The 72,089-nt window shown below is 38.1% G+C and overlaps 1 protein-coding gene and 1 long non-coding RNA gene across 3 annotated transcripts; both read right to left on the minus strand.

Moving 5' to 3' along the window:
* Positions 1–2,682: 2,682 nt before the first annotated feature.
* On the minus strand, positions 2,683–50,444 carry SYDE2 (synapse defective Rho GTPase homolog 2). Of its 2 annotated transcripts, XM_033225458.1 has the most exons (8): positions 49,077–50,444; positions 32,367–33,062; positions 27,116–28,218; positions 23,673–23,799; positions 14,915–15,096; positions 10,372–10,603; positions 5,635–5,678; positions 5,046–5,063 (listed from the first exon to the last, which is right to left on the minus strand). In XM_033225458.1, exons 1-7 carry the CDS (start codon positions 50,410–50,412, stop codon positions 5,668–5,670), a joined length of 3,687 nt encoding a protein of 1,228 aa, XP_033081349.1. In that variant the 5' UTR covers positions 50,413–50,444; the 3' UTR covers positions 5,046–5,063; positions 5,635–5,667. The 2 variants fall into 2 exon arrangements, with proteins under 2 accessions (XP_033081348.1, XP_033081349.1); XM_033225457.1 differs by lacking the exon at positions 5,635–5,678 and having other exon boundaries at positions 2,683–5,063.
* On the minus strand, positions 19,527–23,363 carry LOC117092183. Its single transcript, XR_004440662.1, has 2 exons — positions 21,297–23,363; positions 19,527–20,991 (listed from the first exon to the last, which is right to left on the minus strand). It is a non-coding gene; the product is annotated as an uncharacterized LOC117092183 (long non-coding RNA).
* Positions 50,445–72,089: the final 21,645 nt, after the last annotated feature.

Here is a 72,089-nt window from a genome sequence, read left to right on the forward strand (position 1 = left end):
GAAAAACAGCAAAAGAGCATTTTTGTACCAAAGTCCTCAGGTGAGTAAGCCTCAAATGAAGACTTGCTATTATTCATCATAATACAACTTTATCATGACAAAGTACCTAAAAATTGATGTATTTATAAAATCCTAACCATCAAAGTCAATCTGTGGTCTGGAAACTAAATTCTTTTCAGGGACCCCCTAACATATAAAGCTACATAATCTGGAATTTTCTAGACAGTTATTATGTGGGACTTTACTTAGATAAATATGAAGTCTTCTGGCCTTCTTATTCTAGTAGTAACTCTATGAGCACCATCACCAAGTACAGAAGCATTAGTACTAATCGTTAACAGGACATCATAAGACATTTTAATAACTACTATATTAACAATACCAACATCCAATAGAAGGAACTCACTGAAAAAACATGGAGTCATTTCAATCTCATTTGATGGAGCTCCATCATTCAGCTGCTCAGGCCCTACTTCTTTCATAGTCCACTGGCAGATTCTTTTAGCTCTTGCTTCAAAATATATTCAGAATCCAACCATATCTCACCATCTCTATTATTTCTATCCTGGTCTGAATCTTTCTAGCCTGGATTACGGCAAAACTGGATGCTTGAAGGTAATAGTGAAATGCCCTCAAAATTCTGAAGAAAAATGAGTTTGAACCTAGAGCTGCAGGCCCAATAAAAATAAAGTGTGAGGAAAAAAATAAAGGCCTTGTCAGACACACAAGGACTCCTAGTTTATCTCCTATGCATCCTTTCTAGGTGAAAAAAGGCACCTGTAAATATACTTTAGCAAACAGAAAAGACAAATTCAAGAAAGAGTGTGGCAAAAAAAAAAAAAAAAAAAAAAGGAGGAGTACAAAGGAAATACATCCCGAGATGACAGCTAAAAATCACTTTGTCCAAATTCGATGAAGCTGATTAAGAAGCATAAAATGATCTTGGGGTTAGAGTGAAGAACATGTTTTTTTTTCTTCCTGTCAATTCTGTCAAAGAAAAATAAATAAAGACAAGAATATAGTTCTGGAATCCCATGATGAGAGCTAAAAGCACTCTGAACAAATTTGGTAATTCAATAGTTGATTCAAAGAAGAGCTACAGTAAAGCAAGCATTTTTCTTCTGTCAAGAAATAAAACCAGGCTGGATGCAATGGCTCACACTGTAATCCCAGCACTTTGGGAAGCCGAGGCGGAAAGGATCACTTGAGCCTACAAGTTTGAGACCAGTCCTGGCAACATAACAATACCCCGTCTCTATTTGAAGATTTAAAACAAAAAAGAAAGAAAGAAAGAAAAGCAATTACGTACTCCAGGAACCATTAAAATCTGCAGAAGCCATGACCCAATTATGTAGCAAATGACACATGGCATGATTTGGGGAAGTTGATGGCTTGCTATGAAAGAATCCATTTGGCCTTTATGTGTGAAACATTCTGCTTAAATCAGCACAGACTTAAGGATATAAGATAGATACATATAAGGAGATAAATCACCTGGTTTACCTGTGCATACTCTTGCATAGTGTGACTGCTAGTTACTGATTTGCAGTTTTTAGAATAAATATACAGTATACAGTATATACAATATACAAATAAATATACAATATACAGGGAAAACATTATACATCTATTAAAACTTATGATATAAACTAATAGTATAACTTAAGAGAAGTTAGGCGGTAAAGGACAGTAATGAGTTGGAAGGGAAGTACAAGGTTGGTCATTTCCTCAATGTTAGGGAAACATTTAAAATCAATGGATCAAAAAAATTATTAACTGAAGTTATAAAGGAGAACTAATGAAGAACTAAAAACAACAAAAATGGTGAGAAGGAATGAAGTGAGATATATTGCTTATCATTCCTAAAACAACAAATTCGGCTTAAATGATAGGAAATAGCAGCAAGAAACGTGCTGTTACCTCTAAGAGGTGAAATTGGTGTGGATGGCAGGCAGAAACACTTGTACTTTTATTTTTTATCCATCTGAATTGTTTAGAATTTTTATTCAGGTACATGCTCTAAAATTAAAATTGTTTTTAATCCTAAAAAACATTAGAGGCTGGACATAGTGGCTCACACCTGTAATCCTTGCACTTTGGGAGGCTGAGGCGGGTGGATCACTTGAGCCCAGGAATTTGAGATCAGCCTGGGCAATATACTGAGACCTTGTCTCTATTTTAAAAAAAAAAAAAGAAGAAAGAAAGAAAAAGAAAAGAAAAATTAAAGCTGGCAGGCTCAGAAAGGAACAACATTTGACACTACAGAAAGATCCTAGGAAATTATAAAAAGCAGGTATAAAAACTCTCAAAAAATATTTGAAGTAAAATGCCATTTAAAGTAAAGACATCTAAACTTATAAAACACTTCTGGGACAGCAGAGTCATAAAAGCAGTTTATAGCTATAACTCAGTGATTAGACAACAAAAAACTGATTAGAATTCTCTAAGATGGCAGAGATCAACTTTAAAACTATTCTCACCCAAAATAATATAGTAATATAGTAATACGAGCATGGCCCTTAAAGTATTTCAGATTCTGGAAAATTTTGGACAAATAAATGTTATTACATATATTGATAGATAATACATGATGGTCCAAAACTTTAACATCTTTGTTTAAAAAGAATATTAACATAAGTGATCCTTAAAACCATTATAATTAATAGCATAACATGAAGATTATAATATGTTAATAAAATTTTTACATTTCTGGAACAATTTATTCAATTCATACATGATATAGCAACAAAAGGAAGGAAACTGAGACAGCTTTCCTATTAAACATTCAAGAGTACTTTCCTTTGTTTACTCAGTATATATATTCTCTTGGTATTCTTCTGAATTGTTAACACAAAGTTTTAAAAAATGAAAATTTCATATAAAAATATTTATTTTTTAACAATGGGTTTTCAAATTAAATAAGATTGTTTATCAATATTTATTGCATAGAAATAGTTTAAGTACTTTAATATTCAGAAAAACATCAGGAAGTCAGTTTTTCAATGACTGGTATATCTTAAAAGTTGGTAACTTAAAGTCTATTTATAATTTTAAAATTACATATTTTGTAGATATAAAAGTGTAAAAAAATACATTTTGATTTAATACAAAAGCCTTCTAAATTTACATTTTCAAACATTACTGTGATTGCTATAATACTGTATATATACTTAGCCAAAATAAGTTAATTTTTAAAAATCAATAACATGTAATATGCTAGCAAGACAATTTATTTAGAAACAAATGGGGTAATTATAAAGTCAATGTTATAAATGTACTACTGCAAATAAATAATTAAAACAAAGCAGAATATAAAAATGCATAGAACAGGAGCAGATTTATTAAATGTAAGTCACCAGTGCAGAAATCTGGGCACATAATCCCTTAAGGAGTTAGAGGATTTCAAATTTAAAAGATGACTTTTCACAGGGGACATCGTGACTTTCTGTGAATAAAGAAAAGAAAGTCTATTATTTCTATTCAGATGCTTCTAGAATATTTTTGTTCAGGTGGTTTTATGTAATTCCTCCTTTAATTCAAATGTTCTCTCCCTGAAAAAAATATTTTAAGATAATAATTTTGGCCTCATGACATATATACTTTAAAAATACATGTGATTCTACAGTAACCCCTCCCCTATCCTGATATCTATACATATATGCATTTATAAATATATACATAGTTTCAGGATTATAAAAATATTTAATTTTTATAAGCTTAAATAATTACTGTTAATACAGAATACATTAATACTTGTATAATTTCACTTTTATTTATAAAAAGATTTTCTTATAGCAGCATTTGCATTACAAATATGACCAAAGGATGTTGTAGTGTACCAGGACCCGTACTGCAAATCAGACTGAGCAGCTGTGATGTTCCTTTAAAAGAACATCTAAAGGCCAGGCGTGGTGGTTCACGCCTATAATCCCAGCACTTTGGGAGGCCAAGGTGGGCGGATCACCTGAGGTCAGGAGTTTGAGACCAGCCTGGCCAACATGGTGAAACCCCGTCTTTACTAAAAATACAATAATTAGCTGGGCATGGTGGTGGGCGCCTGTCATCACAGCTACTCGGGAGGCTGTGGCAGGAGAATCACTTGAACTGGGGAGGTGGAGGTTACAGTGAGCTGAGATCACACGAGTGTACTCCATCCTGGGCGACAGAGTGAGACTCTGTCTCAAAAAACAACAAAAAAAGAACATCTGTCTCAGCTACAGAAGGGTGGTTCCCATAAAGCAGAAAAACCTTGAGGGGATAATAACTTATGTGAACCTTCTTAAGTGCATTTGAAAGTTATCTCCATAGACTTGGCAAGATTTAGTAAAATAGCCCAAGATGTCCAAGTTTTATTGATCCCCAGAAAAGTTTTCTAGGGAGATAAGTAAAAATTATATTAATGAATAGTGTTTTTAATTGAATCAGATAAACTTATTAGAAATTAAAGATTTCAAGAGTAATAAAATGAAAACATCACTGTGGGTGGTATAAGAAAAGAAAGCAAAGAAAAACAGATTTGAAACTTTAAGACATTACAAAATAAAACCAGAAAAACCCTCAATCTCAAAAACTCATATTAAGCTTGTTTTTGTTGAGTTCACGTTCCAGATTTCCAATCAAAGTATCAATACTTTCTTGTAGATCTTTGAGATTGTTTTTTCGATCCACTGTAGACTCAATTGTCTGCATTGTCAAATATGTCTGAAATGTACACTCTTTGGACATGGGAATTGGCTGTTCAATCATTACTTCTGGCCCATCCATTTTGCTATAATTTTCTCCAATTTCTCTATCTTCTGAAGGGACATCATCATAATCCACATCATTTAAATTTTCTTTTGTATTTAAAAAGTAGTTTTCCCCACAGCTGCTCCAGTCTCCTGCATAACGATTGCTAAGTGGACTGTCTAATCGGTTTTGCCTTGGCCTAAGTACTCCTGATGAATCAGTACCACTCAAATTTAACATATGAGGTCGTTCTTTCTTCTGCCTCAAATAATTCAGAGAAGACTTCTGCTCTGGGAATAAACTGTCTGTTGATTTTCTGACAGTTAAACGCTGCACTAGAAACAAACAACAATTTTGCTTTAGTGACAGTAATCCAACTGAACTTAAAAAAAAACAGCTAAAGATAAGCCATTTAATCATCAACTACAAACATGCATTGAAACAAAAACATGCACTCTATCAAAAGAAAGCATTCAATAATTATTTTTGTATTACCAGACATAATCTAGATTAAGGATAGAAGCAGTATAACGTTCCATGGTGCTAATTCATGCTACATCATAACGTCCCCAAACAAATCACATTTCCAATGTCAATTAATTTTCTGTGCAAGTTTATTATTATCTAGCTATAATTCAAACAATAGCTAAGCTGCTAGCATCTCCTAAATTAAAAGCTACAGCAAAAAGCAGGCAAGGCATGTTGGTGTACAAACAAAATATAACAAGAAGTTCCTTTATCTGCAAACATCTAAATGAGGCAAAGGCATCTAAGGTGATCAGCCTAGTAAGTTCTGACCCTTGTGGGCTTTTCTGCAATTCTATTAGCAGCAGAGTCATAGTTTACTAAGCAGACCAAATTTCACTTTGATAAAATGTGCAAATACTAGATTTGACCACTTGTTACCTGAGTTTGATTATACAGCATTATCTACTATCTTCATTTATTGCCTGGAAATAGTACAGATATTTTATTTTCTCATTCTGATTAGGTATTTAACAATCCCAAATAACACTTTCCATATTAAGACTAGTTTCTTCTGAGAGTATGCATTGTGCTAGCCATATAGACGACTACCATAGAGACACACATTACTTCATTACAAACTAAGGTTTACTCCTGTGTGTTGAACAAAATATTTATCTAAGGTTATTCTGTATATGAAATAGACAATTTAAAATGCTGACACATAGCTATTAAAGATTACCCATAATATCTTTCTCTTTCTGCTTGTTTATTCTCCATTAGTAAGTGCCCCTTCATCTCTATTTCCCTTCACTAAGACAAAGCAACATAAATCAGTGATAACACACCAACTTTATACTCTCCAACATATAATGAATGCTTGTTTGCTGTTGTATAAAATAAAACAACTAAAAAACTATAAAAGCATATATATGGTTCTAGTTTTCCACACTTAAAGTGATATTCATAACATTTTTCAGAGACCCCATACTTTTTTAAATTTAGATTTTATTGAAATATTTGATAACTGTACATAGGTATGTTTTTAACATTTCTATTGCATTTTTAAGATGGTTATTATGTATCACTATAGATAGCTAAAATTTCTTGATCTAAAATTTTCTAGAAAATAAAGGTTATTTACTTTAAATTGATCTTTAATGTTAGTATTAATATAGAATGGTCCATACCATCAACTGATGTAAGTGCAGAATGGATATCTGAATTTTCCACTGTGTAATTATTCACATTTTTCCTCCTCTAGCTGCTTATCACCACTGTCTCCTTACTTTTTCCCCCTCATTCTTTGTGCTATTCCTGTTCTTTTTAGTGCTTAACTGTCATGCCTGTTGTTTTCACCAACCAATTACAATATTCTGCTAGCCTTGAGGTTATCTGGTCTGATCTAACCATGTATTTTTACTTCATGTCTTAAACTTGTCCTATTGTGCCTGCATTTTCAGACATCTGCCTACAAAATCCAGATTCATTTTGTTGCCAGTTGCTTACAGTTACTTACCTAAGACCATATTGAAACATTATTTCTGTATATTATCTTGGAAAATATTAAGAAACCAATTAAACTGATATTTTATAACTTTTAGACTAAAAATTTCAATTTCTGAAAAACCAACATCACTGACTTTTTAGACTACTGATGTCGGAGTGGTTTACAACTAAATATATGGTGAAAATGGCTAATTTTAACCTCAAAAGTTCTGGTTTTCCCATCACTGTTGACTACCCACCTTCAAGAGAATAAAATTAAAAATGCAGTCTATAAGGTTGCTGAAAAAGAATTCAAAATATAGCAAGTACTAAGAAACTTAATTTTTCCTTATCTTGTTTTCTACCAGTAGATTTGTTTCTAATTACTACTTTATTATACTTTTATCTATAATTACCTTATTTAACAAAAATATACTGACTGACTAGTTAGTGCCAAATACTCTGCTAGGACCTGGGAATATAAAGTTAAAAATAATCCTCGACTTCACCAAACTTACAATCTAGTAAGAAAGATGAAATAAAAAGAAATAAGAGAAAAATTGGTACCTTTTCCAAAAAACTTGCCCCAAATATATTTGTCATAGAAAATGTGGTATAGTGGCCAGGTGTTGTGGCTCATGCCTGTAATCCCAGCACTTTGGGAGGCCGAGACAGGCAGATCACTTGAAGTCAGGAGTTTGAGATCAGCCTGGCCAATATGGTGAAACCTCATTTCTACTAAAAATACAAAAATTAGCCGGGCACAGTGGTACATGCCTGTAATCCCAGCCACTCAGGAGGCTAAGGTAGGAGAACTGCTTGAACCTGAGAGGCAGAGGTTGCAGTGAGTCAAGATTGCGCCAGTGCACTCCAACCTGGGCGACAGAGTGAGACTCCACCCAAAAAAAAAAAAAAAAAAACACAAAGGAAAGAAAATGTGGTATAGCAAGGATTTAGGAATTATACTCTCTCTAAATTGATTTCTCCATCTTTAAAGTGATAGGGGAACCAGCAGTAATTTTCAGTACTCTTAAAACAGAAAATGAATACCTAAAAGAAACATTTTAGTGAAAACTCAATATATAAAACATATTTTTAAAAGGCTGTTCTGGTCAACGGGGAAGTGTGTTTCCATTTTGTTCCCCCACCCCTTGCTGATCTGGCTTCTAAGCTGCTTCCAGAGAACCTGAGAGTTCAGTAGAAGACAATCTAAAAGACTATTGGCAGGATGATTTTTACCTTCTAATGCTGATATGCTAAAGTTCTAACTAACTACTTTGAAGATAGGACTTTTCAAATATAAATCTCAAAGCAAATTATCTTCTTGCCCAAAATTAATAAACAAAAAATAACATGAAACAAAACAAAAAGTTTAGAAAATAAAAAGGAAGGGGGTAACTCTTTTTAACTCTGGAGTTGGAGAATTTCCAAATGGAAAAATAAGATATGCATAGCAAGGAAAGCTAAAACCTTCTATTGAATGCATGGAGACAGGATAGACATTCGCTGAGTTAATATGCTATGGCCTACTAGTCTTTGCCACATTCTCTATGTCACCATCAACTTTCTCAGGTCCAGTAAGTGCATCTCATCTAGTTGATTTCTGCCTTTTCTTGAATTCAACAGCAGGTGATTGACAGGGTAAAACTTTTGTTTCTTCTCATCTTTCTGCCCTGTTCTTTGTCTGAGGAACTACAACTAAAGAAAAATAACAGGCTATAGAAAAAGGAGCAGTTATTTTTAAAACCAACAACACAAATCTTTGGAATAAGGTGCTGTACACACTAGGAACAGCTGTTTAAGGTTGTCTTTAGAATACAGTGAATTTGAAATCCCAACCTGCTTTTTCTATAACACAAGATATACATTAAGCTCTTTTCTCCCAAACCCAAAACTAAGGTGGCTACTATTATAAAATAATATAATGACCTTAACCTCTAGCACAGAATAATTAATAATAATAATGAACTCAGACACTGATAGTAAACTTAATGGTATCTCCAGGAAAGCAAGTTTTCATTTGTGGTAATGACAAGATGGCTTTCTCCCAAATTCTTGGTGTTTATTAGAATTAAAGCTGTTCTAGAAAAAGGAGACACAGTTGACACTCTGAAAGATCCCTTACTTTGGGCATCAAATGCTGAAATCAGTTCAATTATCCAGATAATCTTGATTCAGGGTTTTAAAATAGTTAAAATAACATTCTAATTCAGTTAAAACATACATTAGAATAATTTTTAAGCCTGCATTTAAAAGAAAGTAAAAGCTTTAACTTTCCAAATTTTAACATTGATTTTTTTTTTTTTTTTGAGACGGAGTCTCACTCTGTCACCCAGGCTAGAGTGCAGTGTTGTGATCTCGGCTCACTGCAACCTCTGCCTCCCCGGTTCAAGCGATTCTCTTGCCTTAGCCTCCCAAGTAGCTGGGACTACAGGTGCCCGCCACCATGCCCAGCTAATTTTTTCGTATTTTTAGTGGAGGCAGGGTTTCACTATGTTGGCCAGGCTGGTCTCAAACTCCTGACCTTGTGATCCACCTGCTTCGGCCTCCCAAAATGCTGGAAAATTTTTATTAACTTAATTTTTAATTCACTTTAAAGGATGAAATCAAGCATTCCCTTGTACTTTAATCTTTCTGTCTATATAAATATAACAAAAGAGTAACCAAAGACATTGACTGGGTGCTCACTTTGTGCTAAACATTTTGCTCATTGCCTTAGATGCTTTATCTCAATCTTTACAACAACCCTGAGGCAGGCATTATTTAGAGAGAAGCAAAATGGGAGTTGAAGAGGTTAAAGTTGTTGCCATAGCCCACCCTGCCGGTAAGTGTCACCACCCAGATCTGAACCCAAGCCTGACCCCAGGGCCAGGCATGGTTACTAGTGTGCTCTACACCAAGCACCAAAGTACTTCACACTTGGTCCCATGCAGTGTGGGGTGAGAGTAGCAGGGGTTACTAAAAGCTAAGAAAATTTTGGAATATAAATGCAGGGTCCTTTACAGAATGTCTAATTAAATACATATTTCTTTTAGCTATGAAACTATATCAGAGATAATTAGGAAAACAACTATCAGTCTTTAGTTATTGATTGGAATAAGGATTGGATAAGACGGAAAGGTCAAAGATAATTCCCAATTCAAGCTGAGATAATTTGACTAATGACCATGAATGCAGTTAAAGACATAAAGAAGAACTGATTTAAGGAGAAAAATGAATTCTGCTTTATACCAGTTGAACTAAAAATGAGAAGAGTAAATAAATTAGTGTTTGTTGAGTCTCTATTATGTGTCAAGAGCTATGCTGAGCACGTTACACACACAATTTTTAAAAATCCTAATATAAAATCTATAAACATATTATTAAATCCATATGACAAAAGATGATACAAGGCTCTGAGATGTTAAGAAACCAGCCCAAGGTCAGATTGCTACTAAGTGGCACAACCAGGATTTAAATCTAGATCTGACCAAATCTAAAATGTACACATTAATCTACATGCCTACAATGTCATCAGCAAAGGCAGAAAACATTTAAATGAAAAAATATCTAAAGGGCAGGTATCAAATCACATTTTGAAAAAGCAAAATCTAGAAGAGTTTCTTCAATCACATATGAGCATATTTAATGATTAGTTAATTCAAATACCCTATCATTGAAAGCGAAAAATATTTCCATAGAATCATTTACCTGGCCAGAGTTGGAGTAAGTAATGAAGAACTTCAATGTGTTTTTTAAAATCCAAAGCACTTGCAAGTTCTTCTGAATCAGTAAAGACTCTGTTGTTATGCGATGAAGGCTCTTGCCTCTGACTTAGTAACACTGGTCCAAAGCACACAGCCAAATTCTGGCACGTCATCTTATTCACTTCATGATAGGAAGCCACCAATTTCAAATGATCCAACAACATCTTTAGGGTTGCCTGAATTAAATTAAATTTCAATTAATACAGTCCTAAAGGGGCAAATTCAAGGACACAATTTATAGCAGAAAATACAGATGAGCATCTTGTCACTTTTAAGAAGATTTTTTTCAAAGATTTGCTTATAAATTGGATGTTTGGAACCTAGAACATAGTTTCTAATAGAAACATTATATGAGGCCTAAATTATGTTCCAGCCGGGTGCAGTGGCTCATGCCTGTAATCCCAGCACTTTGGTGGGCCAAGGCAGGAGGATCACCTGAGGTCAGGAGTTCAAGACCAGCCTGGCCAACATGGTGAAACCCCATCTCTATGAAAATACAAAAATTAGCCGGGCATGATGGTGGTTGCCTATGATCCCAGCTACTCGGGAGGCTGAGATGGGAGAATCACTTGAACCCGGGAGATGGTGGTTGCAGTGAGCCAAGACTACACCCTTGCACTCCAGCCTGGGTGGCTGAATGAGACTCTGTCAAAAAAAAAAAAAATATTATGTTCCAACAACACAATTTAATCCACTAAATGGTTAAAATATACATTCTTTATAAAATTACTTATGAATGCACTCCAGATTTCAGCTGGAATCCCTGGGAAAATGCATCCAGTAACTCTTTCTCTTCTAACGTGGCAACAGCAAAGGCTCTGATGAAAAGGGGATTAGGGTAAGAATGTTCATTTTTAAGTACAGGTAAGTCCTGTAGTTGTAATCACTATCATGCTTAAATCTAGGAAGCTAACCATTCCAGAACATGGCCAGGTTCTATAATGATTTGGATTATGAAAGACATTTTTAAAAGGCCAATACGCTTCTTAACTAATATATATATAATATATATAAAATAAGTAAATAAACCTTAAGAAGAATAATAGTACAGTTAGAAATGAAAGAAAAAAATTGCTGAAAATATTTTTTAATCCTTAAGGAAACTAGTAAGGGTAGTTGGCTCAAAAAGTAGAATGGTTATTTATGTTTCAACAATTATGGAAAGAAATGATGTTTTTTGATGTAGTGGCATATGATCAATCATTTAACAAAATAAATAATTTTTTCTTCAAAATTGTATTGAAGACATTGATGCCAATTAAAAACTTTAATTTTTTTTTTTTTTTTTGAGATGGGGTCTCACTCTGTTGCCCAGGCTGGAGTACAGTGGCATGATCACAGCTCACTGCAGCACCGACCTTCCTGGCTCAAGCAATCTTCCCACCTCAGCCTCCCAAGTAGCTCAGGCTACAGGCATGCTACACCATACCCACTAATTTTTAAAAATTTTTGTAGGCCAGGCATGTGGCTCACGCCTGTAATCCCAGCATTTTGGAAGGCCGAGGCGGGTGAATCATCTGAGGTCAGAAGTTCGAGACCAGCCTGGTCAACAAGATGAAACCCCAACTCTACTGAAAATACAAAAAAAATAGCTGGGTGTGGTGGCACATGCCTGTAATCCCAGCTACTCAGGAAGCTGAGGCAGGAGGATCGCTTGTTCCGGGAGGCAGAAGTTTCAGTGAGCCAAGATTATGCCACTGCACTGCACTGCAGCCTGGGCGACAGAGCGAGACTCCATCTCAAAAAAAAACATTTTTTTTTTTTTTTTTGTAGAGACAGGGTCTTACTTTGTTGTCTAAGCTGGTAAAAAATCTTATTTAAAGAAAAATCAAAATAACATTATTTCTGGAGCCAAAAGTGACAAATGGATTTGCTGGTCAGAAGGTCATTTAGTAGCTGTGGCAAGAACAAGTCCAGAGAGATGAGGTAGGAAGCCATATTACAATGTGCTGAGTAGTAAAATGAGTGGTGAAGAAGCGATAACAGCTGGAATAAACAGCCTTTCAATGTTTGGCTGTGAAGGGAAGGAATGAAGAGAGAATGAAAGCTAGAGAAGAATATGGCATTTTAAATCAAAACAAGTTAAATATATGAATATTTCTTTTTTAAATTCATAATTATTTCCTAACACAACTCCATATACATTGGCCTCTTAAGGGTATTTCCAGCAATAATTGTGATCATACAGACACACAGACACAAACAACACACTACACCTGGTTAAATATACATTCAATCTCAGTAGCAAGCAAAAGAATGCAAATTTTTTTTGTCTACTAAATAAGATGGACCAAAAAATGTAATTGTCATGTTCCTTTTGAAAATTAGTCTGGCTAGGTGTGGTGGCTCATGCCTATAATCCCAGCACTTTGGGAGGTCAAGGCAGGTGGATTGCTTGAGCTCAAGAGTTCGAGACTAGCCTGGGCAACATGATGAAACCCAGTCTCTACAAAACATACAAAAAAAATTAGTTGAGGGTGACGGCACATGCCCGTAGTCCCAGCTACTTGGGGGGCTGAGGTTAAGAGGATCACATGAGCAGGGAAGGTTGAGGCTGCAGTGAGCTACGTTTGCACCACCGCACTCCAGCCTGAGAGACAAAGTGAGACCCTGTCTCAAAAACAAAAAAACAGAAACAAACAAAGACGAAGAAAGAAAATTAGTATGAAAACATGTAAGAGCCTTAAAATGTTCATATTACTTAAATAAGCAATTCCACTTCTGAGATTCTATTCTAAATAATTCTAAACTAAAAATAAATCTGTGTACAAATATTTACAAATCACTCAAAATCTAAATGTATAAAAGAGAATGCTGATAAAGTATGTTCTCAAATCCACTCAATGGTATATCACACAGTTATTGACTGACTGACTGATTGATTGATTGAGACAAGGTCTGGCTCTATTGCCCAGGCTGGAGTGTAGTGGCATGATCTCGGCTCACTGTAGCCCTCCCTGAGCTCAAGCCATCCTTCCACCTCAGCCTCCCAAGTAGCTGGGACCATAGGCACATGCCACTGTGCCCGGCTAATTTTTGTAATTTTTGTAGAGACAAGGTTTCACCATACAGCCCAGGCTTACTTAGTCTTTTCAGAAAGGATGGTAATAGCATGGGCCTTAGGGTCAGAAAGATTTGAATTCATGTGATAGACTATAATATTCACAAAAGCTATGTAACTTTCGGCAAGTGATTTAAATTCTCTAACACTCATTTCTTCACTTAGAAGTGGCACTTATAATTTTACCTAGTGCTGGGCATGGTGGCTTATGCCTGTAATCCCAGCATTTTGAGAAGCCAAGGTGGGCAGATCACCTAAGGTCAGGAGTTCAAGACCAGCCTGGCCAATATGGTGAAACCCCGTCTCTACTAAAAATACAAAAATAAGTCGGGCATGGTGGTGCCCACCTGTAGTCCCAGCTACTCAGGAGGCTGAGGTAGGAGAATCGCTTGAACCTGTAAAGGTGGAGGTTGCAGTGAGCCAAGATCACACCACTGCACTCCAGCCTGGGTGACAGAGTGAGACTCCATCTTCAAAAAAAATCTTTTTTTTTTTACCTAGTGTTGGGAAACCAGTATCTCTACTTTTTCCACCCATCCCCTTAAACTTCACCCCACCCTTCTGCTTCTGCACTCTTTAGCTGTTCCCTTCCCCTAATCCAAAGGAGGAGTGATTGTTAATTCAACTGGACAGAGCATAGGACATTCAGGTGACCACAGTAAACCTGCAAATAAAGTTACTGGACTTACAGTTTCTACCCACTAATTCTTCCTCTTTCTGCCCCAACATGATTAAAAAAAAAAAAAAAAAAGTAGGCAAATTTGACCTCATCTAGACAAGCCCAGTCATATCTTTCTCCTGTTTTCTCTTATATTCTAAGGAACAACAGATAAAGTTAGGCTAAGGCTGGTTCTGAAGACCTACCTATCCTTCTCTCTCTCTCCTACAGGCATATCTGAGAATGCTGGTCTGAAGATTTTGGAGAGGGGGCACATGGAAAGGATAAGGAGGAAAAAAACAAAGTAGGGGGTGTTGTTTGTCTTAAAGTTAGGCCATGTACACCAAAACAGTTATCATATCTAAAAAAATACTAAAAGGAGACACACCAAAATGTTAATTATAGCTGCCTCTGGATATTGATGATTGCAATTTTACATTCTTCTTTTTTGTATCTTTTCAATATTACTATAATGAACAAATATTGTAATAATATTTTAACAAAAAAATAAAGTTTTAACTAACAAAAAACTTTAGTATTTATTCATGTTTAGGCTAAAATCACATACAGAAAAGATAAAATTGTTTTCTAGTTTTATTCTGTTTAAGAAGCTTTTACAGACTTAGGCTGTTTAAAGGCAGTAACGGCAGAGCTTTTAAATACATGAGTGCCACAAATGTTAAATATCTAAAATTATCTGTAGCTCTGGAGCTAGGTATATAGTTCATTAACTGGCTTTCAGGAAAAATGTATGCCTGTAATGCTTACCTTCTCAATCTCAGGCAGACAATCCAGCAGGTCAACAGTGTACTTAGAGTCACTTGGGTCATTCTCACAACCATTTGATGACATTTTCAAAGGACTTTTTGCCATTGCACCTAATACAGCCTCATAAAGTTGCTTTGTTATCAGAGGAGAAGGGAGTTCTCTTAAATAATCCTTAAGAACACCTTTAGAAAACAAACAAACCGCAGACAGTTGGTCATTGGACTGCAGAGTGAAATAAAGAACTATGGTCAATTTTTTAAATTTAAGTATTATAGCCAACTTTCAATATTTTGAAAACAATAAAAGCAATAACATAAAAAGAATTATAATAAAATACTAGCATTTTATATTCTTTTAAGTTGCCTTGGTAATTGACTTGTTTTGAAAGCATGCTAAAAATGTGCAGACATAATTTTCAGTTACCATACATGTTAGGTTTGTTAATCATGAAGTAAGCTATTCTTGATACATATACCCTTATTGATTCTGCCCCCTATAAAAAGCTTCTCTAAATGCATGTGAAACAGAAATTAAGCAAGCAAGGCATATTTATGTTAATTATAAATTATTCCAATTATGCAAATTTTGAGTTTCTAGACTTTAAATTGATAATAAAAGAGTACCAATTGTCCAAAACCCTTGAAAATAAATACATTTCCTCTTTAACAGTGGAGGACTGTCTTAACCAGATATACTGGATAGCCAGATAATCTCTAATGCTACACTATCATATGGAAGAAAAAATCATTCCTAAAACCAAACAAATAAAACCAAAAGCTAAGCACAGAAAACATCAGACTTGTCAGTATAATGGAAATGAGGAAAGTCAATTGCGAACATTCCACACGTAGTTTCGAACTAAGAGATATTACTTACAGTAGAGGAAACTGGAAAGAATAGTGGTTGTTATATATAAGCAAGGTACGTAAGATACTAACTAAAGGCTGGCATGTGATCACAAGGGAAAACAGGAGATCTTCCTAACACCAAAAACCTAAATATATACAATATTGATTCAGAACATGCTCTCAGCCTAGCTTAGTTTGAACTTAAAACATGATTGATTCTATAGGAAGCTTCACATCTGATTTTTTTTTTTTTTTAATTGTTACAGGGTCTCACTCAATCACCCAGGCTGGAGTACACTGGTAACCTCAAACTCCTAGGCTCAAGCAATCCTCCCACCTCAGCCTCTTAAGTAGCTAGGACTACAGGTAGTTGCCACCACACCTGGCTAATTTTCTTATTTTTTGTAGATCAGGGTCTCACTATACTTCCCAGGTTAGTCTTGAATTGCTGGCCTCAAGTGATCTTCCCACCTTATTCTCCCAGAGTACTTGGCATGAGCCACTGTGCCTGGCCCCAGGTTTTAAATATTTAATAGTAACATGATTCATTAGTTTCTTATGCATCCTTCTAATGTTTATGCAAATATAAATATGATTTGTCTCCCTCATTGAGGGTTGAGTATCCTTAGTTTAAAAATCCAAAATGCCCTCAAATCCAAAACTTTTAAAATGCCAACATGATGCTCAAAGGAATGCTCATTAGAGCATTCTGGATTTTTGATTTTTGGATTAGGGATGCTAAACTGGTAAGTATAATGCAAATATTCCAAAACCCAAAGAAATTAGAAATAAGAAACCTGTATATGCTATTTTGTTTCTTGCTTTTTCATTTAACATCATATCCTTGAGATCTTTTCAGGCCATAGAGAGCGTCCTTAATCATTTTTATAGTCACATTACAGTAGTTCAATGTAAGGATGTCCCATAGTCTTATCTATTCAGTCTCTTACAGATGGATACTAGAATTGTTTCTTATCCTTTGTTTTTCCAAAACATGCTACAATTAATAACCTTGCACATAATTGCTCTGTATATATGCAGGTATGTCTGTAGGATACATTATTAAAACAGGACTGCTAAGTAAAAAATGCATTTGCAATTCTGAAGAAAAAAGAGGAATAAGAATGTTTCTTTCCTAGGCTTGGAACTTGAGCATCTAGGTGGATACTAGTGACATTACTTCAAATAGAGAACACGGAGAAAAATCATGTTTTAGGGGGTAAAGAGAAGAGTTTCATTTTGAACATATGGAGCTTAAGCTGTCTATGGGACATTCAAGGCTGCTGGATATAAAAATTGGAGATGAAAGAGATGACTTTAGACACAAATTTAAGAATGATCAACTTAAAGATAACTGGATTCTGGGAATGATTATCAGGGAGGCATACAGAGTGATTAAGAGAAGGCTTAGAAAATAACCTGAAGAGGCGGGGCGCGGTGGCTCAAGCCTGTAATCCCAGCACTTTGGGAGGCCGAGGCGGGCGGATCACAAGGTCAGGAGATCGAGACCACGGTCAAACCCCGTCTCTACTAAAAATACAAAAAAATATTAGCCGGGAGCGGTGGCGGGCGCCTGTAGTCCCAGCTACTCGGGAGGCTGAGGCAGGAGAATGGTGTGAACCCAGGAGGCGGAGCTTGCAGTGAGCCGAGATCACGCCACTGCACTCCAGCCTGGGGGACAGAGCAAGACTCCGTCTCAAAAAAAAAAAAAGAAAAGAAAATGCCAGACAAAATATCTGACAAAACTATTTCCAAGACATTGGACATCAGGCAAAGGACAAGGATCCCTGAGAGATGGGAACCAAATGAAGTGTGCCCACAACCACCACAACTTACTACCTGGAGAGACTTTCCAGATCGCAGTAAGGAAACGAAAACTCAGGTAAAGCTCGACAGTTGAAGGAGAGTTAGAAATTGAAGGAGGCTAAAGCTGCTAGACCTTGCAGGACAGAGCACTTGAGAGTAGAGGGCTGCCTAGACACAGACTCTGGAAATCAGCAAGGAGTCCCAAGTGTTCATCTGAGTACTAATCAGCACACACAGGTGGGGCAACTCCCCAGGGCTAGAGAAAGAACCAGCCAAACAGATTAGAAAGAACAATTCTAGGAGTTTTCATAGTGCGGGCAATCACTCTTGTTCCAAGCAGCCAGAGCGGAAAACTTCGTAATTCATGGGATTTGGGTACAGCACTATGTTGAATTGTGGCCCCCACCCCTGACCAAAAAAAACCATGTTGGAGTCTGAACTCCTAGTGCCTCAGAATATGACCTTATTTGGAAAGAGTCTTTGCAGAGGTAATCGAGTTAACTGAGGTCATTAGGGTGGGCCCAACTCCAATATGACATGTCCTTATAAAATGGGGGACACAGAAAAAAGACACAGAGAGCAGATGATATGAAGAAACATAGGGAAAATGCCATGTGAAGATGCAGTATTGGAGTCATGCATCTACAGGCAAAGAAAGGGCTGTCAAAGGTTGCCAGCAAACCACCAGAACTAGGAAGATGCAAGGAAGGATTCCCCTGCAGGTATCAAGGGGAGCAGGGCCCTGCTAATGCTTTGATTCTGAACTTCCAGCCTCCAGAACTGTAAGAAAAGACATTTCTGTTGTTTCAGCCACCAAGTTGGTGGTACTTTGTTATGGCAGCCATAGAAAACTAATATAAGTACACAGTATATAGAAGAGTTTTGCTTCAGTAGAGAATCAAAGAAATAGACAAAGAAGAGACTTATTTAAAATCAGTTGACATTCCGCCTAATAAAGCTTAAAAGCAAGACTAAAAACTCTTTGCAAGTAACGTACTTGCATACCAAACCACAGCTATAAATACAGAAATACAGAAATATCCAGCACCCAAGAAGGTAAAATTTACATTTCATGTCCAGTAAAAAATTACGAGGCATATAAAGGAGGAGGCAAATATAACCTATGAGGAGTCAAATCAATTTAAACCAACTCAGAAAAGACATACACAATAGAATCAGTAGAAAAGGATATGAAAACACTTATTATAACTGTATTTCATATGTTCAAGAAGCTAGAATAAAGACTGAACATATTTTTTTTTTTTTTTTTTTTGAGGCGGAGTCTCGCTCTGTCGCCCGGACTGGAGTGCAGTGGCCGGATCTCAGCTCACTGCAAGCTCCGCCTCCCGGCTTTACGCCATTCTCCTGCCTCAGCCTCCCGAGTAGCTGGGACTACAGGCGCCCGCCACCTCGCCCGGCTAGTTTTTGTATTTTTAGTAGAGACGGGGTTTCACTGTGTTAGCCAGGATGGTCTCGATCTCCTGACCTCGTGATCCGCCCGTCTCGGCCTCCCAAAGTGCTGGGATTACAGGCTTGAGCCACCGCGCCCGGCCAAGACTGAACATATTAAGTAGAGACATGGAAAATACTGAAAAAACAAACCCATATCGAACTTACAGTAGTGAAAACTAGGTTGTCTGAAACTAAAAATGCAACGAAGGAAATTAATATCAGAAGACAAGGCTAATATAACTTGAAGATACAGCAATAGAAACAATGTAAAATGAAACAAAGTGGGGGAAAAGCTGGAAAAAAAATACACTATCAGTGAGCTGTAACATAATATAAAGTGGCCTATGCTTAATTGTAATCTTCAAAGGCAAAGTAGTGGCAGTGGGTAGGTGGGGTGGAAACAAAAACGGTTTGAAGAAAAAATAGAGAAAAACCACAATTATAGTTGAAGATTTCAACACTCCTCTCAGCGAGTAGAAAGAAAACAAAGATGTAGAAGACTGGGACATTATTAATTAACTTGACTTTATTGATAGTTACAGCACAGTCCGTCCAAAAACACCAGAATACACATTCTTTTTTTCAAGAGCTCAGATGGAACATTTCCCACCAAAGACCATATTCTGGGCTTCAAAATAAGCCTAAATAAACACACAAGCATTTAGGACCTATGAACCAGAAGACTGAATATGGACATACACAAACATGAGAATCATTCTCTCACATATAAAACTTATACAGATAGTAAAGATACAGTTGATTAGGTAGATTTGAATGTTGAATCACTGACATTTCCTGAAGGTAGAGCTACAAATTACTTTTTTAACTCCACTAACCTACCCCGCGCCTTACCTCACTTACTCTTTCTGGCCTTATCATCTACTTTAGTCATACCCTATACATGTTACTCAGACCAAATGGCTCTCATAAACAATCTCAGTATATGTGGGTTGCTAAGTCTATGACCATTCCTCAACATTTAGCATTCCTTGGTGCTTGCACAGTTTTGACATCTATAGGCAATCTAGGTAAAGGAAAATGGAAACAATTTGTAAGTTAATGTTCCAGAGGTCAGACAACATATAATACGTATGGTAGGAAAATGTATAGTATGTACAAAAAAGAAAAATACTAATGTTTTCAAGATCATTTAGTTATATTCTGATAAAGTTTTCCCTGAATGGCAAATAGGATAAAAATGACTATGGTAGGATTAAAATCAGAAAAAGGCATGGTCAAATGAACTTTCAAGCACTGAACCTAGATACTGATTATGTAGCACTGACAAGAAATCTATTTTACAGTAGCTAGACACATGTAATCCTCAGAAGACTTATTTTTAATAATCACTAAATGATAAATATTTGACTTTTAAAAAGTCTTCTGTCCCTTGTTAATAAGTCCTATAAAGAATTAGGAATAGGCCGGGAGCAGTGGCTCATGCCTGTAATCCCAGCACTTTGGGAGGCTGAGATGGGAGGATCTCCTGAGTTCAGGAGTTCAAGACCACCCTGGGCAACATGGTGAAACCCTGTATCTACTAAAATACAAAAAACGAGCTGTAGTGGTGTGTGCCTGTAGTCCCAGCTATTCGGGAGGCTGAAGCACAAGAATTGCTTGAGCCCCAGAGGCGGAGGTTGCACCACTGCACTCCAGCTTGGGCTACAGCCTGAGACTCTCTCAAAAAGCAAACAAAAAAGAATTATGAATGGACTTTATACCTAAAATTTTGTACTTGATTTTTAAAAAACTGGTTTGTCTGGAGTATTTCATTCCATGCTCCAGATAAACCAACTACTAAAAACACATTAAACTGTGAACAAAATCTGTCACTCACTTCATTAATTTCTCATTTTTTAGACCTACTGAACTACTAATTATAGTTCAAAGTTTACTCAGAAATGTGAGTTCATGAGGAGCAAACACATGAAGCAACACTGTCACTGGCCAACTCCTCAAATCAACAATAACCTTTTTTTTTTTTTTTTTGAGACAGAGTCTTGCTCTGTTGCCCAGGCTGGAGTGCAGTGGCCAGATCTCAGCTCACTGCAAGCTCCGCCTCCCGGGTTCCCGCCATTCTCCTGTCTCAGCCTCCCGAGTAGCTGGGACTACAGGTGCCCGCCACCTCGCCCGGCTAGTTTTTTTTTTTTGTATTTTTTATTAGAGATGGGGTTTCACCATGTTAGCCAGGATGGTCTCGATCTCCTGACCTCGTGATCCGCCTGTCTTGGCCTCCCAAAGTGCTGGGATTACAGGCTTGAGCCACCAACAATAACCTTTATTTTTAGCCACGATAACCTTGTGTCATGTAATTATTTTGCAGACAAATCTTAAATCATTTCATTGCCTTTTTATCAAGAAAAAAATAGCCCTAAATTCTTCTGAAAAACAGCTTTACACAAATGGAATAGTACAAAGAATAGAGCCAAGAAATATCCAATTTATAAATTACAGAAACTCTCAATTTTAGGAAAGAATGCTATAAATCCAATATTCATTGACCTGTTGTTCATATCTTCTGCATATGCTGCCAATTTCCAAAACTAGGAACTCTTCATCTTTCAAAATTATACATGTTTAACATAATTTTTATTTATAAGACAAAGTTTCACCAAGACAAAATCTATTTTTATTTATAGAGTGTACTTGCTGGAAATTTGTATTTATAAAACTTTCTCTTCCATGGATTCATAAAATGAGTCTTTGGCTGATTTTGTTAATTACACATTAACAAGGAAAGAACATTTCATTTTTTTTCAGGCATCTCAATTTTTTTGTAGAAATATGCCTCTTCCTATATAAAAATTAAAAGGAACCATTATTTCTGATTTGCTAAAATATATAAGAAAAAAGTGACAGTTTGTTTTATCTTAGCATTAAAATGCTTGGAATCAAAGTTTTGATTATCTAAGAGTTACATATTAAACACTTGAATAAAATACAGTTATTCAGCACTCAAAGGGTAGGAATCTCAATTATTCAGAAAGTCTCAATCCTAAAAGTAAGCTTTAAGGATTTTCACCAACAAAATTCTCTTAAATATGTACAAGATGAACTTTCCTCAAATTTTCACCCAAACAGTTAATTGTGAATAAAAATAAGAAAGCAAGTTATAAGAGAAAAATAAACCCATTATAGCAAGAAAAAAATGGTGGTTGTCAGTAGAGAGGAGAAAGAACTATCAAAATACACAGAAGATTTGGAGATACACACTGAAGCATCTATAAATGAAAGGATATGTCTGAGATTTTCTCAAAATAATCAAGGGCTGAGAAGAAGCAAATGGGAGGATGAATGAGACAAGTCTGTTCATGTGTTGATATTATGGAAACCAGGTGATAAACAGGATTTTTCATAGTATTCTCTGTACTTTCGCATATGCTTGAAAACTTCAATAATTAAAAAAGTAAAACAACAAAAACAAATATGGAATTATTATAAACCAGTAGCTCCTGAAGGTTACCAATAAGGTTATGAGCCATTTCTTAATGGCCAAATTCAAAGGCCCTTTTCTTTTCTCATATAATCTCTCCATAGAATGACTGTATCACACTTTTGCTTAATTTCTGTTGTCTCTTATTTCCCAAACTTTCTGACTCCTTTCCTCTTAATCTCTTTAGGTGTTTCTTCTTTCTTTGCCTGCCTCCAAAGTTGGGAGACCTCCAAAGTTCTTGTCTTTTCAAACTTTATGGACAATTGCAACGCTTTAACTACACATATATGCCAATGACTCTCTTTCCACTCTCATCTTTCAGGGGTAATAGAAGTATATTTCCATTGCCATACACTGAATTATAATCACCACTTGGGTAAATAAGAGATCCCTCAAATTCTACTGCATCCTCTTCTTAGCTGCAGATGAGCAGTTTCAACTTTGCTTGATCTACCCATTTAGATCTCCTACTAGCACTTCAAATTCTATATATCCAAAGCCCAATTCATAATCTTTCTCAACACTTCCCCACCAAAAGCAGTAGCTCTCCCTGAAGCTCTCTTATTTCTGCTAATGGTACCCAATCAACCAGGTCTCAAAGTCACGTCTGTCTGGGCTCCCTCTTTCTCCACCTCCTTTCAATTCTACTTCTTCCTATTTCTACTGCTACAAGCCCCTTTAGCTCTTACTACCTCTTTGCTTGGACTATTGCCAAGGCTTTCTAATTGGTTTTCCTTCCTCTGGTCTCTTCTAATTTCAATTCATCACATAGAGTTGCCAGATTAATATTCCTGAAAACAATCTCTAATGATTTCACTCCCCTACTCAAAAAATTTTAATGGATCCCCTCTGGCTAGTAAATAAATTTAAATTCTCTAACCAGAGAGTCAATACCCTCTATATCACCTAAGTACCAGTCAAACTCAACTCCCAAGGCATTTTATTTATACCTCTATGAAGGTACCTTTTTCTTTCTGCTAGCTACTATAGCTAATTGAAAGTAGGTCTTACTTCCCTTCATCATGTCAGCTGCTGGCGGGCAAGGGACCATAGCTTAATACCTTCCCATAGAAAATAACACAGTAAGTAATGTTTGTGAAGGAAGAAAAGACTTCAGAATAAAAACAAATTAAACTTCAGCTACAAATGTATTTCAGTTATCTTTGTTGCAGATGTAGTCTTTCCAGAAAGAGTACATAAAATAAAATCTACGTATTACCTGTTATTACATTTATATCTGGGTACTGGTTTTCACACAGACCAACAGCTTTGCTATCTCTCTCAAAAGCCTCTCGCAGTTCTTTCTTGACTGCTGCCGAACCACATAATCGATACAGGCCTACTACCTAGGAATAAAATTATGGCCACATTATGGTAAATTTGATAAAGGGAAAATATAATTACATTATAGATCACATGAACTTTGCAATCAAATATGTTCTGATGTAATTTAATTTAAAATACCTCAAATATAGCTTTTGAAATCTCATTATATACTATGTTGATTAGTTTAATAAAAATATCCTATTCTTTCATTTAAATTCAAACAATACACTGTCAGTTCGGTAATGCTGGCTACCTATCTTAAGTAAAACGCAATCCCTTCTCTTCAGTTTTATATGCTCAATCAAGATCTCTATGTCCCAGGAATGTGCGCCCTTTCACAACTTTTGTTCCAGACTGAAGTAGTACAGCGCAGACAGTGAACAAGGATTTTAGAGTCATAAATGCCCCACTCCTTGCTTCATGAATTTGGGCAAGTTATTTAATCTCTTTAAAACTCAGTTTATTTTATCCTTAAAATAACAATATAGTTGAAATAAGCTTCTAGTATATAAAGCTTTTTAAGAAAAAAGATTCTCAAGAAGACACAGAAGCAAACTTAGGGTTTTTTGTTGTTGTCAAATTAATTGATTATAAAGTGATGGAGGAAATTTAAAATAATATATTAAAGGTAAAATAAAACCTCTACTTCAAAATTTATAGAGGACAGACACTACCCATCCCACCAACCTACATTGAAAAGATTTGTCTTTAAGCACTGTTATACAGGTTCTAAATATTGAGTCTTAAGTTATTTACTATAAATTTACCAAGAAGAAATAAACATGATCTCTGTAAAGACAAAACACGCCCAATTAAGCTATCAAAGGTCTTTGAAAGAATAAACCTTCAAAAAAACTTAAGGAGAATAAGTGGTTGTCAGCCATACTTCCACATCTAAGATTATTTAGAAAGTTCAGTCACTTTGAATTGAAGGAAGAATTATGGAGAAAGAAACTATTTAAAGATAGAAAGTAAAAGTAATCTTCCAGGATTTGAACTAGGAATCACTGTAAAATGCACTAAATGATCTAGAGGAAGAAGTATACAAATGAAATTTCCAGGTTTACTTATGACACTAATCTCTTCTGACTCATTAAAAAACTGGTAGAATACATTATAAGGTGGGTCTCAATATAAGAAAGTGTCAAAACAGATACAGGGAAATATTATCTAAAATATTTGAGATGATAAGCTATAGGTATTAATTGAAAGACAGTAAAGAACCTAAAACTATTTCCAAGACATGATAATGCAAGGTGCTGCTACATTCAAAAAGATCAAGATAATATGGGAAACCAAGAAATACACTAGGAAAAAAATTCAAATTTCCTACTCTTACCCACATTCATGATGCATCCACATTGAGAATAGCATGAGTTACACTGGTCACATCATCTCAAGAAAGACACAATAGAAATGTAGACAGTCCAGAAAATGAGACTAAAATACTAAACAGAATCAAAGGAAATGCTACCACAATAGAAAAAACGAACTTGATCATAGCCCTGCTGGTGTGAGCACATATAAGTGTCATAAAGTACCATAAAAACGATGTATCCCTTAAACTTGAGAAGATGAGCCTACAACTTAAAGGAAGTACTACTTAACTAGTACACAATAAATTGATGGGATATTTTACCCCCAAAAGTTGAAATCACAAATATAATTTTTAAAAAGATGAACAAAGAAAGGAAGATCTAATACAGGTACTTCAAGGAAAAGATATTTTAGGATATATCCCTACTTTCAGATGCTGAGATCCTGAATCAAATCCTTGAAGTACATGCTCGATGCCTCTGTGAAAAGCAGACCATGAGTATGATCTCCATAGCAATTTTTCCCATTTTAAGCAGGAGATGGGTGGGAGTAGCATTCAAAGCATTTGGAAGATGCAAAGACCCATGCCACAAACTCTTTGCATATGACTATCAAAGCCTATTTTCACGTTTACAATAAAAACCCAACAAAAGAAGAATAATTCCTGACTAAAAGGGTAAACAAAATTTAAGGAGTATGCCAGTCTATAAAATACATGCACAATAAGCCTCTCTCTATTGGGGGCGGGGGACAGGGGAGGGCAAGCGGAGGAGAAAGAAGCAGGGGAGACAAACAAAAGCGTCTTTAAAAAGTACAGTTCTAGGCCAGGAGCCATGGCTCCCACCTGTAATCCCAGCACTTTGGGAAGCCGAGGCAGATGGATCACAAGGTCAGGAGTTTGAGACCAGCCTGGCTAACATGGTGAAACCCCGTCTCTACTAAAAAAAAATACAAAAATTAGCCAGGCACGATGGCATGCACCTGTAATCCCAGCTAACTGGGAGGCTTAGGCAGAACTGCTTGAACTTGGGAGGTGGAGGTCACAGTAAGCTGAGATTGCACCACTGCACTCCAGTGTGGGCAACAGAGCAAGACTCCGTCTCAAAAAAAAAAAAAAAAAAGTACAGTTCTAAATAAAAATGAAAAGTATTGCTAAAAATGTTTTCTTGGCACTTAAAGTGGTTCAAATGATTCTCCTACATCGCCTCCCAAGTAGATGGGATTACAGGCATGTGCCACCATACCGGACTAATTTTTGTATTTTTAGTAGAGACAGTTTTCACCATGTTGGCCAGGCTAGTCTTGAACTCCTGACCTCAGGTGATCCGTCCACCTCAGCCTCCCAAAGTGCTGGGATTACAGGCATTAGCCACCATGCCCGACCAAGCAAGTAAGATCCACAGAGATTAAGTGACTTGCCCAACATGACACAGCTAAGTAATAATGGAGGAGAAACCAGAATCCAGGTATTCTGCATCTTAATGCAAAATTCCATTAACTTATGCTGTTTCTTGAGTTTCCATGTTAAGCTTAAGTTTATTAAATAAATATTTCAGATTTTATAATATTTACTCTCATTGTCTTTTAACTTACCTTTTTAACCAATATTATAAATTCGGATAGTACTAAAGCAGAAATAACGTAATGATTTTTAGTCTTAATATGTATCACAAAAATTAGTATACACAATTACTTATACCTGATATTAATATCCTTTGCCTAAGTTTATCAGCTCTGATTTTTCCTTTTAACGCCATTTTGAAGCAATCCTGATTTCTAATTATAAGACCCATGAAGCTCTGTGTTGCAATATAAATTTGTGGAATCATCTAGCATGCTCTCAATAACGGGCAACATGAGTCAACTCAAAAATTATACCCTAAACAGTAATGGAATAAAGAATAGGAATTGTAAAATATCTAAATTTGATTTTTTTACATTACCTTGAATTCCTTCCCCCAAGACTTACAATTAATCAATCAATAAAGGAAGTAGTAGAGAACCATAGTAAGATAATACCTGACAGCCTCTCTTTTCAATTTCCATAATACATTTCTGTATCAGAAGGGGCACCATCAGTCCTATATTTTCTTTCTCTACAACTTTTTGAATATCAACTCCAAATATTATTGGTTCTTGGTTTATGTCTAGTCCATGAAGAGAATTCTCCCACTGTTCCATAAGAGTCACTTTCACATAAATAAGACCTCTAGGTTCAAGTTTGACAGCCAATTGATGAGTCTTTGTCACTCTAAATAAGGTGGGAAGAACAACAGTTCCATGACAACAAACTCGATTTTTTCTTGGAGTGGGTTCCCAACTGAATACTACTAGTTTCAAATGTTGAGCATTTTCAATTTCTATGTTGAAAGTGTGATCCATGTCTAAAAATGTTGTTCGACATGTGAGCAAAGCTGTTCTTGCTTTGTTTACTGAATCCACCTGAATTGCACAAAAGACATCTTTTGAATCTATCCGAGGTGGTTTTAAATCCTCAGCACCATAGAAATGTACACTCATGAGCCCAGATATGTACTGTGAACACTTAGGTTGATCAGAAAAGCTATAATGCCTAAAAGCATCAATGTCAATTTCATTCTTGCTACAACTATTTGAAATTATTTCTTTTCCTCTTCCAAATTTGTTTTCAGATCCATGTTTGCTAGCTTTAGTTATAAGTTCAGGTGAGTCTCCATCACTAAGGTAACCACCTTTGCAGGAATACTTAGAACTCATAGAGTTTTTCTTCTGGTAGTTGTGCTGGGAGGATACACTGGTATCAAGATGGTATCGGCTTATAACATTCCTCTTAGCAGCTGTGGTTGTGTTCCCAGAGGGCAGAACATCAGCATGATGAATTTCTCGGCAGTTATATTTAGACAAAGAAGGAGTGTTATCGGGACTGTTTATATAATTCAATGTTCCCTTAACACTTAGCTTTCGGCTAAATTCTGGCAACTTTTTCATTTTCATGGAAAGTTTCCTCACAGTTCGTGGAGATTTTATTTTATCTGGGAAAGACCAATTAATTGAACTGCCTTTTTTCACAGGGCTAGGATTTGGAGAAGTACTATTTGTAGCAGCCAATTCAGTACTATTTGTAGCAGCCAGGATCCCTGAACCTTAAAAAAAAAGAAAGAAAGAAAAATATATTATAAAGCAGTATGTTTTGATTTCTACTTTTATTCTTATTTTATAAACCATCAACTAAACAAGCTCTCACATAGGCAGAAATTCTTCTCTTATTCATCTTAACGAGGAGATTTCATTAGAAGTTCAGCTCAACTTCCATCATGATACTCAAGCAGAATACTGCATTATCCCAATTATTTAAAATTTAAGTTAATTTTTCATACTTTGTCTATTCCTTATAAAGATCTAATAACCTCACATCAAAAACTAATGTATGTAACACAATATTTCACAATTAAAATGAGAAAAAGTATTTATTCATTTTAAAAATCAACAAATGATCTTTCTTTAAAAAGTACTAATATTCTTTCTTTAAAAAGTACTAATGTGTCCCAATGACAAATAAGTAGTTTCTTTATAGAGAAAAAAGTATTTTAAGTATGCCCACAGGGCTTTTCTAGTAAGAAGATAATAGAAAATGGAGTGTTTGATAAACTGGATAAAGCATCCCCTTGTACTAAAATTATAGTACAATTCTACTGGCTTAATAGTCTGAAACATTCTAGAGTTAATCAGGGTCGTGCTTTAATCTATAAACATCAATCTGTCTATTTTATCACAGCCTAGAAAAGCTATCCAGTATATTAAATTGCTTTAGATTAAATACATTATCATATTTAAAAATTGACTCTTTTAACATATTGTAAGTAAATTCTACTGAAGTCCTTAACTAATTATTAAAATGAAATACTGTACATGATAGCAACTTCTACTGCAGATAAGACTGGATTTATTAAAACCAAAATGCTTTGGTTTTATAAACCCCAAGAGCCAAAATATTACCAAATTCCACAGTCGCTTAAAATTAAACTACAACTATACTAATCAAATCACATACTATCTTTAAAAAGAAGGTACAAAGTAAAAATCTTTAAATATAAATTTATGAACTAGGCTAGAGTCAAGTGAAACTGGCATACTCCTTTAGCACCTAGAACAGTAACTGGTACATAGCAGGAACTCAATATTTAGTGAATAAATGAATAACCAATTGTTAGTTGCCTTGTAAACTGGCAAACTTTGTAGAAAATGCAATATAGAAATTAACAATAATAATTACCAGCCATAAACACCAAGTAATGATTCTGGTAATTGTTCTGAATGAAGTAAAAAATATTATTATGAAGATCACTGCAACAGCACCAGAAACAATCTATCAACACCTAACATTAAGGAAACAGTCAAATAGATTAGGGCACATCAACCCAGTTAAATACTGTACTACAATGCTTGAGAAACAATACTACTCTACATGTAACAATGCAAGATGAACATACCAAGTAAAAATAGCAAAAATAAAAAATAAAGTCCACTATGATTGCAACTACATAAAAGATACATATATGTCATGGTGGCTCACTGTTATCCCATTACTTTGGGAGGCTGAGGCAGATAGGAATTCAAGACCAGCCTGGACAACATGGCAAAACCCCATGTCTACAAAAGATACAAAAAAATTAGCAGGTATGGTGGTGAGCTATAGTCCCAGCTACTAGGGAAGCTGAGGTGGGAAGACTGGTTGAGCCGGGAAGGTCCAGTGTTTCCCAGGCTGGGAGGCTAGCAAGCCGTGATTGTGCCACTGCACTCCACCCTGCAAAACACAGCAATACCCTGTCTTTAAAAAAAAAAAAAACAAAAACAAAAACATATATATCTGGAAGTTAATCAGGAAAAAACAAGTCATAATTGTATTAAGATGAATTAGCTTTCCAATTCTCTGATCAAAAATTATTTTGAAATTCAACCATTTTCTTTGCCAATTTCTCAAGAGCTTTCTGCCAATATTGCTAAGAAACAGATCACTTTAGGTAATGGTTTTTCCACCAAAATAAAACAACAAAAAAAGATGACTTATAAATAAACTGTCTATATATTTCCTTCGGTCAATTTAGGATTTTTGACCAAAAAATATTTTAATTATATATTATAATCATATATTTTACAATATTAAATGAAATATTTAATATTTATAATGTATTTATTTTATAATTATAAATATATTTTAATTATATATTTATGAGAAGAATGACAGTAAAAAAGGAGATAGTAAAAAAAGCAGATATACCATACTTTTAAGTTATATTTTTTTAAAAAAATGTCTGTTAGTCTTTCCGGGTTCACAATTTGCCACAAACATTAAAAAAAAAAAGTTTAAGGATAGTCACTTAAATCAAGGTGTGTGTCACTTCATGAACACCAACTTTCTATCTTTGCTCTTATCCTTACACTCCCTTGCCTTCTCTGAACTATTCCATATCCATTGCTATCTGTGATACTATAGCCTTCCCTATCACTCCACCCTGATCACAATCTGCATTCCAAATTACTATTTTATATAGCATTTATTTCTCTCCCCGTCCGGACTACAAAAGAAGCACACATTCGCTCTGGAGAATTATCCTATAATTAGAAATGCACAAAGAAAAAATTTAATTACCTTCAATCTCAACACCCAGAAAAAAATAAAAACAAATAAACAAAAAAACACTTAACATTTCCAGGATAGCTTTCAGCTTTTCTTTCAAAATTGCCATCATACAGTACACATTGTTTTGAAACTTGCTTTTTCTCTTAATATACATTTACTCCACCTTTCTATGTCCCTGAGAAAAGGTTTCAAATGTAAGTAGTTTATTTGCAAAGTACAGAAACAACAGCGAGGGAGTTGAGAAAATTCAGGGGAAAATTCAAGCTGAATTATTAAGCCTGCTATCACTATGGGCAACTGGTGCTTGACCTCATGAGAAAACTCTGGGAAACAACATAGAATATGAACTCAGAATTATTCTGCCCAAGGGTTGAGGGAGCTGAGGTGGTTCTATACCAGCTCTTGTCAGGCACTGGTTGAGAGGCACGCCCAGGCTGCCCTGCAGAGAGATTCTCTAAGACTTCAGAGAAAGTCCTTAAGCAGAGATGAAGATGTTGGTGGCTGGAAATAAGCTTCTCCCATTTAAAAAGTAAGTAATAAAACTCAAGGGATATAAGACAAAGCCCTGACAGCATCTCCTATACCCCACATCTTTAAATATTCTGCATCATTTGAAATTCTGTAAATTAAAATGACTTGATATAAAACAGAACTGCTTTCTATTCTACACTTGATATTTGCAAGCAAATGTGCCTTACATTCTCTTTCCTGTGTACTGTGTCGGGGACTAAAAGAAAATTAAAGGCAATTTTTGCAGATCAAAAACTTTTGAATATCCGCAATTTCAAATGGGTTAACCTAATATACATAAAGCTTCAATTATTTCATTTTTCAGTTCCATACCTACTGTAGCACCTATTTGCAAGGGCCTTACTTCTACTTCTCATTTCTTTCTCTCTTCTCTCTTTCTTTTGTTCATGAGGAAACTTAGGCCTAACAAACACAAACTAATGACCACTGATACACTAAAAATAAAACTTTTCAGCTGCAGCCAGGCCAGGTGTAAATGAATAAATGAATGAATGAATGAAGCAAAATAAGACTTACTTTTTCTTCAACTCCCTATGATTTCTTGCTTCCAACTAATAGACAAGCAATTACTGTCTCAACGGATTGGCATATTAAAGCATACCGGACTATAAAGTCAAGTCTGTGGCCAGGCACAATGGCTCACGCTTATAATCCCAGCACTTTGGGAGGCCAAGGTGGGTGGATGGCTTGAGGTCAGGAGTTCTAGACCAGCCTGGTCAACAAAGCAAAACCCTGTCTCTACAAAAGAATACAAAAATTGTCTGGGCATGGTGACAGGCATCTACAGTCCTAGCTACTCAGGAAGCTACAGTGGGAGGATCACCTGAGCCTGGATGTCAAGGCTGCGGTGTGCCATAATTGTGCCACTGCACTCTAGCCTGGGTGACAGAGTGAGACCTTTTCTTAAAAAATAAAATAAAACAAAGATCAAGTCTGTGATAGTAATAATTAAACCAGCATGTACGTTAAAATGTTTATAAACTTTTTTGAGTTTTATTTTCATGAAAATATATTCACAAGAAAAAGTATAACAAACATCTTTTATATTTAGTTTTAGCTACTATCAAATAATTGAAAAATGGAATAAGAAAGAAAAGACAGATATATGATCATTTTTACCTGCAAAAGGAGATTTCAACATAAGACTGTCCTCTACCATTATACCTTCTTGTGTCTTGTGTCCTAGCCTTTGCTTGTACTGCTGCACAAATTCTGTGGAACGGGCAGGATCCATAGGATTCATTCCATTTGACCATGTGGTCTGAATATCACCTGTATGTTCGGAAGAGCACAGCGAGTCTTCAGTATGCTGCTCTGCTTTCATCAGGTCACTGCCAGACAACATGCTTAAATTGACAGCAGGGAGCTTCAGAACAGCAGAGTCAACCTCACCAAAACTCAAGGCACTTGATATACCAAGGTCATCATCCTCAGGAATGGGGTTGTACCATATTTCTCCTTCATCATCTGCATCATTTTCCTCATTAAAATCTAAAGCACAGTTTTTCGATAATGAAGAGTCTGTAGTGTTACATACCACGTATGTACAGTACTCTTTAGATGATCTGAGGAAAGACTGTGATAGCTGATGTTTAGGTAGAGACACAGGTGAGATGGATAAATGACTTCTATCTTGGCATTTCTTATTTTCTTCTTCCAGATTAAGAGATCTCAGAGTACTCTGATATAGCCAATTGCGTTTCTTTGAAACAGTGATGCTGTTAAGTGGCTTATGACCTCTGAATTCAATATTATCCTTGAGATCTTCAAGTTCCCTTCTCTTCATTGAAGACCCATAGGCATTTTCAAATAAATCTGTTGCAAAGATATAATAGAAGGTAGAATATAATGTCTGGTATATCAGAAAGACACGTCACTTCAGACCAGTTATTTAAAAAAAATTTTTTTAAACAAAAAGTAACAACAATCACATTCAGAGACTAAAATTGAACTAGAAAAAAATTGAATTTTACATATAAATATGATTTATATTATTTAGAAATCAAACTGCTAGTATAAGTGTCAAAGAATTCTAAGAAAAAGGATACACAAACTCAGAGACTGCCTTTATAAAAACTACAGTGCTAACAAAGCCTTACCCTAAGTAAATCATACCTTATAAAAAGTGTATATAAAATGCTTTATACATAGTATACCTCTAATCAATATTTGAATAAGTTTCAATTCATTATTACAAGGACCAGAAGTCCTTAAAAATATAATATTCCTCCTACCTTTTCACACAAAGATTAACTTTCAAACCTAACAAGAAAGTATGCCTTACTGACATTAAAATGTCAACACAACATTGGCTTCCCATCCATATAACACAATAGCACTTTATGTAGGGTTTAAGTTCTAAATATCTAGGGCAGAACTAAAAACAAAAATCCCTTCAGAAGGCCCCAGATTAGAAGCAGGTATGCTGTCTCACAGTATGCACTACACAGCTATTATTTTTTTTGGCCAGGCACAAACTTAAGCAGCAGGGAAATGAGAATGAACAAAACAATCCCTTCCCTTAAGAAATTCACAGTCCAAGTTCTGCGCGATGGCTCATGCCTGTAATCCCAGCACTTTGGGAGGCCCAGGCAGGTGGATCACGAGGTCAGGAGTTTGAGACCAGCCTGGCCAACATAGTGAAACCCCATCTAATATTAAAAATACAAAAATTAGCCGGTCATGGTGGCATGCACCTGTAGTCTCAGCTACTCAGGAGGCTGAGGCAGGAGAATAGCTTGAATCCAGGAGGCGGAGGTTATGGTGAGCTGAGATCCCACCACTGCACTCCAGCCTGGGCAAGAGAGCAAGACTCTGTCTCAAAAAAAAAAAGAAATTCATAGTCCAATGGGAGACCTCAAATGCTTAGATATATGCATTTAATATAAGTAAGACTCTACAAATGTATACATAACATTAATTTCATCTAAAGAGGAAAATATTTTGTGTTTCCAGAGCTGTAAAGCAGGCTTCAATGACAATCCATAAGCTAAGTATGTAACTATCATCATAATAATAATTCACCATACATAATTAAAACCACATTTGTAAAAATCTAAGATCATCTCAGGTTTCTAAATTACGGAATTATACGGTCAACTCATCTTATTGGCACAGCAAGTAAAATATAATGGTCTAGGCTGGGCGCGGTGGCTCACGCCTACAATCCCAGTACTTTGGGAGGCCAAGGTGGGCGGATCACGAAGTCAGGAGATCGAGACCATCCTGGCTAACATGGTGAAACCCCATTTCTACTTTAAAAATATAAAAATTAACCAGGCGTGGTGACGGGCACCTGTAGTCCCAGCTACTTGGGAGGCTGAGGCAGGAGAATGGCATGAACCCGGGAGGCCGAGCTTGCAGAGAGTTGAGATCCCGCCACTGCACTCTAGCCTGGGCGACAGAGCGAGACTCTGTCTCTTAAAAAAAATAAATAAATAAAAATAATAAAGGTCTAAAAATAGAGTGATAAAACACACTAAGCTACAAGGAGCTTAATAACAATCAAAAAATCAGATTTATGTGTAATCAAGGTTTTCAGTAACCTCCCTTCTAAAGAAATCTAAAGAAATCTAAATGTCCAGCCTGGGCAACATGGCAAAATCTAAATGTCCAGCCTGGGCAACATGGCAAGACCCTATCTCTACAACAAATTAAAAAATTAGCCAGGTGTGGTGGCACACACCTGTCATCCTAGCTACTTTGTAGGCTAAGTTGGGAAGATTGCCTGAGCCCAGGAATGTGAGGCTGCAGTGAGCTATGATTGTGCCACTGTGCTCTAGCCTGGGCAACAGAGTGAGACCCTGTCTCTTAAAAAAAAAAAAATTAATAAATTTTTCTTTCAAAAAAAACCTAAACATATACCCAAACAAGCAGATTTGTAATAAATAAATAAATAAATAAATAAACAAATCTTAAACACAAATTGCAAGTCACATTCAATTCCAGATGCAGGAATTAGACTAGAAATCAGAAGGGAAAGAAGCTCCCATGAATACCTACTATGGCAGGCATTGATTTACTCCACAAATGAGTGACTATTATGTGGCACGCATGAGAGATAAAGCAGTAAGGAGGCCTCCAACCTCATTTAACCTCTAGAACAATCCTATGAAACAGGTATGATTACCATCATGAGCCTCAAAGAATATGAGAAATATGGTAAAGTCGCTAGCCTAGGATTCAAATTCAAGCCTATCTAATCTTAAAACCCATGCTCCACTCACCATGCTACCCACAAACCACACCATGCTACCCATACCATGCTACCCACAAACAGTACAGAAGCAGGGAACCCTCTCTGAACATGGGGATATTCACCTCAATTTATCTTATAAATTAAAGTGGTTGCTGGTAAGGACCAAGTGAAATAATGTTCAAAATACTTGAAAAACATACTATAAAGTTCTACTCAAAAACGTCAAGTAACTTGTTCAAGAGCACCTTGTTGGTAAATGGAAAAGGCAGCACTCAAACTCATTCTGACTCCAAAGTTTGTGGTGATATACCTAGCCTACTATAAGGGAAATTCAAGAGTCTTTCTTTGGTTCTATCTTCATTACACTTAAAATTAACAATTGAAAAATCAAAACATACTCAGCAATCACTGGGCTTTCTGGGTTTTCAGTGATCACATGATTTTGCCAGGTGCACTGAAATCTAAATCTATTTCACATCTAAGTTCAAATCCAGTATTACTTAACAGTATTTCAGACCATCACAGGATATTACAATTTGACCCAATTTAAATTTGAAGCAAACAGTATAAAATTACATTACTCATAATGGCTACGAGCCACATCTTATCTTTTTCTCAGACATCTCTTAGATATTCCAAATTTTTATATAGCTAGATACATTCATTATTTTATTTTATTTTATTTTTTTTTTTTAATTTAATTTAATTTAATTTAATTTAATTTTTTTTATTATACTTCAAGTTCTAGGGTACATGTGCATAACGTGCAGGTTTGTTACATATGTATACTTGTGCCATGTTGGTGTGCTGCACCCATCAACTCGTCAGCACCCATCAATTCATCATTTATATCATGTATAACTCCCCAATGCAATCCCTCCCCCCTCCTCCCTCCCCCCTCCCCATGATAGGCCCCAGTGTGTGATGTTCCCCTTCCCGAGTCCAAGTGATCTCATTGTTCAGTTCCCACCTATGAGTGAGAACATGCGGTGTTTGGTTTTCTCTCTTGTGATAGTTTGCTAAGAATGATGGTTCCAGCTGCATCCATGCCCCTACAAAGGACGCAAACTCATCCTTTTTTATGGCTGCATAGTATTCCATGGTGTATATGTGCCACATTTTCTTAATCCAGTCTGTCACAGATGGACATTTGGGTTGATTCCAAGTCTTTGCTATTGTGAATAGTGCCGCAATAAACATACGTGTGCATGTGTCTTTGTAGTAGAGTAATTTATAATCGTTTGGGTATATACCCAGTAGTGGGATGGCTGGGTCATATGGTACATCTAGTTCTAGATCCTTGAGGAATCACCATACTGTTTTCCATAATGGTTGAACTAGTTTACAATCCCACCAACAGTGTAAAAGTGTTCCTATTTCTCCACATCCTCTCCAACACCTGTTGTTTCCTGATTTTTTTAATGATTGCTGTTCTAACTGGTGTGAGATGGTATCTCATTGTGGTTTTGATTTGCATTCCTCTGATGGCGAGTGATGATGAGCATTTTTTCATGTGTCTGTTGGCTGTATGAATGTCTTCTTTTGAGAAATGTCTGTTCATATCCTTTGCCCACTTTTTGATGGGGTTGTTTGTTTTTTTCGTGTATATTTGTTTGAGTTCTTTGTAGATTCTGGATATTAGCCCTTTGTCAGATGAGTAGATTGCAAAATTTTTCTCCCATTCTGTAGGTTTCCTGTTCACTCTGATGGTAGTTTCTTTTGCTGTGCAGAAGCTCTTTAGTTTAATTAGATCCCATGTGTCAATTTTGGCTTTTGCTGTCGTTGCTTTTGGTGTTTTAGACATGAAGTCCTTGCCCATGCCTATGTCCTGAATGGTACTACCTAGATTTTCTTCTAGGGTTTTTATGGTATTAGGTCTAACATTTAAGTCTGTAATCCATCTTGAATTAATCTTCGTATAAGGAGTAAGGAAAGGATCCAGTTTCAGCTTTCTACTTATGGCTAGCCAATTTTCCCAGCACCATTTATTAAATAGGAATCCTTTCCCCATTTCTTGTTTCTCTCAGGTTTGTCAAAGATCAGATGGCTGTAGATGTGTGGTATTATTTCTGAGGACTCTGTTCTGTTCCATTGGTCTATATCTCTGTTTTGGTACCAGTACCATGCTGTTTTGGTTACTGTAGCCTTGTAGTATAGTTTGAAGTCAGGTAGCGTGACGCCTCCAGCTTTGTCCTTTTGACTTAGGATTGTCTTGGCAATGCGGGCTCTTTTTTGGTTCCATATGACCTTTAAAGCAGTTTTTTCCAATTCTGTGAAGAAACTTTGGTAGCTTGATGGGGATGGCATTGAATCTATAAATAACCTTGGGCAGTATGGCCATTTTCACGATATTGATTCTTCCTATCCATGAGCATGGTATGTTCTTCCATTTGTTTGTGTCCTCTTTGATTTCACTGAGCAGTGGTTTGTAGTTCTCCTTGAAGAGGTCCTTGACATCCCTTGTAAGTTGGATTCCTAGGTATTTTATTCTCTTTGAAGCAATTGTGAATGGAAGTTCATTCATGATTTGGCTCTCTGTTTAAGAGAGTGTATAAGAATGCTTGTGATTTTTGCACATTAATTTTGTATCCTGAGACTTTGCTGAAGTTGCTTATCAGCTTAAGGAGATTCTGGGCTGAGACAATGGGGTTTTCTTTTCTTTCCTTTTTTTTTTTTTTTTTTCGAGACAGAGTCTCGCTCTGCCACCCAGGCTGGAGTGCAGTGGCCGGATCTCAGCTCACTGCAAGCTGCGCCTCCTGGGTTTATGCCATTCTCCTGCCTCAGCCTCCCGAGTAGCTGGGACTACAGGCGCCTGCCACCTCGCCCGGCTAGTTTTTTTTTTGTATTTTTTTTTTTTTAGTAGAGACGGGGTTTCACCGTGTTAGCCAGGATGCTCTCGATCTCCTGACCTCGTGATCCGCCCGTCTCGGCCTCCCAAAGTGCTGGGATTACATACAATGGGGTTTTCTAAATATACAATCATGTCATCTGCAAACAGGGACAATTTGACTTCTTCTTTTCCTAACTGGATACCCTTGATTTCTTTCTCTTGCCTGATTGCCCTAGCCAGAACTTCCAACACTATGTTGAATAGGAGTGGTGAGAGAGGGCATCCCTGTCTTGTGCCAGTTTTCAAAGGGAATTTTTCCAGTTTTTGCCCATTCAGTATGATATTAGCTGTGGGTTTGTCATAAACAGCTCTTATTATTTTGAGGTACGTTCCATCAATACCGAATTTATTGAGCGTTTTTAGCATGAAGGGCTGTTGAATTTTGTCAAAAGCCTTTTCTGCATCTATTGAGATAATCATGTGGTTCTTGTCTTTGGTTCTGTTTATATGCTGGATTACGTTTATTGATTTGCGAATGTTGAACCAGCCTTGCATCATCCAAGAGATGAAGCCCACTTGATCATGGTGGATAAGCTTTTTGATGTGCTGCTGAATCCGGTTTGCCAGTATTTTATTGAGGATTTTTGCATCGATGTTCATCAGGGATATTGGTCTAAAATTCTCTTTTTTTGTTGTGTCTCTGCCAGGCTTTGGTATCAGGATGATGTTGGCCTCATAAAAAGAGTTAGGGAGGATTCCCTCTTTTTCTATTGATTGAAATAGTTTCAGAAGGAATGGTACCAGCTCCTCCTTGTACCTCTGGTAGAATTCAGCTGTGAATCCATCTGGTCCTGGACTTTTTTTGGTTGGTAGGCTATTGATTGTTGCCTCAATTTCAGAGCCTGCTATTGGTCTATTCAGGGATTCAACTTCTTCCTGGTTTAGTCTTGGGAGAGTGTAAGTGTCCAGGAAATTATCCATTTCTTCTAGATTTTCTAGTTGATTTGCGTAGAGGTGTTTATAGTATTCTCTGATGGTAGTTTGTATTTCTGTGGGGTTGGTGGTGATATCCCCTTTATCATTTTTTATTGCGTCTATTTGATTCCTCTCTCTTTTCTTCTTTATTAGTCTTGCTAGCGGTCTGTCAATTTTGTTGATCTTTTCAAAAAACCAATTCCTGGATTCATTGATTTTTTGGAGGGTTTTTTGTGTCTCTATCTCCTTCAGTTCTGCTCTGATCTTAGTCATTTCTTGCCTTCTGCTAGCTTTTGAATGTGTTTGCTTCTGCTTCTCCAGTTCTTTTAATTGTGATGTTAGAGTGTCAATTTTAGATCTTTCCAGCTTTCTCTTGTGGGCATTTAGTGCTATATATTTCCCTCTACACACTGCTTTAAATGTGTCCCAGAGATTCTGGTATGTTGTATCTTTGTTCTCATTGATTTCAAAGAACATCTTTATTTCTGCTTTCATTTTGTTATGTACCCAGTAGTCATTCAGGAACAGGTTGTTCAGGTTCCATATAGTTGAGCGGTTTTGATTGAGTTTCTTAGACCTGAGTTCTAGTTTGATTGCACTGTGGTCTGAGAGACAGTTTGCTATAATTTCTGTTCTTTTACATTTGCTGAGGACTGCTTTACTTCCAATTATGTGGTCAATTTTGGAATAAGTGCGATGTGGTGCTGAGAAGAATGTATATTCTGTGGATTTGGGGTGGAGAGTTCTATAGATGTCTATTAGGTCCGCTTGGTGCAGAGATGAGTTCAATTCCTGGATATCCTTGTTAACTTTCTGTCTCGTTGATCTGTCTAATGTTGACAGTGGAGTGTTGAAGTCTCCCATTATTATTGTATGGGAGTCTAAGTCTCTTTGTAAGTCTCTAAGGACTTGCTTTATGAATCTGGGTGCTCCTGTATTGGGTGCATATATATTTAGGATAGTTAGCTCTTCCTGTTGAATTGATCCCTTTACCATTTGTAATGGCCTTCTTTGTCTCTTTTGATCTTTGATGGTTTAAAGTCTGTTTTATCAGAGACTAGGATTGCAACCCCTGCTTTTTTTGTTCTCCATTTGCTTGGTAGATCTTCCTCCATCCCTTTATTTTGAGCCTATGTATGTCTCTGCATGTGAGATGGGTCTCCTGAATACAGCAGACTGATGGGTCTTGACTCTTTATCCAGTTTGCCAGTCTGTGTCTTTTAATTGGACCATTTAGTCCATTAACATTTAAGGTTAATATTGTTATGTGTGAACTTGATCCTGCCATTATGATATTAACTGGTTATTTTGCTCATTAGTTGATGCAGTTTCTTCCTAGCCTCGATGGTCTTTACATTTTGGCATGTTTTTGCAATGGCTGGTAGCGGTTGTTCCTTTCCATGTTTAGGGCTTCCTTCAGGGTCTCTTGTAGGGCAGGCCTGGTGGTGACAAAATCTCTAAGCATTTGCTTATCTGTAAAGGATTTTATTTCTCCTTCACTTATGAAACTTAGTTTGGCTGGATATGAAATTCTGGGTTGAAAATTCTTTTCTTTAAGAACGTTGAATATTGGCCCCCACTCTCTTCTGGCTTGTAGAGTTTCTGCCGAGAGATCTGCTGTTAGTCTGATGGGCTTCCCTTTGTGGGTAACCCGACCTTTCTCTCTGGCTGCCCTTAAGATTTTTTCCTTCATTTCAACTTTGGTGAATCTGGCAATTATGTGTCTTGGAGTTGCTCTTCTCGAGGAGTATCTTTGTGGCGTTCTCTGTATTTCCTGAATTTGAATGTTGGCCTGCCCTACTAGGTTGGGGAAGTTCTCCTGGATGATATCCTGAAGGGTGTTTTCCAACTTGGTTCCATTTTCCCCCTCACTTTCAGGCACCCCAATCAGACGTAGATTTGGTCTTTTTACATAATCCCATACTTCTTGCAGGCTTTGTTCATTTCTTTTTCTTCTTTTTTCTTTTGGTTTCTCTTCTCGCTTCATTTCATTCATTTGATCCTCAATCACTGATACTCTTTCTTCCAGTTGATTGAGTCAGTTACTGAAGCTTGTGCATTTGTCACATATTTCTCGTGTCATGGTTTTCATCTCTGTCATTTCATTTATGACCTTCTCTGCATTAATTAGTCTAGCTGTCAATTCTTCCACTCTTTTTTCAAGATTTTTAGTTTCTTTGCGCTGGGTACGTAATTCCTCCTTTAGCTCTGAGAAGTTTGATGGACTGAAGCCTTCTTCCCTCATCTCGTCAAAGTCATTCTCTGACCAGCTTTGATCCGTTGCTGGCGATGGGCTGCGCTCCTTTGCAGGGGGAGATGCGCTCTTATTTTTTGAATTTCCAGCTTTTCTACCTTGCTTTTTCCCCATCTTTGTGGTTTTATCTGTCTCTGGTCTTTGATGATGGTGACGTACTGATGGGGTTTTGGTATAGGTGTCCTTCCTGTTTGATAGTTTTCCTTCTGACAGTCAGGATCCTCAGCTATAGGTCTGTTGGAGATTGCTTGAGGTCCACTCCAGACCCTGTTTGCCTGGGTATCAGCAGCAGAGGTTGCAGAAGATAGAATATGGCTGAACAGCGAGTGTACCTGTCTGATTCTTACTTTGGAAGCTTCCTCTCAGGGGTGTACTCCACCCTGTGAGGTGTGGGGTGTCAGACTGCCCCTAGTGGGGGATGTCTCCCAGTTAGGCTACTCAGGGGTCAGGGACCCACTTGAGCAGGCAGTCTGTCCGTTCTCAGATCTCAACCTCCATGTTGGGAGATCCACTGCTCTCTTCAAAGCTGTCAGACAGAGTCATTCGCGTCTGCACAGGCCTCTGCTGCTTCCCCTGTTGTTTTTTAGCTGTGCCCTGTCCCCAGAGGTGGAGTCTACAGAGACAGGCAGGTTTCCTTGAGCTGCTGTGAACTCCACCCAGTTCGAGCTTCCCAGCGGCTTTGTTTACCTACTTAAGCCTCAGCAATGGCGGGCGCCCCCCCCAGCCTCACTGCTGCCTTGCGGTTAGATCGCGGCAGACTGCTGTGTTAGCAATGAGGGAGGCTCCGTGGGTGTGGGACCCTGCAGGCCAGGTGTGGGAATATTCTCCTGGTGTGCCTGTTTGCTTAAAGCGCAGTATTGGGGTGGGAGTTACCCGATTTTCCAGGTGTTGTGTGTCTCAGTTCCCCTGGCTAGGAAAAGGGATTCCCTTCCCCCTTGCGCTTCCCAGGTGAGGCGATGCCTCACCCTGCTTCAGCTCTCGCTGGTCCGGCTGCAGCAGCTGACCAGCACCGATTGTCCGGCACTCCCCAGTGAGATGACCCCAGTACCTCAGTTGAAAATGCAGAAATCACCAGTCTTCTGTGTCGCTTGCGCTGGGAGTTAGAGACTGGAGCTGTTCCTATTCGGCCATCTTGCTCCGCCCCCCACATTCATTATTTTAAATCTTAGTGTAAGTTTTCTGACATACACTATAAATGAGTCTTTAAACATGCTTCTACTACATTGCAAGGAACTGCAATGAGAAAAATAAAGCTACCAGTATCCCATATTTAAGCAAGTTGATACTTCCATTGATATAATCATTTAATGAAAGTATAATATTAAAAGGAATTATTTTTTTACTAGATGGGGTCTCACTCTGTCACTCATGCTGGAGCACAATGGCACTATTATGGCTTGCGGTAACCTCAACCTCCCAGGCTCAAGTGATCCTCCCACCTCAGCCTCCCCAGAAGCTAGGACTACAGGCTTGCACTACCACAACTGACTAATTTTTTTTCTTTTGGTAGAGACAGGGTCTCACTATGTTGCCTAGGCTGGTCTGGAACTCCCAGGCTCACGTGATCCTACTGCTTCCTCCCCTCCAAAGTGTTGGAATTATGGTGTGAGCCACCATGTCTAACCACTATTTTCAATGAAATCACAAACTACAAAAGCTTGAATCCATTCACTCTGCTATTGCTGAATATTTTAAAATAAATGATGCTGAACTTTAAACTTATAGATAAATGGCATGTTATTACAATTTATATTATGTATTATAAATATATAATATTACAAAGGCCAAATAAATTTATTAAACTGAATTAATCAACACATTATTCAAGATAATAAACTTTACTTGAGCAATTATTTATAAATTATTTAAAACATTTTTATCTCACTTAAATTAAATGGATCCATATGAATGTAAATTCATAGATATGGAAAGCTATTTGCAATCTTCCCTCCCATTTAATGCAACAATTAATGTTTAACCATATTAGCATAAATTTAGGAGTTTTAGCTTCATATATATGTAAAATATATATTATGTATAAATTATAAATTTTTTTGGAGACAGGGTCTCACTGTTGCCTATATATGATATATAAAATATATACAATATATAATAAAATATATTGTATATATAAAAATATAACATATAGGTTATATATATATACAGACACACACACACACATTGAAAGAAGGTCCAAGTAAAAATATAAAAATAAGTATGCAAAGTTACAAGGCAAAAAAGTCCTTAGTCTCTTGCAACTATGCATGTTATGAGATCATTTTCAGATTCTAATTAAAGTAATTTTACTTTGAATCTGTAAGAGAAGACAGAAGTGGCAATTAAAAGGTTTTTACTCAGAAAAATATTCCACACAGTGGTGAACTACCCAAGTCAAATCTGTTTTCTCAACTATTATTTCACAACAAATCTACATTACTTACTATTACTGAACATTTAACTAGTGCGCCCAGCTCAAATGCATCAGCAAATTTTCCAATAAATTATATATTTCAACCCTCACTGAAAACGTATAGTACTGGCCAGGCGCGGTGGCTCACACCTGTGATCCCAGTACCTTGGGAGGCCAAGGCGGGCGGATCATGAGGTCAGGATATCGAGACCATCCTGGCTAACACAGTGAAACCCTGTCTCTACTAAAAATACAAAAAATTAGCCGGGCATGGTGATGGGCGCCTATAGTCCCAGCCACTCAGGAGGCTGAGGCAAGAGAATGGTGTGAACCCGAGAGGGGGAGCTTGCAGTGAGCCGTGATCACATCACTGCATGCCAGCCTGGGTGACAGAGTTACACTCCATCTAAAAAAAAAAAAAAAATGTGTAGTACCTAGAGAGACATCTTTCATCATTTTAAAAATTCTGCAGAAATAAACTCCTGCTTTTCCTTACCTCTCTTTAAAAATCCCAAATAAAAGTATCTTATGAACACTGTATTAGATGTTTTAATCTATGTTTTAAAAGCATTAAACATTTTAATATTTATTAAAATCCTGTTTCTAAATGAGTACAAGTATCTCCTGCTTACAAACTTGGCAGTCCAAATGAAATTACGAGAATAAACTTAAGTTTCTGTGTGTGTGTTTCTGTGTGTGTGTATCTTTATCTTTCCTAGACAAATCTAAAAGGGGGAAAGGGATAGAATGAAAAGGAAAGAAACACCTTTTTTCTTTTATTTTTCTTCCCTTGTGACTAGCAATAAAAACCCTAAAGAAAAAAAAAAAAAAGCTCTGTGTTAGCTTTTGAGAGGGGAAAGTAGAGAAGAAAACTCTGAGACTGTTTTCAGTTCCACAAAAGCAACAGGGAGCAGCAAGAGAAAGAAGCACAAAAGATGAGCAGAATAAATAAATACCCCAAAAAGGTGTCCTCTAGCTCAACTCCCAGTGCTCCTAAGGCAGTACTCCTCAACTTCGATCTTTTCACTCTCTATCTAGAATCCTAATGATCTGAGGCAAAGCAGTATTCTCACAAAGCCTGGTTGCCTTCCCCTTGATAAGTAAGTACCAGGTACAGTACCAAATGGATTATCTTTTTTCATCCTCACAGCAACCTGAGGACTGAGGCTACACGAGGTTGAGTAACTTATCCAAGGTCACAAGCCTGGTAAGTGGTAGAGTCTGACCAGAAACCCAGAATCTCTATTCTGTTAACCATTGTACTATATGGCCTCCTCTCTTGCAGATTCCAAAATCTCACTAAGGGAACTGCTCAAATTTGTAATATATAAGTAGTAAGTACATTAATTCATATACATAAAACTGAAGCAAAAAGAGCCCAACTGCTTTGCTCTAATAGAGGTAGTTTAAGTACCAAGTATCAGAATAAGGTAGAATTTTTTTAAAAAAATCTTTGGGGATGTGAGAGCTCTAGAAGCTTACTGTTCAAAAGTATGGTCCACCAGAAAGCAGCATCTACACTGGAAGCAGAATCTCAGCCACCCCACATCTATAGAATCTGCATTTCAACAAAATTTCCAGGGAATTCATATGGACATTAAGTTTGAAAAGCACTGCTCTAAAACAGTGAACCACATTTTGAGTGGCAAAGGTCTAGCAAACAGCCTTCTTAAAAAATAAACACAACATTTCTTGGGAGCCACTGGTCTAGAAATGTAGGACTTTCAATTCAACACACCACTGTTTTCTGCTGAATTTGTAATTCTCAAAGTTTTCCAGCCACCAGGAACTCCAATGTTCCATGGCACTCTTCCAGAAAAAAGGAAAGAAAAAAAAAAAAAAAAAAGCAACTGCACTTGCTTTCTAGCACCACAACAGCAGAATCTCTCAGGAAGAGATTTAAAACTAGAAGACTGTCAAAAACTATATACCTATTGCTACCCATCTTGAAGTGGGCCAATACAGAAAAAAGTTGTTGGAAAAACTCATAAAGATTATGTAATTCATAAAGATAAAAAATCAGAGTTTACAAATACTTGAGAAAAGTAGGTGGGAATCAAGTCATAGTGTCAACTTCACTTTAAGATGGTTAAAGATCATACCAAACTAATTAATACTACCTTAAAATAATTGTCTAAAAATTTTAGACAAAATACTAAGTTATACAGTCAAGTTTTTTCTTTCACAGACCATGTAGCAGGAAAAGTGGAGTCAAAGTAGGCTAATTATTTTTTACAGCAATAAAAGGTGCTTTTGAATTTGTTTCTGAAAACTATATGCTAATTAAAACTTATTTATAAAGATTTATAATGATGTATACTTGGCAAACACATTAAGATTCCTTTGTAATCTTAAGGCTTGCAGAAACTTGACAATTTTTAGTATGTGTAATGACTTTAGATTTCTTAAATCATCATCTCAATTAAGAACAAATCAGCCAATCTGTGCACACTACATACTTAACTACATCAAATCATTTGGCATTATAATACTATCAAAAGTTCTTAGTAGGAGCCAGAAATCAAAATAGAAAATCATTTGTGTTTCCATTTGTCATATAGTCTCAAAAATTTTCACAATACCTATATAGATTAAGTATCTCCATTTCACTGAATAATTATTCTGTATTACAAATTCTAAATATAATTTTATTTTGACAGAAAATATCCTATGAATAATATTGTGCAGAAAAATGTGCTATAAACCTTTTCGGATATTTAACATCTTTGCATAAACAAGAATGTACTGGTTCATCTAGACCGCTCCAAATAAGTTTTGTAGAAAACGTGATTTAAAAGTAGAAGTCAAGTAACATTAATTTGAAGTAAGTAAATATTTAAAGGTAAAAGTTTAAAATGGATACAGCAATTACTTTTTTAAATGTCCTTAAACCTAGCCTAAGATTCTCCCATCTTCTTTGCAACTTTGAGGAAGTTACTTACGCATTATGCTTTGTTGAAATTCACCCATATCCTCAATCCAAGCAATTTAATAGAATTAATTGGATCAGACCTTTAAAGAACTCTCGAGTCTGTGATCTTATATAAATAGGGGCTTTTTTCAAACTCATGACACTTTGAGTTTGAATCCACATAGTAGTTTGAATCCATATACAGGTACCAACTGAGTGATCTTGGGCAAACTGCTTAATCTCTCTGTTCTTTTTCTTGTTGTTGTTATTAAATGACAGCATATCTCCATTTTGGGGCTATAAAAATTATATGAGAACCACCTAATGTATCCAGAATGGTCTTAATAAGACCAACTACACTTTATGAAAAATAATTTTTAAAAAGCTCTCCAAATCTATACTAGATATGTAAACACTGCACAAATTATTTTCATCTCTCCTGAAAGATGAATTAGTGATTTAAAAGGAAGGAACATCTGAGAGTTGTTTAAACCAGAGATTATGGTAGCTTTGGCTTAGATTTCTCATAAAATATCTAAAATACTATCATATAATAATTCTGTTTCATTTTAATTTCTAAGCAGTTTCATTTAGTTGCTTAATGCAAAAATCAAATTCATTCTTAAAGGAACTGTATTTATTACTTTAAAAATCCTTGAATGTTTACTACTGAGGGCATTAAAAGCTATCACATGGTAAATGTTTCAGCACTGCAACAAAAGGGTGAAAAATATTTGACTCTTTTTTGTTATGGATGAAATTCAACTATGGTACCAAGAGTTAAAACTAAGCCAAAGCCGAGGAGGTAAAAATATTGTGGCAATAAAATATAATAAATGATTACAAATTACTTTACTCCTGGAAATACACGTTGAATATGAACTTAGTATAAAGTACACCTCTCTTAAAGAATTTACATTCTACTATCCATTTGTTCAAGTGAAATGGAATATTTAACCTTGAGAATAAAATTTGACAGGTATGTATTAGAGCTGTATAGACAGGAAAAAACTTTGCAAGTTGGCACACACTTTGAATGAATCATTTGATTTGTCTTCATTGTTTGATAAGAAGTTTTGTGAACTTTGTTTCTCCCCACTGTTGTATGTTTATTGGTTAAACAAAGTTAATGTGTATAAATCCAGTCCTGTATGATTTGTAATTACTAACAGAGTAACAGCCAAGTACTGTGAATACCTTTTACATTTAAGGATTTAATGTTTTCAAAATTATTCCTGACTTATAAGTCTTTATGCTCACTAAAAATTTTTATATGTAAGAGTATTCAAAAGACCATGTTGTTTTGGCTCACTTTGAAGATATTATACTCCTTTCAGGAAAGATATTTTGATATTTACAACATAATTGACAGGTTTCTAGAATTGATAACCTAAACCTTCAGTGATAGTTAAAAATCACGCACATACAAAATAGGGAGCATAATCCTATTATAAGGATCAATATACTTTTTAAAAAACTAATTTACTTATCATATAAATAGATTTTAAGTTTGCAAATGACTGCTTTAAAAAAAAAAAAAAGTACCTGAGGGACATTTTTCTTTTGATTAAAATGTTAGTGTCCTTGATTTTTCACAATAAAAAGATTACTTACTTTGTTGGGGTTTCTTTGGTGGAGGTAGGCAGGTGGAGAGATGGTGTACGTGAAATACTACCTGACTAAAAAATTCTACTTATGGTAGGGTTTTTTTGTTTGATTTGTTTGGGGTTTTGGTTGTGTGTATGCATGCATGTGTGTGCATGCCTGGGACAGACAAAAAAAAAAGTTGTAATGAGTAAAATGACAGTTTATGAAGCCTATAAAATCTACCTTGAATCAAATACAAATTCACAAACTCCACAAAAGTCTATGGATTTGCCTAGAGCTACAAAGAATAAAAAATCAAGACAGTACCGCCCATCTGTAAACCTACTAAAAGTGTGTTAAACTTAACCTTTACCCATTCACGTAATACTTAGGGAATAGGCACACTGGTTTTTCGAGAAGAAACACAACCCCAATTCTTCATGCCACTGTCTGATTAAAAAACAAAACAAGAAGCAAAACGAGTAAATGCATTATATTAAGTAACCTCGAAATTACTTTAAGTTGCCACTTACATGACACTTACTTTGGCCCGGTAACGTACCTGTCTGCAAAAACATACCTTTTTCTTGGCTTTTAAGACAGAAGCCCAGTCGATAAACAGTAAAGCTCGCGGTGCTAGCAATTTGATCGCAAAGTATCCTACCTGTCAGCGTAATTCTTTGGTCTGGAGGCACCGACAGGACACTGTTTTCACGCACTTTCAAAGCGCCCACATTTGGGGAGACTGCCTGCGTTCCTGTGACTTTGGGGGCCGTCCCACGGGCACGACCCTTCATTCCCAGGGACAGCAGACGCCCTTTGTACATCCACTTCTGCAGCTTCTTGACTGTCACTGCAGGCGGCTTGAGGAAGGAGGGGCCTTCCCGGCGGTCTCCTTTGCCGCTGCGTATCACAGAGGACCCCGCTGGATCCCTGAAAGGGTTTCCCGAGGAGCAGCCGTGGTCCTTGGAGCCTGGAGGCTGGAGGCCGGTGGGTGCAGCCGCCCGGGCGCGGTCCCCACTCCAGCCGTCCATCCTGCCTCCACGTGGCGGGGGCTCGTCCCAGTCCCCGTGCGCGCCCCACCTGATCCAGCTGTCGCTCGGCCACCGCTGGAAGGGAAGCGGTTTGGTACCCACCCGGAGGCTCTCGAGACTTCTGCTGCAGGACAGCCGCATCCGAGGAGTCCGAAGCTGGCCTCCCCCCGACTCCCTCTGAGGCGACCGGGGCGGGGACACCTGCTGCCGAGGCCGTCCGCCGCCTCTCCGCTCCCCGTCTCGGGGACAGGCTCGGCGGTCCGCAGCGCCGCGGGAAGGCGGCTGGCCCGGAGCCCGGGCTCCCGCGAGGAAGCCGTGATTCGCCAAGCCCCCGCCGCCCCGCCGCGCGCCCGAGTCAGGGGGCAGGTCGTGCATGGCCTGGATCAGCAGATAATAGGCCTCTTGCAACTGGGTCCGCAGCCTGCCTGTCTCCAGGCGGCCGCCCTCCGCCCCCAGGGAGGAGCCCGCCGCTGGGGGAGGCGGGGGACGCCGTTCCGCCTCCGCCCCCTCAGGCTCCGGTGCAGGCTGCGAGCCGCCGGGCAGGTTTTCGTAGTAGTCGGCGTCGTAGTCCTCTTCGTCCTCGTCCACTTCCTCCTCCTCTCCGCTGCCCTCGGAGCCCTCGGGGACGTGCAGAGAGGCATGAGCGAGCCCATGGCTCCAAGGGGCGGCCTCCTGCCCGCAGCGCGGCCGAGGCCCGAGCGCCCCCGACTGCTCCGGGTGCCCTCGGGGGACCCGCGCGCCAGGACCCCAAGCCGCAGGTGACGGCGGGGGCTGCTGTAGGCTCGGCCCGGCTCCCCCGGCGTGCTCACGTTGGGGGGTGTCTGCGGCACCCCAGACGTCTCCCGCGGCTGCCGAGGAGGCCGCCACCGCAGCTGCCGCTGCCGCCCGGAGTCCTAGCCCCCCGGCGCCGCGGGGACCCCGCCTTCCCCGGAGCCTGGACAGCGTCCTCCTCAGAGGGTCCGCCATCTCCTCTGCCTTAGCCGCGAGGCTCACCCCAGCCGTGGGGAGAGGTCGGAGACCCGCTGCGGAGAAAACCGCGCTCGCGGAGGCGGCGGCGGCTCCCCATGACCGGCGCTGGCCCTCGCCGGCTCCTCACATACTTGGCATAACTCTGCCGCGGGAAGGCGTGGGGGAGGGCTGTGGAGCCGCAACGCGCATGCCCCGGAGCTCCGGGCCGCGACGGGACGCGCGGGCCGGGGGCGTAGAGGTGGGTTCCCTGGGTGGGCGAGTGGTGCAGGTGGAGGCTGAGGTCGCAGGCCGGGAGGTGGGTAGTAGGTCGGCTGAAGCTGACCGACGGAAGCAGGGGTGGGCGCACAGAGCGCGAAGGGTGCGGAGAGAGTTGAGGCAGAGGAAAGAAGAACGAGCGGGAACGTGAGTCTGGGCTGGTGCCTGCAAAGTTTTGGTTAGGGAGCCGGAGAAAGGGAAAGTGCCCTCCTGGCTGTCACCGCAGCACCTTCACCGCCACCCCTGTACGAGGTGTGTCTTAGGCATAGCAAGTCCTAGCTTGAGAGAAAACAAAGATTGTTTTGACGGACAAAGTATGAGTGCAGGTGTATCTTGGTGTGTGTGTTCTAGAAATGTATCAATCATTTTAATTGCCCAGAGAGCTAGCTATTTAAAAGAAATTTGCAGCGATTCCTTTTCTATAAGAGTCCTTTTATTAAAAACAAAGCAAAACCCACCCACCGATGTCGCTTTTAAATCTGTTTTTCCTTCTTTATTTCAATTAATGCATACTAACAAAATTAAATCTTACATCAGCCAAAACTTGTACAATGAAGCCACGAATGTAATGTCCCCCATCAGGTTTGCAGCTTTCTAATATAAAAAAGCTAACACTTCATTTTAATTTAAATAGTGAGTTGAGAAGCAATTGAATTGAAATTGAGACACAGTGTAATCTGGAAATACCAGCCATCTCCCAAAAACATTAAATTCCAGGTTCTGGTTAGCAGTTGCAAACTAAAGTACCCCTCATTGCCAGAGATTAATTGATTCAGTGATTGCTAAGAATCAGTCGTGCTATCATCCCTGATTTGAGTTACTTTTTTTAGTGTTTACATAGTAGAAAGGGCCTTTTACTGAGTTACAAATGTACTAACACCTAGCACAGTACCTGCACTTAGTAGATACTCAAATACTTAAGAAAAATTTGTTGGAGAAATAAATGCTTGCATTACTGAATAAAATGAAGTAATTTCGCCCTAATTTACCCTATGTCCAACTGCAGTGTATTTTCCTATGTCAGTTTTGTTTTTTTGTTGTCCAATGGCTCCAATCTCTGAATGTGCTTTGACTATACTACTTTTATTAGTACCTAGTCTCCGCTTCCTGGAATAATTGTATCTGCATCTGAGATTTGCAGATAAGAGAGCAGATTTGCAGAAATCTTACCCACTCTATAAAACTCTGCTCTAGGCCAGATGGGGTGGCTCATGCCTGTAATCTTAGCACTTTGAGAGGCCGAGATGGGCAGATTGCTTGAGCCCAGGAGTTCAAGACCAGTCTGGACAACATGGCACAACCTGGTCTCTATGAGAAACGAAAACAAAAACAAAACCAAAACAAAAGAAATGGCCAGATGTGGTGCTGTGCACCTGTCTGGTCCTAGCTACTCTAGAGGCCGCAGTGGGAGGATCGCTTGAACCTGTGAGGCTGAACGAGATCACGCCCCTTCATTCCAGCCTGGATGACAGGGAGACGCTGTCTCAAAAAAAAATAATAAAACTTGGCTCAACCACATTCTTCTTTATGAAATCATCTCGAAACTCCAGACAGGAACTCAAGTTCTTCTAAACTTCAATAGTACTTTATTCCCACCCACTCATAGTATAGTTACTGTTTTTTGTTTTATACAATTTGTATACATGCTCTTTCTCCTTCACAAGAAAATTCATAAACTCTGTAAGGGCAGAAACTGTTTATAATTGACTTTTATATTCTCTACAGAAGTATAAATTTAGCATCTTATGTATTATACATGATGAATAAACATTTTTGAATTAGTATCAATTTTAATTTAGAACAAGTGGCTTTAGTTCCAGTCTATTGCCTAACTCTCCACTAGACCATGCTATATTAGTGTTGTTTTAAAATTCTTTCTGCGATGAGTAAGAGACACAGTTTGTTAAATAATCTTAATTCGTATCTAAGAAAATGCAATGAAATGTGATGAAATGTTACACTATAATTTGCATATATTGATATTTATAGTTCTACAATATTTTCATTCCATGGGCCCCAGGCTATTTAATGAATAGGCAAGGCATAAAACTATGTCCCAGTGAAATATTCCCACAGGAAATGACTGATAGCAAAGTTGCCAATAATGGTTCTCTAAACACAATTTGATCTCTATCTCAGAAATTGTTTCCATTCCAACTCTGTTGCAAAATCTTTTTATTCTTTGTAGTTAACATAGTTGTTAAGAACACTATAAACTGCATATATATCTATATGCAGATAGATATATATGAGTAGAAAAATATAACCTTGAAGATCTAGATTGAACTTCATACTGAATTCAGTTTATCCACTTGTTCAGGAGTTATAAAACATTGGTTATTGGCCAATATAAAATACTGTGCATTGTTCTAGGCATTACTCAGAACTAAGTTTGATGCAGCATACCACAACTAAACTTAATGCTACTTTAAAGTTGAGAATGTTCTAACACATGAATTCACAATTTTAATCATATTTTGCATCACAACAGAAATTAATAAGGCAGTCATGGCCATGTGACACTATTTAAAGACCTTAATAATGTAAATTCCACTTTTCTGTATGTGCATTACACATCAATAAAAAGTTGGTAAAAATGTAATTCTAAAGAGACAGTGCCCACAAAACTTATACCTAATATAATTAAGGTAATGACAAGATATGAATATAAACTATACTTTGTAAAATCTTTTTTAACAATTTGTGTACTATTCCCCTACTTATCTCAATTTTCATATCTTTCTAATTCATAGATTCTCATGAAAATTAGGGGATGGGAATCATTTTTCAGTGTTTATATTTGTTTCTTAGTGACTTGGAAATCATTTTGATGCCCCATGAATTAACAACTATGTGTTGGCGCTGTCACAAATGATACAACAACTATGGGATAACAGGGCTCCAGTAAGGCAGGGATCCAAACTAGGGATGGAGTAGCACTGACTCAATCTGGGAGAAGGGGGAAAAAAGCAGGGCAAGTTGAGGCAGAGGGCTAAATTTAACAGTAATAGAAGGGAAGTGTTTAGTTGTGTTATGGTTGTTTTCTAGTCAATTTAGAGTGCATATCTGTCTCACTGATGTTCAGTCTTCCATTATACTCTTAGGAGAACCAAAGGCAAATTTAGCTCTACCATTTGTCCAGTACTCTCTCCCTAAACTGCCGTAAAGGGATGCCCTGGAGTAGACCTCCCTGGTCTACCATGCAACTCCATTAGTATGAAGTAAAATGTACTTCAGTCTAAAGCTGACCACACTAACACTGCACTGAGAATCAAAGATGACATGTTCTCAGTACGGCAATTTTTACTGTTTCATAATTAATAATATCTGGCAGTTTGCAATATTGCTTAACCCATCCCCACCCCAACCAAAGTAATAAAAAAGATAGGCTGGGTCTGGTGACTCATGCCTGTAATCCCAGCTCTTTGGGAGGCTAAGGCGGGTGGATCACTTGAAACTGGGAGTTCGAGACCAGCCTGGCCAGCATAGAAACCGTATCTCTACTAAAATTACAAAAATTAGTTGGGCATGGTGGCTCACGCCTGTAATCCCAGCTACTTAGGAGGGTGAGTCATGAGATTCACTTGAGCCCAGGAGGTAGAGGTTGCAGTGAGCCAAGATGGTGCCACTCCACTGCAGCCTGGGTGACAGAACAACACTCTGCCTCAAAATGCAAAGAAAAACAAAGTAGTAAAAAAGAGACTTTTGCTAAATGCACATGTATTTTCTGATGTTTTAGAAATGTATGCTTTAGAATAGTCACTGATATTTCAGAATCTCTTATTATATTAATATATTTGGGATTATAGAATAACTTGCCCAAGCTCACCATAGTAAGTGAAGAATTGAAATCCCATCTATCTGATTCCATAGACACTACCCTCCTGTGTTATTTCTTTGAATAGAAAAAGAGACTAGACAGTTGATGTAATAATCCTTGCACTGGCTTGAATGTTTGTTTTTATAAATTATTTCGTTGGTCACCTTTCAGAAAAGAGTTTAATAGTTTATGAGCTTTTGTGAAATGCATCTGAACATTGGGAAGCTGCTTGTTAAACATTTGAATGCTTCTCAGTACAGTCCAACTCAAGGGTGTTAGAACTAAATCCTTTATTTCCATTTAATGATAAATCTATTCATATTACACCACAGTGCAAAAGTGCATTCTGAAATGTACTTTGGTTTTAAACATAGGACAAGCTTTAAATACATTAAAGACAAAATATGCACTCAGATAAGCCTGTTTCAAAAGTAAATAGGCAGTAAGAAAAGGGAAAGTGTAGGCTGCCTTTCCTAAATCACATCGTTGGACTTCAGGGTAACAAATTAGTTCATGAAGGGAACTTGCTCTGTTTCAAAGTTGTCAATCTAATAAATGAAGAAAAATTGATACAAGGTTGTCATTTTGAAATAATGGATCTAGGCAAAAATCACCAGTGGCTTCTAACATCACAGAGACAGACAACCTGACCTGTAGCCTCTGATCAAGTAAACACCACCACCTATGATTTTATTCATGTTAGAGTTCTTAGAAAAGTAAAACCTGTGTCTGACCAGTCTCAAGATTTGATTACCAATTTCCAGGAATTATAGAAAACAAAGAAGCATGTTAAATAACACCATGGGGATGCAATCAACAAAATCCAGACTGTGGGAAGCTACAGAACAAAAGCCCCAGTTTCTTCAACATATTAACCAATTGTAGTGAATGGACTTTATTTGGAGTCTGATCTGAACAAACATCTGTTTAAAAAAAATTATGAGTCAATCAGGAAGATTTGAACACTGACTAGATATTTGATGATACTGAAGAATTATTGTAATTTTAGATGTGATTTTTTGACAAATAGCACTTTATCTTTTAGAGGTAAATATTGAAATATGGATGACAAGATATAAAGCCAGGAATTTTTTTCAAAGTAATTGCAGAGGAAGGAGACTGAGGATGTGGAAGAATGAGGGTGAGTTTTGGGCAGGTAAGTGTTGAAATTGGGTGATGGCTACATGGGGGATTGTTTCTGTACATGTTTGAAATTTTCCAGAATATATTTTTAAAATCTTAGCATGAATCAGACTTTTATAATAGATCCTGGCAACTGTTTAAAGCAACACAACTTTGAGGGCAGCCAAATGCAGAGATGGTAAGAGAATATTGAAATCTAGGTCCAAGAACTATAATTCCAATCCAGACCTGAGGTGGTATAATGGAAATGACTGGAAATCAGACAGAACTAGTTTAAATCCTAACTTTATCAGTCATATACACCAAAACCACTGATCATGGAAGTGAACTCTTGCTCATCTTTGCTAATTCCAGACCATTATTCCCCCTTTCTAAAAGTCTGCAGCTCTTCTGAAATACATGACATTAAACGATACTACTGCTTTTTGCTGTTTATAGTCATCTGCTTTTTGTAGTTATCCACTAACTTCCCTCCATTCATTCTAGTGTCTCCCTCATTATTTCCTTTTCTTCACCATTTTTCTTATCATCCTCTTGGTGATTTCATTATTCACAAAAGGATCCATCCAGTACTCTGGTCTCTTATTTTCTTGAGTTTCTCTTCTCTAATAATCTTAACCTCCACCCACCTCAGCCACACAGTCCTAGAGTCTTACTTTAGACTTTGTCATAACCAATAACTACTCAAATATCACTTCCTATTTTCCAGCTCCCTCCCTCTGGCAGTCAGACTCCATTAACTCCATCCCACTAACCTACAGTCTCTATCATTCCCCTTCTGTCCTTTTCTCCCTGCTTTCTCTGTTGAGATTGCATGGTCCTTTTAGAATCACTCCCTTGCATATATCACCATGCTCTGTTGTCCCTCTTGATATAAGTCTTTGTTTTGTCTTTTTCATAGAGATGGGGTCTCACTATATATCCCAGGTTGGTCTCAAACTTCTTTCTTCAAGTGATCCTCCCTCTTCTGCCTCCCAAAGTGCTGGAATTAAAACAGGCGTGAGCCACTGCACCCAGCCTATTGTCTCTCCCATTGTCCTACTCACTTGGCACAACCTCAGCCCTGGTTGAAACTGATTTTCCTTCATACTCTGCATTGGCACTTGGAAGGCTTAAATGTGGCTGAAGAAAATCACATCACAAAGAGTCCCCAGGTGTTGCTAGATAACTTCACCAAATATCCCTGGTCCATTCACTCTGTTCTCAACTTTCTGACACCACCACCCTCTCCTCACTCTCAGTTATCACTCTTCTTCTTGTTACACTGAGATAGACACTCAGGAGAGAGTTTCCTTATCCTTCCACCACCAGCTCTACCAGCATGTTTTATCTGTACTCTGATACTCTGCCATGTGCCTGCTGCCCTGTTACAATAGGGCTGCCCCTGCCCCTAACCGAGGCCAAATCTCTGGCTTCTTCTACCTCTCTCCTCACCCCTCTCCTCTCACTGCCATCCATTCACACTGGCTTCCTCATTGCTCACTAAATGCACTCCTGCTTCAAGACCTTTGCATCTGCTGTTTCCTCTGCCTGAAATGATTTCTTCATGACCTACTACCTCCTTCCATTCAGGTCTCATTTCAAATGTTATCTCCTCAGAGAGACCTTCCCTGACTCCCCCACCATCTAGCATAATACTCTCTGCATTTCCTATCCACCTCATTTTGCTTTATTTTTCTTTATTATACTTATTACTATTTAACATTATATTGGATGTCCATTTATTTGTGGTATCGCCACCTTCTAAATGCCAGAACCTCACTTTGCAGAATATTTCTGTCAGGCATAGGTGCCCCATACATGTTTGTTGAATGAAAGTGTGATTGTTGTGCCCAAGAGCAAGTTAATATATGTTTCCATTTCCTTCATGGTAAAATTGGTTTGCCATTGTTTCACAGGGTGTTAAGAGAATTAAAAGAGGTAATAGTCAAGGTAGATGAACCTTGAAAACATTATGTTCCAGCCAAGCCTGGTGGCTCACGCCTGTAATCCCAGCATTTTTCGAGGCCAAGGCAAGTGAAGTTCGAGACCAGCTTTGGCAACATAGTGGGATTCTGTCTCTATAAAAAATACAAAGAATTAGCTAGAGATAATGGCCTGTGCCTGTAGTCCCAGCTACTCGGGAGGCTGAAGTGGGAGGATCACTTGAGTCCAGGTGGTTGAGGCTTCAGTGAGGCTAGATTGTGCCACTGCCCTCCAGCCTGGATGACAGAGCAAGACCCTGTCTCAAAAAAATAAAAAACAAAAACATTACACTAAGTGAAAGAGGCCAGACACAAAAGATCACATAGTATGATTCCATTTGTGTAAACTGTCCAGATAGGCACATCCGTAGAGGCAGAAAGTAGATTAGTAGCTGCTTGAGGCTGAGGAAAGAAGGAAATAAATGAATGATTTCTAAAGGACATGGGGTTTCTTTCTAGCATGATGAAAATGCTCTGGAATTAGATTGTGATAATGATTGCACAAACTTGTCAATATACTAGACTTTAACGTGGTGAATTTTATAGTATGCAAATTTTATCTCAATTTTTAAAAAGAGGACTATTTTCTTGCATTATTATTATTATTATTATTTTGAGATGGAGTCTCGCTCTCTTACCCAGGCTGGAGTGCAATGGCACGATGTCAGCTCACTGCAACTTCTGCCTCCAGGGTTCAAGCAATTCTCCTGCTTCAACCTCTTGAGTAGCTGGGACTACAGGCGCCTGCCACCACACCCAGCCGATTTTTGTATTTTTCTAGTAGAGACAGGGTTTCACCACGTTGGCCAGGCTGGCAAAACTCCCTGCCTTTTTATCATTAGCTATCCTCCCAACTAATATTCATGGAAAATCTTAACAAAAAAGAAAACGTTTTGTTGGAACTTTTAAGAGAATATTGGAGATACAAATAGCTTGAAAGATACTTCATTGGGTAATTGTTGTCAGAAATACTGTCACATTTCCAAATGCTGGTTTTTCATAAAACTTTTGATTCTATAGAGTTTTCGGTCAGTATCCTCGGTGGATTGGTTCTAGAATCCCACTCAGATACCAAAATTCACAGATGCTCAAATCCCTTATATAAAATGGCATAGCATTTTCATGTAACCTAGGCACATCCTTCTATCTACTGTAAATCATCTCCAGATTACTTATAATACCTAATACAATGCCTACATATCACTTCATTCAAGTGAATTCAACACAGTACTCAGTGGATGGCAAATTCGAGTTTCGGTTTTTGGAACTTTGTGGAAATTTTTTTGAAAATATTTTACGCGGTGGCTCAAGCCTGTAATCCCAGCACTTTGGGAGGCCGAGACGGGCGGATCATGAGGTCAGGAGATCGAGACCATCCTGGCTAATACGGTGAAACCCCGTCTCTACTAAAAAATACAAAAAACTAGCCGGGCGAGGTAGCGGGCGCCTGTAGTCCCAGCTATTCGGGAGGCTGAGGCAGGAGAATGGCGTAAACCCCGGAGGCGGAGTTTGCAGTGAGCTGAGATCCGGCCACTGCACTCCAGCCCGGGTGACAGAGCGAGACTCCGTCTCAAAAAAAAAAAAAAAAAAAAAAATATTTTAAATCTGAGGTTGGTTGAATTCATGGATGCAGAACCCACAGATATGGAAGACCAATTATCTACTAAACAAATGAATACAAATGACTTCTTAAAATTCACTTTTCTCTATCAACTACCAAAGAATTCATATACAGACTTACAAAATTAAACAAGACTTCTGGCCCCCTCAATCTCTCACTTCCAGCAAGAAAACAAAAACATTTTTCAGCATTTAGAAATAACAGCCTACTTTCATTTCCTGCTGGAAATTCATGGTTCTTTCATGTAAACAAAACCAAAGAACATTACCCTTATAAGCAAAAAATTACCTGGGAAAACCATAATTACACTGAAAAATATAGGTAAGTAAACACATCTTTAGCCTTTTGTATTCTTTTACTGGACAATTTTCCCTAAGGTAGAGGGTAAGGAGCTATATATTATGTAACATTTTAGAAATAGCAGAAAACCAATTAAGGGGAAAAACACAAACCAAAACTACCCGTTAACTTCTTTCCTGATTAAAATTATCTTCCAACAATTCAATTATATGTAAAGAGGGAACTGTGGGTACACACATATTTATTAATTGTTTTTGGTGGTCCAGAGGAAGCTGGATTATTTTTACCATAAAAAATCAGTTATTTTCCTACCAGCCTCATTTTCATAAGAGCACATACAATTATTAATGACTCTATAATTTTACTGTAGAAACACCTCAATTTTATCCCAGTTGCTGTTTTTTGGTGGTTTTGTTTTTGTTTTGAGATGGAGTTTCACTCTGTTACCAGGCTGGTGTGCAGTGGCGCGATCTCGGCTCACTGCAAGCTGGTTCACGCCATTCTCCTACCTCAGCCTCCTGAGTAGCTGGGACTACAGGCACCTGCCACCACGCCTGGCTAATTTTTTGTATTTTTAGTAGAGACGGGGTTTCACCATGTTAGCCAGGATGGTCTCAACCTCCTGACCTCATGATCCGCCCACCTCGGCCTCCCAAAGTGCTGGGATTATGGGTGTGAGCCACCACACCCGGCCCTCAGTTGCTGTTTTAAAGTGTGGTGCATGCACGCAATTATGGCACACACAAGAAAGTGAGACATAGTGTATACAAAGCCAGATAAGTCCATTCAGTGTAGAAATGATACGTTCCAAGAAACATATTTCAAGTGAATTCTTAGGTCAGGAGTTCAAGACCCTCCTGGCTAACCTGGTGAAACCCCGTCTCTATTAAAAATCCAAAAAAATTAGCTGGGCATGGTGGCAGGCGCCTGTAATCCCAGCTACTCGGGAGGCTGAGGCAGGAGAATCACTTGAACCCAGGAGGCAGAGGTTGCAGTGAACCAAAATTGTGCCATTGCACTCCAGCCTGGGCAACAGAGCGAGACTCTGTCTCAAAAAAAAAGAAAGTATATTCTTTCAAAACAAGCAAGTTTTTAAGGTAACATGTTTTTAAAAGGTTATCAAAGCAGTAATAGATTTTGCTTTTTTGTATATTTGAGATAAATACTGATAAATCACATCAGGAATTTAGGATAGTTTATTTTCTCTGAAGAGTTCTCCCTCCAATTACTCATCACAAGACAAGACAGTAATTGTCAAAGAAATTCTTTTCTGCATTAGTATACTTTCCTTGAAGGCTGACATCATATGTTATTCATTGAATCCATTGGGGCCCAGCCACTGCATGCCTCTTCCTATCTTTTAAAGTCTGGACATCATTCTCAAGTCACGTTCCTGTCACCTTCTTAGCATTTTTACTGAACAAGTCATCCAAGAGTTAACAAAGTTATTTCACACACTAACACTGAATTCAAGATGATAAATAGAACTATCTATTTTGTCATCAGAGTAGACAAAATCACCATTTCTGACTCATTTGAGATAAAGCATAGGCCAGGTGCAGTGGCTCATGCCTGTAATCCCACCACTTTGGGAGACCAAGGCAGGACAGCTTGAGCCCAGGAGTTCAAGACCAGCCTAGGAAATGTAGCGAGACTCTGTCCCTACACAACGTAAAACAAACAAACAAACACAGCATTTTGGTGTGCACCTGCAGTCCCAGCTACTTGGGAGGCTGTGGCTGGGGGATCACTAGTTGAGCCCAGGTGTTCTTGGATGCACTGGCACCACTGCACTGCAGCCTGGGCAATGGAGCAAGACTCTGTCTCAAGAAAAAAAAAAAAAAAGAAAGAAAGAAACATGACAATTTTCCAAGAGAAGAGCAGCTTGAAAGCTATGTTTCATTGCATAATCACTGTCAGAAATGCTTTCACTTGCTATAGTCTAGTTTTTTAATAGAGTCTTCAAGTCTACATATTAAACAAATAAATACAGTGGCTTCTTAATTAGAGACAAGAGGAGCCTGCAGAGTCATCAGCAACACTGTGATGGTCACTGGAGAGGTCAGTACCCTATAGAAGCTCAGTAATTGCTCTGAAAAGAAAAATCTAATGTAGAATTCATGCAAAGACAACTTGATTTTACACATCTACAACAGGGTTCCAAAATCAGTGCCTGCTGGGGCCAGGCAGGTCCTGTCAATGAGGGTTCAAATCCAGACATAACCAGAGGACTTAGTAAAAAAGAGTAAGTACTTTCTCAGCTGAAAGAATGGAGAACTACAAAGAATCATTCCCTCACCCTTTTCCTGTTTTCCTTTCTTCCACCCTTTGGTTAAGGAAGTGAGTTTCACATTTTAAAATATACTACATAGGCTAACACTGGGTGGGTCAACCAAACACATGTGCTGGTTGCCAGGTTTCGACCTCTGATCTTTAAGGAACAACACACAAAAATTGTTTCCAGAAGAAAGGAATGCATGATATCATAATTTTAAATAATCTACCATTAGCCTAATTACGAAAAGGGTTAAGGTCTATGATAATGATAAAACTTCCCTCTTGCCTTATTTTGCATCATTAAAATCTCAGTATCAGCAGGAACCTCGTATTTGCACAGAATTTTATGAGTAGTAAACTGTTTTTACTTTACCTCTTAGTCTGATTCTCACCTAAAACCTTTGGGAATAAATAAGCACAATAGAGATGATCATAACCGCATTCAGATGAGATAGCTGAGACCCAGAAGGGACAAGCCATTTTAGTCATGTTTATTCAGGTTTGAGGAGGATGTAACCCTAGTTTTCCAAGCTTCTAGTACAAGTCTCCTCATTTGTAAAGCATGTTTTATCTGATGAAAGTGATGCTTTCTTTAAAAAAAAAAAAAAAGATAAAAGCATAGAAAAGGAAAGATAAACAAAAAGAAAAATCTCATGTAACCACTCCCACAGCTACAATTATTAAAATGGAATTCAGTTTTCAACTTCATGTGAAGAGTAGTTGCTGGAAACAATGTTTTTCAATATTTCAACTTGATAAGTAGTACCAAAATAATAATCTGGTAATACACGACAGTTAGAGTGTGATATTTTATTGTAAACAGCATTGGTACTTGCTAGTATATTGGATGTAACATGTGAGGAAGAAAAAAGTTAAAAACTTATTTTACAATGAAAACATCAAATGACCCAGTAGGAATGTCATTTCCACCAGGATCTCTGTGAAATTACATTGGTGGTGAATGTTTTTCTTTAAATGTAGAATAGGCTCACTAACCTGAAAACTTTTTTTCACCATGCATGCCAGTGAGCAACCTCATAATTAAGTGCCTGAAGATTGTTCAAATAAAAAGGGAACAAAGCTTGTAACAGAGTTCAATGCCTAAGTCAAGACTGCCCCGAGGCATGAGAAGTTTTATGTCTCTGTTTACCCTAGAAGTAAATTAAATAAATGCGTATTTAATACATGAATCACAGTTATATTTGGTTCACATAATATAGACAAGGAGAAACAAGAGAATTCTTTTTCAGATAAATTTTCTTAATAAAAAGCGAACATACACCCACAAGTCTGGATACTTCTCCCCAGAATGCAGTCATAACAAATACAATATAAAAAACTGCAAAGCCAAAAAGCAAACCAAGGTTTTGGGTGTTCTGGTTCTGGATTTTGAGTGTTATGTTTCTAATTGTAAAATGTGGACATAATGCATGCAGCACCACACCTATTTGAAGACTCTGAAAGTGAATAGTAGCAGGTGGATTGTGGAAGATCAGAGTTCAATGGATGACCAAAATGATGATGAGTTTACTTCTTTTTTTCTTTTTCTTCCAGTATCCCTTGACCTGAATGCAATGCAACCTTAAACCTGGAAGTGGGCACTGGGGCCCAAAAAGGGAGAGCTCCAGGAGAAACCCTCTAGGTTTCTGTTACAGAGCTGGATAGGAACCCCTAATGCTCAGAGAAAGTACAGAAGTCCTCGGGGTTTTTTCTTCTCTCTGCTGTCTTGGGTTCCAATTCTCAAGCAGTCTTGTAGGGGTGATGGTGGGGACCACAATAGGAGCCTGCAGGAGCCAACACTCTAAGAGAAGGGAACCTTTCTCTCTGAATGGTGGAACTGTGGCCCCAAGAGAGTGGGGCAAGCCCCCATTGCCTTTTTTTCTCTCTCTTCATCCTTCTGCTACTTGGCCCTGTATGCAAGCACAGTTATAGGAGGGTGCAGCAGAGATGGGTAATGAAAGCCTCAGCTTGGTAGCCAAAAAACAAAAACAGGGAGCACCAGGGGACTGGAAAGAACTATAGAAACTGGGGAGATGGATTATGAACTCCTGAACTCATCAGTGAGCTCTGCAAACATGAATCTGATTCTAATGAGCACACCAAAGACTTTGAAAACCAAACTAACAAACGGGCCACCAACCAGGGCCCAAAATGCCCACCAGATAACCTAAATGTGGGACAGATCTGAATAGCACAACAGAGGCTTAAAAAGCTGAGCTGACGTTAGAGCCACAGCTCACAGAAAGTGGGTTGAAACTTGCAGCCTTAACCTAACCAGGTCAATTGTCTGCTGAAAAAATAAACCAAAAAAAATCAACATTCACTATAGAATGTAAATAAGACCCAGAGTTTCAGAATATGGTATTCAATATGTCCAAGAGACAATCCAAAATTACTTGGAGGTAGTCAGGCATGATGGCTCAAGCCTGTAATCCCAGCACTTTGGAAGACTTAAGTGGGAGGTCACTTGAGGTCAGGAGTTCAAGACCAGCCTGGGCACCATAGCAAGACCTCATCTCTACAAATAATAATAATTTAAAAATTACTTGGCGGTGGCTCAAGCCTGTAATCCCAGCACTTTGGGAGGCCGAGACGGGCGGATCACGAGGTCAGGAGATTGAGACCATCCTGGCTAACACGGTGAAACCCCGTCTCTACTAAAAATACGAAAAACTAGCGGGCGAGGTGGCGGGCGCCTGTGGTCCCAGCTACTCGGGAGGCTGAGGCAGGAGAATGGTGTAAACCCGGGAGGCGGAGCTTGCAGTGAGCTGAGATCCGGCCACTGCACTCCAGACCGGGCGACAGAGCAAGACTCCGTCTCAAAAAAAAAAAAAAAAAAAAAAAAAATTACTTGGAGTACAAGGAACCAAGAAAATCTTAACTTGCCTGGGAAATGGTAACAGACACCAATACAAACATAACACAGATGTTGGAATTATCTGACAAAGACTTTAAAACAGCTATTATATAAATGCTTTACCAAACACTTGTGAACACTCTTAAAACAAGTGGAAAAATAGAAAGTCTCAGAAAAAAAGAAGATATAAAGAAGAACCAAATGAAAATATTAGAATTGAAAAGTACAATGGCAAAAAAAAAAAAAAAAAAAAACCAAAAAACACCTTTACTCAATAGGCTCAAAAAAAAAAAAAAAAAAAGGAAAGAATCAATGAACTTAAAGATATGTCAATATAAATTTTCCAATCTGGGCCGGGCACAGTGACTCACATCTGTAATTCCAGCACTTTGGAAGGCTAAAGTGGGAGGCTCATTTAAGCTCAGGAGCTTGTGACCATCCTGGGCAACATAATGAGACTTTTGTCCAAAAAAACAAAAAGAGAGAAAAAGAAAGAATGAAAGAAAGAAAGAAAAGAAAGAAGGAAAGAAGAAAGAAAGAGAAATAAAGGAAAGAGAGAGAGAGAGAAAAAGAAAACAAAAAGAGAGAGAGAGAAAGCTTTTAATCTGAACAACAAAGAAAAAAATACCTTTTAAAAAATGAATGCAGCCTTAGGGACCTGCGAGTTACTAAAAAAATGTCTAACTTTCCCAGCCTGGGCAACATGGAAAACCTCGTCTCTAGAAAAAATACAAATATTTGCTGGATATAGTGGTGTGTGCCTGTAGTCCCAACTGCTCAGGAGGCAGGAGGATCACTTGAGCCTTGGAGGTTGAGGCTGCAGTGAGCTGTGATCATACCATTGCACTCCAGCCTAAGTGACAGAGTGAGACCCTGTCTCAAACAGCAACAACAACAACAACAACAAAACAAAAAACAAAGGCTAACTTATGTAATTAGAGTTCCAAAAGGAAAAAGAGTATGGTGCTGAAAAAACATTTGAAAACATAATGACTGAAAACTTCACAAGTTTAGCAAAAGACATAAACATAGAGATTTTTAAAAATTCAGTGAACTCTAAACAAGATAAAGCCAAAGAAATCCATGCCCAGAAATTATAGTCAACTTACTAAAAACTAAAGACGAAGAAAAATAATCTTAAAAGCAGCTAGAGAAAAATGATGCATACCTATAAGAGGGACAGTGATTTCAATGACTGCAGATTTGAGTCTTGGAGATTGGAAGGAAATGTTGAAAGAAAAGAGCTGGAAACTCAGAATTATATACTGCCCTAGCTCTCTTTCGGGAATAAAGTGAAATAAAAATATTCTCAGAGGAAGGAAAACTAAGATAATTCATTGCCAGTAGACCAGCTCTAAAAGAACTTTAAATAAAGTTCTTCAGCTAAAAGAGAAATGACACTAGAAATAAATTTGATTGGAGTGTTCAATTCATTCAAATGTAGTAAAATTATTGATATGTTTAATCCGGGGGTGGTGGCTCACGCCTGTAATCCCAACACTTTGGGAGGCAGAGGCAGGTGAATCACTTGAGCCCAGGAGTTTGAGACCAGTTGTGGGCAACATGGTGAAACTCTGTCTCTACAAAAAATACAAAACTTAGCTGGGCATTGTGGCTTGTGCCTGTTGCCCCAGTTACTCAGGAGGCTGAGGTGGGAGGATCACTTGAGCCCAGGAGGCAGAGACTGCAGTGAGCTGTGATCATACCATTGCACTCCAGCCTGGGCAGCAGAGGAAGATTCTGTCTCAAAAAAAAAAAAAAAAAAAGAAAATTATTGATATGTTTGGATTTAGGTCTACCCTTTTATTATTTGTTTTCTGTGTGTTCTCTCTCTGTTATTGTTTCCCGTTTTCTCTATTCTTTGGGGTTTTTGAATAATTTTTCATACTCCATTTTGATTTATGGCAATTTGCACTCTATCTCTTTGTATAGTTTTTTTATAATTAGTTTGGGGAATAATATACATACTTTCCACAGTCCACTTAAAATCAATATTTTACCACTTCAAGTAGAATATAGAAACCTCCCAACATACCGGTCCTCTTACCCTCCCCACTTTGTAATAGTCTTATCTTATATCTATGTATGTTGAAACCCCGTCAGAGAATGTTAAAATTTTGCTTTTTTTTTTTTTTTTTTTTTTGAGGTGGAGTTTCTCTCTTGCCACCCAGGCTGGAGTGCAATGGCACAATCTCAGCTCACTGCAACCTCCGCCTCCTGGGTTCAAGTGATTCTCCTGCCTCAGCCTCCCAAATACCTGGGATTACAGGCACCCACCATCACGCTCGGCTAATTTTTGTACTTTTAGTAGAGATAGCGTTTCACCATGTCATCCAGGCAGGTCTCGAACTCCTGACTTCAGGTGATCCGCCCACCTCGGCCTCCCAAAGTTCTGGGATTACAGGCATGAGCCACCGCACCCAGCCTCAGAAGTTTTCCTTTCAGCCATCAAATATATTTTGAGGAACTTAAAAGGTAAATACTAGTTTACCATGTTTACCTAAATATTTACCACTTCCATTGCTCCTCCTTCATTTCTTCAATGAAAGTATTTGGTAGAATGAAGTGCATGTTTTTCTTCTTAACAAGACTGACCTGGTTAACAACTGCTGAGAGTCTAATCTGCCATCAGCCTAGTCCATAGACTGAGTCTATAGAACAGCTGCCTTCATATGGAGGAGCCTAGCACCTTGGTAGCAGGTTGATGGTTCTGGATCCCTTCCAACATGGAGGGAATTTGTTCTCCCTGGACTAGAAACATATTCATAATATAAATTTGCTTTTCCTTCCTACAGCACATCTGCCAGTACCATCATCTGTGGACTTTACATCATCTGTGGACTTTATTCTCTGTCATAACTTTGATTCTGTACAAGGAATTCAATAAAAGACAGATAGCATAGGATATGTGCTCAGATTTCATGGTCTTAACACTTATCCCATCACCCAGAAGCAGACAACCTGCTAGAAACGGTGGAAAGTAGCTGGGTGCAGTGGTGTGCGCCTGTGGTCCCAGCTACTCTGGAGGCTGAGGAGGAAAGGATTGCTTATGCCTGGGAGGCGGAGGCTGCAGTGAGCCAAGATCGTGCCACTGCACTCCAGCCTGGGTAACAGCGCGAGACCTTGTATCAAAAGGAAAAAAAAGTTTAAGAAATGGTTGAATGACCTCCTGAAGGCTTAGTTATGGTGCCAACTGGGAGACAACCTCCTGTGAAAGTATAACGTTCTATTTTACAAAATGCAGTATGTGCTTTGTATCAGCAACCGATATAGGATCACAGTAGCAACAGCATAGGAGTCCCAGAATCAAAGTGTAGCATTAGGGGGTAGAGGTTTCTTTTCATTATCATGTCTCAACTCTCTCACAGAATTTGTGCTTCCTGTCCCTGAAACTTTGTGCTCTGTTGGCTTAGAGGCCTTAATCCCCATGAAAAGAACACATCCATCAAGGAACACAAAAATACCTCATTGAACTGTAATTTGAAACTATCACCCGGTAATTTTGGGCTCCTCATGCCATTGAACTAACAGATAAGAAGAGAGGTAAATTAGTCAGCTATTGGTGCAATAATAACTGTATAATAAAAGCAACCACAAAATATAAGGGGCATACAACAATGAATATTTACTTTTTGCTAATGGGTCTGCAGATCAGTTGGGACAGCTCTGCTATCAGACTACAGGTCAGCTTGGCTACACATGCCTCACTCTGCTGCCTGGCTGAAGGAGCAGTGGCTACCTGTGGCATGCCTCTAAAGGCTTAGGCTTGGAACTGGCATGTCATTTCTGCTGCATTCCATTGACCAATGAAAGCCACAAGACCAAAGCCAAGGATACGTATATTCAACTTTTCTAATCCTTGTGCTTTGAATTTCTAACTAGTTCCTATGGGCTGACTTCCGTCTTTCTCAAACCTACTGTATGTACTTGATACTAACTGGCATTCCATTTCTTTGGATAGCTGCTGACTGGGGCAGAGCCCCCTGATCCCTCCCTGATCTCTTCCCGTATAGAATCTAGTGATACAAAACTAACATTTCTGGAGATCCAAACCCATGCCAAGCACTAAATCATATATCATCTCATTTATCCTCATAACTCTGAGAAATAGGACTTGCTATCTCAACTTCACAGGCTCAGGGAGGGAAAGTAAGTCATCCAGGATCACAGAAGTGGTAACTGACTTTTAGAATTCACATGAAAAAAAAAATCTGATTTGAAAGCTAAAGGTTTCCTTCTGTATCTTACTCATTCCCCAAATACCTAGTTCTTTTACGCCCCACTCTAGCCACAGGCTTATCCCTTTGTTTACTGAATCTTGAGTTCTAGCTGTTGTCTTTGGAAAATCTGATCAGGTCATTTCATAGTCTTAGGCAAAATGCTCATTGAGAAGTCAAACAAAGACTTTTGATTAAAGGGTTCCAAAAAGATTCGGTGAAGGAGGCAGGACCCAAATGTTAGCTGGTAGAGATGAGTGGGAAGGCATCCACCCTTGTGGAACAGCATGAACAAAGGCAGAGAGGTGGGAAAGTACACTGTGTACTTGGGAATAGCAAGGGATCTGCTTCAATAAGAGCATGGGATCAACTCCTAGGTAAGACTTGGAACCGGGAGAGGAGGTTTAACATTCCATTTGGGGAAATGACTGCGGTGAGGTCGTGTGTGAAAGAGGAATGAGTGCTTTTTCCCCAAAAGGAAATCACAGTGAAGTAGCAGTTACTGCCAAGGCCTGTCAAGGCTGAAGGAAAGCAAGGATTTCATTCCATAGCATTATGTTAACAAACGAATAAGCCAAACTATAAACTAATTCTCCGTGTAAACATTCCAGAACTACTGCTGGAGAAACACAGAGTATTTGGTATGCTAAAGAAAACGCGTGAATGAGGTCAATCAATTACAGGCCAAGATGGAAAGGCAAAGAGGGATCAGAAAGATTAGTTATAACTGGAAAGCTTACCAATGGAAGAGCCTGCCAGAAATCTCCCTTTGGGAAGACATGGAGAAGATAGCCATCAACATAAGCAAGAAATGCAAAGGCTGAAACTGAATTCATAATTTAATGAAAGGTTTTTTTTAGAAATTCATAATGGAGTTCTGCCCAAACACAAACATCTTATTAATATAAAATTCCATCCTGTTAATGTAATTCTTATTCATGGAAATAGACACTTTCACCGTAAATTATTTCCCTGCATCCTTTAGAGAGGTAGTGATTTCTGAACCAATAAAAATAAGAATCACCAATGATTTCTGATTACCTATGGCCAGAGAAAAGGAAGGAGGAAATGATACTGTTCTGTGTCCTTTGAAAGACAAGCAATGGATCAAAGTTGCTCATTTAGTTCATTTAATGTGTCCTCAGAGCATGATAAATCCATTTAGAAAACATGCTTAATTTCATTGGCATAGTGAAATGTTCTAAAGCTTTGGACTTTAGGGGCTGTCATTTAACTTTTGACTACTGACAAAATTTTAGTGCAGAAAACTGCTCAAGTTATTTATCATATCTATTTCCATTCAAAATTGTAAACGAGGAGCTCTTTCCTAAATTTTAACAATTTTACCATAGTTTTTATTTCCTTTTCTTTTTAGAGATAGGATCTTGCTCTGTCACCCAGGCTGGAGTGCAGTGGTGTGATCTTGACTCACTACAGCCTTAACCTCGGGCTGAAGCAATACTCCTGCCTCAGCCTCATGAGTAGCTGAGACTACAGGTGTGTGCCACCATGTGTGGCTAATTTTTTTTCCTATTTTTTGTAACAATGAGGTCTCACTATATTGCCCAGGCTGGTCTCAAACTTCTGGGCTCAAGCGATCCTCCTGCCGTGGTCTTCCAAAGTGCTGGGATTACAGGTGTGAGCCACCATTCCCAGCCACACTTTTTCATATCTCCACATTTTTGCATATGACACACTTGATCCTGAACACTTCTCCCCTTCACATCCCCAACTCTCTGCTGCTTAAGCCCTTCAGGGCCTTATTGCTTATAGAATACATTCCAAACCCCCTTCCTCAGCCTACAAGGGCCTGCACGATGTGACTTCTACCTGCCTTTATATCTTCACTGTCTTAGTCTGTTCCAGCTGCTACAACAAAATACCATAAACTAGTGGCATATAAACAACAGAAATTTATTTATTACGGTTCTGAAGGCTGGGCAGTCCAACATCAAGGTGGTAGTAGATTTGGTGTCTGGTGAAGGCCCACTTTCTGGTTCATAGATGGCACCTTCTCACTGTGTCCTCACATAGTAAATGGGGCAAGAGACCTCTCTTGGGCCTCCTTTCTAAGGGCACTAATCCCATTCAAAGGTCTCATCTCTTAATACTACCACTTTGGGAGTTAGGATTTCAACATATGGTGGGTTGGCAGTGGACACAAATATTCAAATCATAGCATTCACCTCATACCACTCTCCCCCTCACCCTCCCACTATGCTGATCACCTTTTTGTTTCCCAAACCTGCCAAAGATTTCCTGCTCAGGGACTTTGCACAATAGTTCCTTTTTGCAGAGAATTCATGGCTCTTGTTTAGCCTTCTGGTCTAAGCTTAAATATCCTTGTAACAAAGAGTTTCTGGTCATAACCTATAGCATAAACTGTAATTATCTTCTTTGTTGATATATTTTACTTATTTACTGTCTGTCTCTCCCACTAGGATGTAAACTTCATGAGGGCAGGGAAGAAGCACAGGTACAACCCAACTTATCCTTCAAGTGTCAGCTCAAATATTGTTCTTCGTATACGCAGGGCCTGGCACATAGTCAGTAGTTGATGGATGGATGAATGGATGAATGAATGAATGAATGGAAAAGGAGTGAGGCAAAAGGCAGCGGCCTTAAAGCAGACATGTAAATCAGACTGAGGTTGTGCAAAAAAAAGTATTTCTGAAACTGAGATACTCCACAAAATCCATGGTGTCAATAATGTAGTATCATTTATAGACCCTGCAATTATTTGTTTTAGGTTAAATAAACAGGGTGTCAATTTGATATTGGCAGGATAGGTGAGGTCCTGAACGCTGATGGGACCTCAACCCTGGCTAGTGTGCAGGTTCTTGACAACATGGTAAGAAGGAATTCAATGATGAGTCAGAAAGTAGTGAAAGTGTGAAGATTTACTGCAAGCAAAAAATTCACACTCAAGAAAGGGGAGTGCAGGCATACATAAAAGAGAGTCATGTGCATGGGGGTTTGAGGTGACTACCTTTAGGGTTTTCTTTAACTAAGGGGTGGAATATTCATGAAGATTCCTAGAAAAAGATAGAGATTTCTCAGAACTGTTGTGTCAGCCATTAAATATGGGTGTCCCTGGAACTGTCATGGCACTGGTGGGTGATTTAGCATGTTAATGAGTATATAATAAATTCCTAGGTGAAACTTAGGTCAAATCTAGCACCATGCTGGGTCCAGTCGGGCCTTAGCCAGTTGGATCTAC

Source organism: Trachypithecus francoisi, unplaced genomic scaffold (genome assembly GCF_009764315.1).
Source record: "Trachypithecus francoisi isolate TF-2019V2 unplaced genomic scaffold, Tfra_2.0 Lachesis_group12, whole genome shotgun sequence".
Lineage (NCBI taxonomy): Eukaryota > Metazoa > Chordata > Mammalia > Primates > Cercopithecidae > Trachypithecus > Trachypithecus francoisi.

Coding starts and splice junctions, on each gene's coding strand:
- SYDE2 (XM_033225457.1), bottom strand. CDS start 50,412: ATGGCGGACCCTCTGAGGAGGACGCTGTCCAGGCTCCGGGGAAGGCGG. Junction 28,219..32,366: donor GTTGAAATCTCCTTTTGCAG/GTAAAAATGATC, acceptor TTTTTTTTTAAG/GTTCAGGGATCCTGGCTGCT. Junction 10,604..14,914: donor GTCTGCCTGAGATTGAGAAG/GTAAGCATTACA, acceptor AATTTAATTCAG/GCAACCCTAAAGATGTTGTT.